Consider the following 72,089-nt stretch of genomic DNA (forward strand, 5'->3'; position numbering starts at 1 on the left):
TCCTGTTGCTTACAGCCAGGCCCTGAGTGCTACTTCCTGGGTACATTTTTTTACTCGGATATTTCTGTACTTAGCATGTAAAAGCCTCTAGCAAAAACTTTCTTAAGTGTCTCTGACTGTTACAAGTTGCTTCACTGACCAGCAGAAAACTTCCATGGGAATTTTATTATTCTACTGCTGAGTCATGTTCAAAGTACGACTTAGCTTTGTTTCAGTGAATATTGATCTTGGAAATAAATGCTAACTGCCTCACTATGACATAATATAAAAACAAAATGTTCCAGGAGTTCTGTTCCTCATGCTTGTACGAGGGACACTTCCCAGTCCCTTATTTTGGGCAGAAGTGACAGGGAGGGAGATAGAGCAAACAGTGTACAACTGCCTGGGGCTGTCCTGCTCCTTCCATACTCTCATCTTACAGCCAGTGTCACTTTGATTCTGAATTAGACTTTGAGTTAAAGGATGATTATAATAACATTATGGTGGAAGGGACCTTAGGTCATCTAATCCAGCCCCATATTTTACAGGGAGGGAACTGCAGCCCCAAAAGAACGTTGTTCAGAGAGCCATGGTTGTGCTGAGTCACAGGTATCCGCTTTCTTTACATGGACCAGTATGAGTGTTTTCCTCCAGCTTGGCTCTGAAAGACTAAATTGGTGTGGGTCATCCCTGGGGGTACAATGTCTGAAAGGTAGAGACTAGCTTGTTATTAAAGGTGGGAAAGAGGGAAAGCACCTTTCCTTCCCAAAGGAGAAAATTCTCTTCCACCTTCCAACTGTTGTTGATATATCACCTTATATTTGTTGTAAGAACAGGTGTCCTTACAATGGGTGTAATAATTCTGCCATTAGAGCATAATTCTCTCAACTATTGGAGACTGGACTACTCCGTATTCAAAGTATTCAAATACCCCCACTGTCTGATTTCAAACTACTTTTCAGCCATATCCCCATGGACTTTGGAAGGAGACAGTCTGCAGAGTTTTGGCTTCTGATGCAATCACTGACCAGCAGTGTGACATATGCATAGACTTAACTTTTCTGGGTCTTGGTTTCTTCATTTATAAATGAGGATAATCACAGTTCAGAAATCAGAAGTTTATACAGATATTAAAGTATCTTAATCTACAAATAGTAGTAATACACAAACAGTAAAGCTGCCTGAGGTCATTTGCAGCTAACAAGAGACTGACCAAAAAACATGAGGAAAATCTGGGGAATGAGATGCCCAGTAGGGGTTTTGCAAAGCTCTAACACATTCCTGGGAATATAGATGCCACATGCATGCACAGGGAAGTGTGCATCTCTCACCTCTGCTTGAGCTTGAGGTTCTATACAAACAGGAAGTGAAGACTAAGACCAGCTTATAAAGTGTCTGCCCCAACACATACACAAAGCCCCTCAGGAAAAGCTGGGAGACTTATTGGATCCAGGAATATAAGAAAATCAGTAATTATTAGCCTATTACCAAGCTATCCAAGCAGGTACTTTGGGTGCCACATATCACAAAGAATACAGACTTTACAGAATTAGATCAGGAAAGTCATGAAACCAAACAAACAGCAGCAGCAACAACAGGTGAACAGGAAGAACTATAGCAAACGCTGGGGAGGGAGGAAAGCATCTGATTTCCTGAGTTCCCAGGTTATATTACATAAAATGTCCGGTTTTCAACAAAAAATTATGTCATCCAAACACACACACACACACACACACACACACACACACACACACAGAGGGAAAGTATGATCTATGCACACAAAAAAGAAAAAAAGAAAAGTAGTCAATAGAAACTGTGCCTGAGGAAGCTCAGATGTTGGACTTACTAGACAAAGACTTTAATCCAACTATTATATGTATATTCAAAGAAGTAAAGGAAGCTATGTTTAAAGAAGTAAAGTATAAGAAAGATGTTTCACCAAATAAAAAATGGCAAGAAAGAAATATAAATTACAAAAAAGAATCAAACAGAATTTCTGGAGTTGCAAAGTACAATAACTAAAATGAATAAAATCACTAGATACACTCAAAATGAGTAAAGATGAACAGAGTATCAGAGACCTGAGGGAAAATATCATCATAACAAATTACATATCATTGAAGTTTCAGAGAGAACAGAGAGGAAGGGGCAGAAAGAATATTTTCTAAAATATGGCCAAAAACATCACAAATTTGATGAAAACATTAATCTGCACAAAGTAACTCAACAAAGTTCAATTACAACAAGCTCAAAGAGGTCCACATATAGACACATCAGAATCAAACTGTCAAAAGCCAAAGAGAGAATCTTGAAAACAGCAAGAGAGAAGCAACTCATTTACAAGAGGTCTTCAGTAATATTAGTAGTTGACTTCTCATCAGAAACCATGGAAGCCAAAAGGCAGTATGATAATATATTCAAAGTACTAAAAGAAAGACTATCTGCCAATTCTATATCCAGAAAAATTACCTTTAAGAATGAAGGAGAAATAAGACTTTTCCAGATAAACAAAATCAGAGAGAATTAATCATTAGCAAACCTACTTTATAAGAAATGCTAAAGAGAGTCCTCAGGCTGAAATGAAAGGACACTAGGCAGAAACTTGGATCCACATGAAGAAATAAAGAGTACCAGTAAAGTAAATACATATGTAAACATAAAAGATAGTATAAATGTACTTTTGTTTATAACTCCTTTATTTTCCCATCTGATTTAAAAGACAATTGCTGAAGCAATAATTATAAAACTGTGTCAAAGGGCTTATAATGTGTAAAGATGTAATTTGACAACAATAGTACAATGAAGGAGGAGTGAATGGAGCTATTTTAGAACAAAGTTTTGTATACTACTGACATCAAGTTAGTATTAATCCATACAAGATAGTTTTAAGTTCAGTTTTAATTCCCAGGCAATCTCTAAGAAAAATAGCCCCAAAACACAGTAAAAGAAACAAAGGAATTAAAATGATATGCTATAAGATACCTATTTAAGATTAAGAATTCCTCATATCAGTGAGATCATATGATACATGACTTTCTCTGATTGACTTATTTCGCTTAGCATAATACCCTCTAGTTCCATCCGTGTCATTGCAAATGGCAAGATTTTGGTTTTTTGATGGCTGCATAATATTCCATTTTATATATATACCACATCTTCTTTATCCATTCATCTGTTGATGAACATCTTGGCTCTTTCCATAGTTTGGCTATTGTGGACATTGCTGCTATAAACATTGGGGTGCACATACCCCTTTGGATCACTACTATGGTGAGTGCTGTGAATTGTGTAAGACTGATGAATCAAAGACCTGTACCTCTGAAACAAATAATACATTATATGTTTAAAAAAAAAAAAAGAAGATAGTAGGAAGGGAAAAATGAAGGGGGGGGGAAATCGGAGTGGGGAGACAAACCATGAGAGGCTATGGACTCTGAGAAACAAACTGAGAGTTCTAGAGGGTAGGGGCATGGGGGGATGGGTTAGCCTGGTGATGGGTATTAAAGAGGGCACGTATTGAATGGAGCACTGGGTGTTATATGCAAACAATGAATCATGGAACAATACATCAAAAACTAATGATGTAACGTATGGTGATTGACATAACATAATAAAATAAAATTAAAAGAAATGTAAGCTACTAGAGGTTAAGAAATGTCAAAAAAAAAAGAAAATTAAAAAGTAAAGTAACTTCTCAACACACACACACACACAAATACCTATTTAACACAAAAGAAGGTAGTAATGGAGAACAAAAAACACATCAGACATACAGGGAAAAAAAACCCAACAAAGTGGCAAATGCAAATCCTACCTTATCAATAATTGTACTAAGTGCAAATGGAATACACATCCCAATCAAAAGGCACAAAGTGGCAGAATGGATACAAAAATAAGATTCAAGTAGATTGAAAGATACAAATAGGGGCTAAGGAAAAAGATGAAAAAATATATACTATGCCAACAATACCCAAAAGAGAGCTGATATAGCTAAACTAATATTAGGCAAATTAGATTTTAAGCCAAAAATTGTTATTAGTGCAAAAGAATGACATTTTATAATGATAAAGGATTCAATCCCTCAGGAAGAGATAATACTTATATATGTAGTTAACAACAGAACCACAAAATGCAGAATTGAAGGAAAAAATAGAAAATTTAACAATTGTAATTGGGGATTTCAATATCTCACTTTCAATGATGAATAGATTAACGAAGCAAAAGATTAACAAGGAAATAGAAGACTTGCAGAGCACTACAAACCAATGAAACCTCACAGACATCTATAGAACACTCCACCCAACAACAGTTAATATACTTTCTTCTCAAGTACACATGAAATGTTCTCCAAGGATTAGCATATGTCAGGCCATAAAACAAGCCTCAATACATTTAAAAGAATTTAAAACATATGAAGAATGTTTTCTGATAACAAGTAATAAAATTGGAAATCAATAATAAAAGAAAAATTGGTAAATTCTCAAATATGTGGAAATTAAGCAACACACTCCTAAATAAACAATGGGGAAAAGAAAAAATCACAAGAGAAATTAGAAAATAATTTGACATTAATGAAATGAAAAAACAAGATGGCAAAACTTATGGAATAAAGCTAATGCAGGGGCGCCTGGGTGACTCAGTTGGTTAAGCATCTGCCTTCAGCTCAGGTCGTGATCCCAGGGTCCTGGGATGGAGCCCCACAGAAGCAGGGAGCCTGGTTCTCCCTCTCCCTCTGCCTGCCTGTCTGCCTACTTATGAACTCTCTCTCTCTCTGTGTCAAATAAATAAATAAAATCTTTAAAAAAAAAAAAGCACTAATGTTTTGACTGAAATTTATAGCTAAAAAAGAAAAAAATCTTATATCAATAACCCAACTTTCCACTTTAAGAAATTTAAAAAGAAGACAGACTAAACCAGAAGGAAGGAAGGAAATAATAAATATTGGAGAGGAGATAAATAGATAACATAAAAATAATAGAAACTATCAAAGAAACCAAAAGTTGGCTCTTTGAAAAGATCAACAAACTGACAAACGATTACCTAGACTATACAAGAAAAAAGAGAGAAGACTCAAATTACTAATATCAAAAATAAAAGAGGAGTTATCACTGCTGACCTTTCAGAAATCAAAAAGAGAATATGGAATACTATAAATAATTATATGATGACAAATTAGATAACCTAGATGAAATGAACAAATCACTAGAAAGACAAAAACTGACTCAAGAAGACATTAAAGATATTACTATACATAACAAGTAAAAAGATTGAATTAGTAATTTAAAAAACTTCCCTCAAAGAAAAGCCCATGCCCAGATAGCTTCACTAGTGAATTCTACCAAACCTTTAAAGAAGTTTTAGTACTAGTCCTTCACAAACTCCAAAAAATATGAGCAAGAATAGCTCTCAAATATATGATTATCATGTCACCAGAACAAGACAAATAAAATTACAAGAAAAGTAGACCTCCATCCCTTATGAATGTAGATGTAAAACCCCCCAACAAAATAGTAGTAAGCGAAATGCAGTGACATATAAAAAGAAATATGCACCATTAGCAAGTGGGATTTATCCCAGGAATGCAAAGTTGGTTTAACAAATAAAGTCAATCAATGTAATATATAATATTAATAGATTAAAGAAAAAACTTACATAATCTCAGTGGATGCAGAAAAAGCATTCGGCAAAAGCCAAAACCCTTTTCAAATAAAAACACTCCACAAATTAGAAATGCAAAAGGATTTCCTTAACCTGATAAAGAACATCAAAGAAACATTCACAGCTAGTATCACACTTAATGGTGAAACCCTGAATGATTTCACCCTTATCAGGAACAAGACACGGATGTTCACTCTTACAATTGCTAGTTGATACTGTATTAGAAGTTCTAACCAAGGCAATTAGGCAAGAAAAAGAAATAAAAGATAACCATATTGAAACTGAGTAAGTAAAACTATCTCTATTCACAGATGACATGACATTGTAAATTGAAAATCTTACAGAATCCACAATAAAACTATTAGAACTCATACTAGTTAGGAGGATACAAGACTAATATACAAAAATCAATTGTATTTCTATACTCTAGCAATGAACAATTTGAAAAGGAAATTAACAAAAAAATTCATACACAACTTAATTCAAAAAATAAAATACTTAAAAATTAATTTAATAAAAGAAATTTAATACCTGGACACTACAAACTACAAAATATCATCAAAGGAAATTAAAGACCTAAATAAATGAAACATCTCGTTTTTACATTTTACTCCCTAGATTGATCTCAGATTCAAATAATTCCTAATAAAATTCCAGCTGCCGTTTTAACTTGTATTTGACCTAAATTTGACTTACACTTATAAGTGATCCTAAAATTCATATGGAAATGCAATGAACCCTAATGAGTCAAAACTACCTTGAAAAAGAACAAAGTTGGAGGACTCACACTTCTGGATTTCCAAACTTATTACAAAGCTATAGTAATCAAGTCAGTGTGGTACTGGCATAAAGATAGACAGATCATTGAAATAGGATTGAGAGTCTAGATATATATACCCTTACACTTATGGCTAATTGATTTTTGGCAAGGGAACTACTGGTGAAAGAGTTGTTTTTTCAATAAATGGTGCAAGGACAACTGGATATCTACCTGCAAAAGAAAGAAGTTGGATCCCTACCTCATACCATATACAAAAATTAACTAAAAATGGATCAAAGATGTAAATATAAGAGCTAGAAATACAAAGTTTTTAGAAGGAATCATAGGAGTAAAACTTCATGACCTTGGATTAGGCAATAGTTTCTTAAATATGACATCAAAGCACAAGCATGGAGGGGGAAAAATAAATTTGTATTCATAAGAATTTAAGACTTCTTTGCTGCAAATGATACCATCAATAAGGCTCTCACCCAGAAGGGGAGAAAGTATTTGCAAGTCATTCATCTGATAAGAGACTTATATCTAGAATTTATAAATAATTCTTGCAACCCAACATAAAAAGACCAATAACTCAATTAAAAAATAGACAAAAGATTTGAACAGATATTTCTTCACAGAAGATATACAAATAGCTAACAAGCACATGAAAAGATGTTCAATATCATTAGTACTTAGCGAAATGCTAGTCAATACCATGATGAGATACAAGTTCACATGCTATAGGGTAGCTATAATTAAAAAAAAAAAGGACAATAACAAGCGTTTTCAAGGATGTGGTAAAACTGGAACCCTCATACATTACTGATAGGAATGCAAAATGCTGCACCTGCTTTGGAAAGTGTTGTTATTTTTCGAAATGTTCAACGTACAATTGCTATATGACCCCAAAATTCCACTTCTAGGTATATACCCAAGAGAACTGAAAGAATATGTCCACACAAAAATGTGTGTGTGAATGTTAGTAGCAACATTATTCATAATACCTAGAATACCAAAAATTAGAAACAACCCAAATGTCCATCAACTGATAAATGGAAAAATAAAATATGGTATGTCCATGCATTGGAATATTATCTGGTCATAAGAAGGAATCAAGTGTAGACACATGATATAATATGGATATGCTAAGTTAAATAAGCCAGATACACAAGTCCAAACATTGTGAGATTGCATTTATATGAAGTATCCAGAAGAGGTACATCTATAGAGACAGAAAATAGATTAGTGGTTGTCTAAACCTGGTGAGGGGGAGATGCTAATGTTTTCTTTGGGGGATGATGAAAATGTTCCGAAATTAGATAGTGATAAACTCATGACACTGTGAATATACTAAACACTATTGAAGCGGACACTTTTAAAGGGTGAACTTTATGGCATGTGGATTGTATGTCAATAAATCCACTTTAAAAATGCATTCTCTATGTAAGTGTCCAAAGCTGATGTCTGCCTGTGAGACTAGTCCCTCATCCACTCCACTTTCAGTTAATCATGAACCCTGTCTTGCGTTGTACACACACATACTCTGACAAGTTCCCTCTAATCCACATAGATATACATCATTCTGTGACTTACACACACGTACTTGAGGATAGAGAATTTCACAAGACTTCTGGGGTTCAGCGGTGAGACAGAGGATGAATTCATCCAGTACAGTAGAATCTGGGTTGGAGGCAGGGAGGTGTTAGGGAGGTCTTAGGTAGGTAAAAAGGCCACTTATGGGTGCAAGATAAGAAAAATAACAGGTAGTTGAAAGGAAATTGCTTTGAAAATTGAGGAAAGCCATGGAATTACTAAGCAAAATCATCAAGGATATTAAGTCTGGTGTCCTTTTTGAATGGTTAGAAAAAGAAGCAACAGGAAATTAAGCTTAAAAAAATAAGTTGCAGTAACTTTTTTTTTTTTTGTAAATCATAGAGAATCACAGAAAAAAATGCAATCAGAAATTATTTTTGTGGAAGTTAAAAACTTCAATAAAAAGCCTGTCATCAAAGAATTTCTGGGTAGGTATTAGAGCAGGGCTTAGGGAAGAGTACACATGTAAGAATTAAAGTACTGGATCATTATTTTCTAGGTTTTAGACTGTTTTGAGCATTTCCCCCACAGCCCTATATAATTATCTGAAGCCAGCTGTGTTCTGTTTGTGTTAATTCAGCTTTTTATTTCCCATCTGACAAATGCTGTGCATTAAGTCATGTGTATTAACATTAATGTATAAATGAGCAATTTACTATGTCTGAAAGAAGTCAACAACCTCAAATGCACTCATGGAAGTATATTTATAACAAACACCTGTGTTAATTTCCTTTCACAAGGAGTACAATAGCAACCTCCTTGAGGCAGTGCCTTTGGATAAAGTGAATAATAAAGTGCTCATCACATCATTTATTTCTTGTCCTTCTGATGTGCCAGCAAGCATGTGTTCCTGTACAAAAGCTGTTTGATAGTAAATGTTGTATTTTTGGAGGGCAGTAAATTAGGTGAAATCTGGATGAGGTGTAGGGTAAAAACACTATTCATAACATCTTTCAAAGGATTTTGTTCCATAAAAGGGGCAGTCTTGGCAAAGTTGGTGCAGGCAAGATGATGAATTCCTTGAGAGCAGAGCTTTTCTCTTATTCAGTTTTGTGCAAATAGGTTTATTGAAGTCTTAACCCATTGAGTCATAAATATGAAAAACTTTTTTTTTTTTTTACTTTTTCCAATCACGCTTCATCCATTTTATGTCTGATCTTCCTTGCCTGACCTTAATAACATCAGGGGCAGATGATATCTTGTTCCAGTCCCTTTTAGTGATTCATACTTACTCCAACATACTTCAAAACTTAATGTCATATCTTCCCTCTCACAGCACAGCCCAGAGCTGGTTGCTTTAAGATTGCTTCTTCTCTCTCTTCTGGTTCTAATCCTCTGGAGTTGGAAGGGGGCAGGAGTGATAAGGAAGGTGGCATTTCTTAGAAAACAAGCTTTCTTTTTAAAGAAGGTCTATATTTATGGAAAGACATACCATGTTCATGGGTCAGAATATTTAATATTGTTAAGATGGCAATATCCCCAAATTGATCTAGATTCGGTGTAATCTCAGTCAGAATCCCAGCTGCTGGTTTTTTATTTTATTTTATTTTTCAGAAACTGATAAGCTGATGCTAAAATTCATATGGAAATGCAAGGGATCCATAATAGCCAACTGTCTTGAGAAAGAAGAACAAAGTTGGAAGGCTCACACTTCCTGATTTCCAAACTTCCTGCAAACATACAGTAATCAAGAGAGTGTGGTACTGACAAATAGACAGACATCTCAATCAATGGAACAGAATTGAGAGTCCAGAAATAAACCAATATATTTATAGTCAATTGGTTTTCAACAAGAATGCCAAGACAGTTCAATAGGGAAAGGATAGTCTTTTCAATAAACAGTGCTCAGGCAACTGGATAGTCACAAGCAAAAGAATGAAGTTGGACCCCTATCTAACACCATGTATAAAAATCAATCCAAAATTAATCATATATTTAAATGTAATCATTTTGAGGTGATGAAAATCTTCTATAAGTAGGTAATGGTGATGGTTGTACTACTCCATGAATATACTAAAAACCAATGAATACTACACTTTAAATGGGTGAATTTTATGGTTTGTGAATTATATCTCAATTAAACTACTTAAGAAGCATTAAATAATTGAAAAATATAGTTGGATATTTATGTAATCTAGAGTCAAAGAAGGCCTTTCTAAGCACGTTACCAAAGTAAAAAATATAACAAAAATGATTTATATACTTGATTGTAAATAATTTTTATAATTTCTCTATCAAAAATACTATTAATAACCTTTATTACACCAGACACAGTGTTAATAATATCCTTAATATATAAAGAGTAGTTAAAATCAGTATGAAAATTATCAATACTTTAACAGAAATGTAGATAAAGAATATGAACAATTCACAAGATAAGAAATAGAACTGGCCAACAAACACATATAAAAATATTAATATTTATTGGTAGTTAAAGAAATGCTAATTAAAACACAATGAAATGTCTCTCTCACCCAGTGGATTGGTGAAGAGTTTTAAAAAGTATAAAACCCATGGGTGTTGAATATGTGGGAAAATAGGATCTGCATACATTTCTGGTGGGAGTGTAACTCGGAATAATGAGGCTGAAAGCAATTTGGCAATATAAAACAAATGCTTAGAAATATGTTACTACTTTGAGCAATCCCCTTTCTGGAATTACATTCCAAGAAATAATGCAAGAGGTATTCAAAAGAATATGTACAGGGTTCTATATCCTTGTGAACTTTTGTGAAAAATTAGAAACAACCGAAGTGCCTAACAGTAAGAGATTAGATCTAGTCATTACAATTGTTTGGGGGGATATTAAAGGGGACATTGCTACCCAGCATCTGTTCTCTCTTCATTCCTACAATCCCATGAAGCCCCAGGACTCAGGAAAAGCTGATGCCCCATCCCCTCAGACAGAACTTGGCTCAACGTGTGATTCATAGATAATCATGACAATACAGGTCAATGAGATGCAAAGAACAGTTTGCTAGGGGCTTGCGTGCAGCTTCTAGAAGTATCAAGTCTTCCCCTGGCCTTTGGCACACCTGGATAGGAGTCCAGACCTTTGCAACCATCTCCAACGTCTCTAAAGATGCAGCTGACACCAGGGAAGGGCAGAGAAGAGAGGCTTACAGGAAAATGGAGCCAGAGCCACCAAATTTAGTCAGCTGTGAAGCCCCTCTTCTTCTGGACTTCAATCTATGACTATAAATTTCATTATCATTTGAGCTGGATTGAGAGGGTTTTTTGGAACTTGCCATCATAGGTCACATGTAGGTTTACTCTACCTCTTCCCCACCCCCCAAAAAGGGAGAGTACCAGTAGCAAAGGGCTTTCACTTTATTCCCTTTATTCCTCTGTCTTTAAAATACTCGGTTTGGGTCTCCTTTCCCCCCCTGGACAACATCTCGGGCAGACACTGTAGATTTTTGGATGGGGATAGAATTCACAGGGTGTGCAGGCTTAATGGAATGAATCACATTTTTATTTTTACTGACCTCCAACTGCAATTTACCATTACCTACACCAGGAGATGTTGGAATGGTGTTCCCCTGGGTTGAGGTCTCCAACAAACAACAAGTCTTCTCATCAAAGATCTAGCAGGGGATGCTCACTGTCGTGGAAGGTGTGATAGCCAGCCAATGTCAGTTGAGTGAGAACTAGTAACACAAATCATACCAGCCAGGTGAAAGCTCTTTACCTTCTTCCTTATATTCTTCTCTTCCCCAATTCTGAGTATGGAAGAGCCAGAAGATGGACTGGGGAGGACAGATGATCATGCTCATGGAATTCCCACTGCTGGAACAGGCAGTGACTTCTTGGGATGGATTCCTGCCATAAACACGTGTACTGCACTGATGGAAAAAAACTGGCCTGACCTCTGACCTCACTCCATGGGCATAGCCCTTGGGTTTTTCTTCCTTTTGTCACAAATGCTAACAAATACCAGTTCGCTCTAAGCAGAAGAATTAAGTGAATTACAGCCTGAGCCATCAGGGATGATGGATGTTACTTTGGTCACTGACTTTTATATATTTTTTTCAAATTAATTCCATGAGGCATAGTGATCACAGACTCTGTAATGCTCTATTTAAATTAGAAATTCTAACAATCATTTTCCTTTTACCAGGATTCAACGATCACAGAGACATTTTTGTAAATGTCGCACAATGATTCCAATAAAAGGAAAGGGTTTTCACTCTTCACAGGTAACAGTTAAAGCTGAAAGGGCAAGGCCTTTCTTTCCATTTTTTTTAATCGATATTTTTGTAAATAAAACCTTAGAAGGGAATATACTCCTCTCCAAAAATAAATGAATCTTTCCATTCTGAGAATGATTTGATGCAACTCACAGAAGTGTGACAATCTGGGTTCCTTCTCCAGTCCTGCTCTTTTCCAAGGAGCTCCACTGACTTTTTGCAACCTTTGGTTTTTATCTTATTTTAATTTTTCAAAATCAGGCCAGAGATGCCCAGATATAAAGTCTAGGAATAGCAATAATCTCAGCAATCCACCAGCCTGAAGAAGGTGGGGACAATAATGACATAAATTGTCCATTTGCCAAACTGTGTCCATTACGCAGGGACTTCAATCTCCATTGGCCCATTTTGGATCCAAAATGGAAGTTGTGTTGTAGGAGAATACAGTAGATATTATTGGTTTGGGGCTTCTCTGCATCCATTTCTCTTTCCTATCTGCCCCTTAGTTTCCTTCATTATGATTACCCTTCAATCACTGCATAAGGTTTTGGGGGACTATCACTGAAATTCTCCTCCTTCGACGACTCCTCTGCCCAAGGTAAAGGGAAAGTAGTTGACCCACGTCAAAGCAATTCTTTGCTCCCTCCTTGGAATACGAATCTTGAGCTGAAGAATAAAGAGACTGAAAACTAGTTTAATTCCATCTGACTGGTAGCACTTGCCCAGATTCTTCTTGCTATGAGGTGAGGATCTGTCTTTCCACAGGCTCCGGGACAGCCTCTATGCTGATCTCATTATCCAGCCTCCCAGGTACCATATTGCCCTTGGGTTCCTTCAGGTTCATTTCTTCCTGTTTGAAATGGCTCAAGGGAGTTACTGTGATTGAAGCCAAAGAACCGAACTGATACAGAGAGCATCAGTCCTCACAAATCCCATTTTCAAAAGCAATTATATTTTTATTTGTTGTGTTGGAACATTTAAAGATTTCAACAAATTACACAGCCCTTAGTTCTTTCCTGTAAGACATGTATCCAATCTGGGCAGTCTGATGTTTCTTTCTAGGGTTATAAATAAGTATTTTATATTTGTACTTTGAGTTTTCTTCTTTCTCTTTTGTCTACTACTCCTTCCAGGTAAAAGCACACAACTGTTGCTATTTAAATAGTCCTTGGAGGGGCGCCTGAGTGGCTCAGTCATTAAGCATCTGTCTGCAGCTTGGGTCGTGATCCCAGGATCCTGGGATCGGGCCCCACATCAGGCTCTCTGCTTGGCGGGAAGCCTGCTTCTCCCTCTCCCACTCCCTCTGCTTGTGTTCTCTCTCTTGCTGTGTCTCTCTGTCAAATGAATGGGTAAAATCTTAAAAAATAAATAAATAAATAGTCCTTGGAAATAATATGAAATAATTACAATAGTAGAAGTCATTTTGGAAATATTAGCTTTAAAAATTCCCATTTGAGAATTTGAACAATCAAGACTAATATATCTTAAATAAAGGTGTATTTTTAAAGACCGTGGGAATGGATCAGTCATCAAGGCACACGAAGGGTTGTAAGCTAATAAACTATTCAAACAGCTCTAAGGTTACAAAGCAAGTCATCGAAGGAAGAGCAGTAGCATAGATCAATATACTGTGAGGTCTTTTGGCAATGGACATGAACATCTATAGGGAATTGCAATCACATGGATGAATGTTCTATGAAAGAAGCCAGACACCAAAGCTCACATTCTTTATGAATCTGTTTACGTAAGTTAAGATCAGGCAAAACTAAACTATGGTGTTAGTACTTAAGGGAGGAGTTAACTTTAGAGAATTGGGAGTAATGATTGAGTGGCATACGAGGGAGGTTTCGGGGATGTTGAAATGTTCCATTTCTTGACCTGGGTGATAAACACGTTAGTATTCACTTTAAAATAAAGCATTGGGATAGATGTTTGTTTTGTGCACCTTTCTGTATATGTATTTTACTGGAAAAAAAGTTTTAAAATGAAAAGTCAGTATCTTTTTTTTTTGTTCAGTTTTAAAGAAAAATCTTGGCCTTCCAGAATGGTGATTTTTAAGGCAGTTTATTACAGAGAAGTCAGTAAGTTTCTCTTTATTTACTGCTCTACTGCCTCACTTTTCATTTACCTTCCCCTCCATCAACACCTCTCTAAAAACATACTGCTTCTGCTCAGGAACAGAGTATGAGTCACTAGGAAAATCTTTAGGATTTACTATTTGGCCATAGCTCCAATTCTGAGAATTCAATCAACTAGTTTAAAGTTTATTATTTTGTTCAAATCATTATGAGTAGTTGGGTAATGGTCTCTTTGTGAGCAACAGAGGGAACTGATTGCTATATGAAACTTTTACTTTTATATTTCCCAACTTGGGGATGTTTAATTATACAACTATAAAGAGGTTCTAGCATGCGCTTTTAATTTTTTTTAAGATTTATTTATTTTGGGGAGAGAGAGAAAGAGAGAGACATTGAGAGAACAAGTAGGGGAGGGGCAGAGGGAGAAGCAGACTCCCTGAGGAGCAGGGAGTCCAACGTGGGCAGGCTCCATCCTAGGACCCTGGGATTATGACCTGAGCCCAAGGCAGATGCTTAACCCCCTGAGCCACCTAGGCACCCTAGCATGTGCTTTTAGTGTTACATATTTAACTGTGTTTTTTTGTTTTGTTTTGTTTTCAATACATTTAAAAAATTATATTAATGTAATTTTAAATCATTTGTATTTTAAAGAAAATTTAATTTAAAACAACACTATGTTTCTTTCATAGATTCAGTGTTTTTTGATTCAAATCCTGATTTGTATGCTATTCAAAGTGCAAACACTGGTTTTGAATTAAACCTGTATTTTGAGCACTGAAGAATAATTCAAAAGGAAATATTTAATGTCTCCTTGTTTTCTTTCTTTCAAGAGAAAAAAAAGTGTTCCACTTGAGTAAAGGCTAAACTGCCGTGATAATTCAAACAATTAGAAAGGAAAAGATTAAGATTTGCAGTTGTATGGAGACGGAAACATCTCATTCTGGATTTGGAAGATCCAATTGTTAACTAAACTCAGCAATCATTATTCTCTAAGTTGTTAAAATGGTTAAACATTTATATAAGGTACCTAAATTCTTTCTTGCTTTGGATTTCAACTGAGATTCTATATATTTTATCTAGAGTGATAATTGCTTTCTTTTCATTTGTTTTCAACCAAATAAAGATAATCACAGTTATGCTGACAAGATATTCAGGAAGAAAAAAAAAGAGGCTATAACTATATCTCTTTTAGGATTTACTATTTGACCATAACTCCAATTCTGAGAATTCAATCAACTAGTTTAAAGTTATTTTTTTCAAATCATTATGACTTAAAATTACACTAATATAATTTTATATATATATATATCTTTACATCTATGACAGATGGGTATCTGTCATAGGTATTAATCTATTATCTTTCTATCATAATCAAAGCATATTCTTAGTTTATTTTTAATTGAAATTCTGGGGCCTAAATCTGGAGATCATTCCTAGTTTCCTAATAGGTTGGGAGATTTGTGGTTAAGAGCCTAAACTTTTTAGCAGACTTTGGTGGTATTTTTAGATAATGTTTCTATGAGTGGACCAACTGGATTTCCAAGTTTTCAGTTGGGGTGAAAAATAATCCATCTGATCCAATCCTCAGAAGTGGAGCTCGGCAAAAAGAGTGGATTCAGCATTCTTATAATTAAATGGCCCGAGTAAATGACTGATTTACAAATTTAGTTAATAACTGAGGTCTCAGCGGTTCTTGGCAATGGGAACACAGCCTCTCGCTGGTGACAGTTGCCTTATGTCTTTAAATTTACACCTTTGGCTGGTAGCTCAGTGGTTACTGCTCCACACTAAGAAGGCCATCAAAACTAGTCTTGTCTAATTCATAGACAGCTATATTACTCTTTTCAACTACCCTGCAATAGATGCAAATCTATCACCATTGCTAGAAACACAACTCCAGGAGAGTGCCTTAGCAATGGGGGTATGTGGTAGGATAGCTTTTTAACAACCCACTACCACCTCATGGGACAGCCAGCACCACCACACTGGGGCTATGATACAAAGAGAGAAAATTACTCTTGGTTCTTGCTACCATTTCTCTGTATAGTTGTTGGTAAGTAATAGAACCTCTCTATTCCCTGATTTCCCATTTGTTTCATTAAAATAATATTAACTGTTAAGAATGATGGAAAGATCAATTGGCTTCATCAGGTAGCATTTTTAATTCCTTGCAGGTGTTACTTACACCTGAGCTGTAACTCAGTCAACAAACAGGGTTTATTTGGTCCTCACAGTGTACAGATTCCAAGATAGTTCTAAGAACTTCTGAGAATTATAAAGGAAGTAGAGAACACATCTCTATTCTCAAGGAATTATTATCCTTCAGGTGAGATAGGACCAACCCCAGTGAAAGTTGGCAGGCAGACTAGCAAAATATAACCAACTGCAGCCACTGACAGGTACTCTGATGTTTCTCCAGTGGTCTGTGACCAGACTCAGATGTGGAGAACTGGAAGCTTTGCTGGACCCCAAGGAAGGAAATCAAGGCTTACAGGATGGGCTCACTACTGAGGGTATAATTATTTTGGTAAATCATTTTAGTGTAATCTCATGCTACAGTGTAATTTTTGTTTGAAAGGTTTTATTGTGCAGAATAAATTTTTATGGTAAAAAAGGATAGATTCAATCTAGTAAAACTGCATGTTGGTTATCATTAAAATTATCACTTTTGTTAATATACAACTTTCCCCCTCCAAAAAAAAGAATTGCACATATGTACATAAATGATGGTTTAAATGTCTAGCTTTGGGAGACTGATGAGTTAATGCAAAAGTAGCAGAGAGCAATGCATATACTGCATATGCTACTGAACTTGAAAGATATTTAATAATAACTCACTTCCTTTACTGCAAGTAAAGATATTAGTTGACCCTTGAATAAATGGAGGTTAGGGGTACTGACCCCCTGCACAGTGAAAATTCATGTATAACTTTGACTCTCCCCCCAATATTTTTTAAAAGATTTTATTTGACACAGAGAGAGAGAGAGAGAGAGCACACAAGCGGTGGGAGAGGCAGAGGGAGAAGCAGACTCCCCGCTAAGCAGGGAGCCCAATGTGGGGATAGATCCCAGGACCCTGGGATCATGACCTGAGCCAAAGCCAAAGCATCTGCTTAACCAACTGAGCCACCCAGCACCCCTGCCTCTTCCCAAATTTAACTATGAATAATCTATTGTTGACCAGAAGCCTTACCTATAACAAATGGTCAATTGACATATATTTTGTATGTTATATGGATTACATACTTCATTCCTAGAATAAAGTAAGCTAGAAAAAAGAAAATGTTATTAAGAAAATCATAAGAGAAAATATGTTTACAGCACTATACTATATTTATAAAAAAAAAAAAATCCGCATGTAAGTGGGCCCACCCAGTTCAAGCCCATGTTGCTTAAGGGTCAAGGGTCCACTAAATCAGAGACTACGCTAAGAGGGGAGGATAGCTAAACAATATCATCAAATCTCAAAGGAGAAATTACCCAGACAAAAGCCCTAAACTTAGCTATTAACTGTATATTCATCAGCACAGCTAAAAAAAGTTCTCATAAATTGATTTGCAGCATCTTAATATTAAAACAAAATAAAAATCCAGAGCAGGTTATGTTGTCCAACTGATATTCTTCAAGCTCAAATATCTGTTATGGAACTGCAAGTAATTTCTTCTGTCGCATGTCTACCTACATTGCCTGCTCCATTACTTTCTTCTAGAGTGTCCCTTCTTCTGCAAAATTTGCTTAATCATCTGGATTGTGCTTATGTGGGGGTTCACTTTGTGGTAATTATTATGATTCATGCTGTATACCTCAACTTAAAGGAAAATAAGTCTTAGTTGAGACTCACTTTCATGAATCCTTACCACACTTGCTTGATCGTATAATCAGATCTCTAGTTTTTAAGTGCTTAAATATGCTTATGCATATCTGTGTACCATTACAGAAAGTTGTTATACCCTTGTCATCTGTTTCTTTGTGTATTTTCAGTTTTCTTGAGTTTATTCACTTTCTTGTGAAACCTTCATTTCTTTGCTTGCCACCTCCTTCTTTTAAATTTAAAGTTGATTAATTAACATAGAGTGTATTATTAGTTTAGAAGGTAGAGTTTAATGATTCATCAGTTGCATAGAATACCCAGTGCTCATTACATCAAGTGCCCTCCTTAATGCCCATCACCCAGTTATCCCTTCCCCTCACCCACCTCCCCTCCAGCAACCTTCAGCTTATTTCCTAGAGTTAAGAGTCTCTTATGGTTTGTCTCCCTCTCTGATTTTGTCTTATTTTATTTTTCCCTCCCTTCCCCTATGTTCATCTGTTTTGTTTCTTAAATTCCACATGAGTGAAATCATATTGCCATCTCCTTTGTAACTCTCCTACATTAAGGTAGAGTAGGCAATGGTGCGTTGGTTAACCAGATATTAAAAAAAAAAAAAAAAAGCCCAGATTTCAATTGCCAGTTTCAGTGGCATAAATAGTCCCCAATTTCAAAGTTCCAAGGTTTCATATGCAGCTCAAAAATTCCTGAATACTTAACAATTGACTCTCATGAGCTGATAAGAGCTGGCTCGAACTGTGTAAGTAAACAATATTACTGCTAGTTTTGCAGTGACTTAGAACAGCATTTCCACTAACTGCTCATTCACTCGTACCACCACAAAATTTTTCCAGCTGCAGGCATAGACAATCAACATATTTCAGTGTGGAATCAATGACGGGTAAAAATTGTTCCCTCTGTGCATCCCTGTAGAGCTAAAGCTAAATAAGCCAATTTGCTGAATTACTTAGAACCAAGTATTTATTGCATCACAAACAGATATTTCCCACTTGTCGGAAAATGTAATAGAGCCAAGATACCAGTTGCTGTTTGTTTTCTGCCATAAGTGCCGACTAAATGGAATGGATATTCAATAAGCTGTATTAAACCTAAGGATGCATTTTCAAAATGGTGAGAGGGTGAATCAAGAGGCAACATTAATGTCAGAGGGAATTATGGGTATGAACACTTTCTGTTACTGTATAAACCTGCCCCTGCTACAAAATGTTCAGGGGCATAAATAATGACTACATAGAAGGGTTTTGCTCTTGGAAGTTCAAACAGAAAGGCAACTGACATTTTCAATGTCAACATTTTGGAGGACATTTTCCTGATTTATGAGGATGCCTATTAGTTCAGCATGCACTGATAAGAAAAAAAAAAAAACAACCAGAAGGAAAATAAAGGTTAAAAGATTTGAAATATGGTAGGCAAAATGTTTTAAGAAACATTGATTCTACTGAAAATAAAAATCCAGGGTTCTTCTACTATAATCAAATGATATGGAAGGTAGAGGAAAGGAACACTGTTAAACTTCTCTCCCCAAATCATCATGACTTCAAATTTCCTGGGGGCAGGGGACATGACCGGAAATTGAATGCAAGCCCCTTTCCCCTCTCCTCCCTGCCCCCACCTTCAAATGTTGATGGGAGATTTGGCCCTGCTGTACTTCTGGATACTGACCCACACATCTACCTTCCCAGTGTTGGCACCACTACAAGCCATGGTGATAGAAGGGACATCATATTGCAGTTCTCACTCTATTTCACTTGTGATCTTTCTCTTTCTTTTTTTATGCATGCCTGTGCTAATCTTACCACTCATATCTGTCTTCTCCCTACCTTCAGCTTCCTTTCCTCATTTGCAGTGGTGCGTGTTGAGAGTGGACTTTCTGAGGAAAGTTTTCCTATCATGACTGGCTCCTATAATCATAGCATAAAAACCACCAAGTTATAACCTTTTCACTTGTCAACACCTAAACCAAATGCCATGCTTATTAAATACAAATGAAAACAAGTATCACAGTTTGGCTTCCACAGGAAGCAATCTCTGAAACAGAGCTTAATGTTCAGGGAATGCCCTTGTGATCAACACCCATGGGAAGGAGGGGGTAAGTGGGACTGGGAAGAAGCTGAGCTTCAATGCAGGCTTGACAGCCTCAGCCACGGGGAGTTCTGGAGCCAAAAAGGCTCATCTGAACTGTCCCATTTTGGGTGGAAATGGTTGGTCCTTTGTATTCCTACCTCCAGCCATTATTAGATGAGTTTTCCTCTGAAGGGCATGACCTTGGTGAGGTGGCTCTTTGTAGGTAAGGTGTTCCCTGAAGGGACGGGAAGCTGTTCCACTGAAACTCTCACGGCAACGATGGGAATAAGTCCTTCCTTGAAGGGGGATTTGAGCACCTCTTCATGTCCACCCCTGCATATCTCCTTATCCTGAAAAATATCTACCATCACTCACACATCTTACTTCCTTCATAAGAGCACAAAAGGCTACTGAGCAATATGTCAAAAACTATTTGTGATTTCAATAAATGGTGTTGGAGCAATTAGATAGCCATAGGCAATAAACAAACAACACCCCTGAACCAAACCTCTTACTTTATACAAATATTAACTCAAAATGAATCATGGACTTAATGTAAAACCGTAAAATAATGTAAAACCATAAAACTTTTAGAAAAGGACAAAGGAGAAAATCTTTGGGACCTCAGGTTAGGCAAAGAGGTCTTAGACAACATCAAAGCATAAGCCCATTAAAAAATCAATACATTGGATTTCATTAGATTAAAAACTTTGTTCTGCAAAAGCCCATGTGACGAGGATGAGAACACAAGCTGCCTATGGGAGAAAATATTTTCAGACCACATATTTGACAAAGAACTAGTATCTAGAGAACATAAAAAGTTCTTAAAACTCAACAGTTAGAAAATGGGCAAGAGACATAAACAGACATTTCATTGAAAAGGATATAAGCATGTGAAAAGACGCTCAACATCACTAGTCATCAGGGAAATGCAAATTTCAAAATATAGTGGCTTAAAACAACCACCATTTTGTTTTTGTTTTCACCAGCCTCTGGGTCAGGAATTTAAGCTCATCTGGACACATACTTTAATCCACCTGGTGTCGGTTGATGTCATTTACTCAGCTGCATTCGGTGGAGAGTGGGCTGGAAATCTTAGAAGTCTGGTGCTGCAGTGCTCTCCACATGGCCAGCAGAACTTCCTCACAGCATGGTAGACTCAGGGTAGTCAGACTTTCAAAAGGAATTATAAGAACTGGTAAATATTGAAGCTATCAATCCCTTAAGTTCCAGCCTTGGAAACTGCAGCATCATTTCTGCCATGTTTTAATGGTCAAAACAAATCACAGCTCAGACTGAAGGGGAGAGAAAATAGATTCCAACTTTCAATGTGAGAAGCAGTAAAGAATTTATGACCGTCTTACTCTACCATGGGGGTGATTACTTAATTATTTGAAAAAATACTTCTCTTTGTGGGAAGTTTTTAAAAATTAAGTTTTTAAAAAATTCAAGCTTTAAAAAATAAATATTGAGTTGTTCAAGTTGCTTATTTTTATCTTGTCAGTTTTTGGCAAATTATGTTCTCTAAATATCTTGTCTATTTTATCTAAGTTGTCAAATTCATTGGCATAAAGCTATTTGTAATATTGCCTCCTTATCATCCTAATGTTGGTAAGATCTGCGGTCACATCCTTTTTCTAAACCTGATAGTCTTCATTCATGCTTTTTTTTTTTCTTGATTAGTTAGCTAGGAGTTTATCAATTTTATTAATCTCAAAGAACCAACTTTTGGCTCATATTCCATGGATTTTGCTTTGTCTACGTATCAGTATGCTCTGGAGAGCTTTCCAAATTAGTGCATATAGATTTACCTCATTTTTATTAATTGCTGTCATGGTATTTCATATTATGGGAGTATTTAATCATGGGCATTCTTATTTTGTTTCCTTTCTTTCCTTCTTTCTGTTAGAGTAACCGAAGGAAACATCCTTTTATATGTCTCTATGTGCACATGAGAAAGGCCTGATTCCCAGAAATTAAATTGCTGGGTCAGAGAGTTAATTTTACATTTTCAGACAGGTAACTTCCAAACTGTTTTCCAAATGGCTGTATCAACTGGCACTCCCATGGACTGGGTAGATGTATTTCCCATTGATCCAGGTTCTTGCCAATACTTAGCACCATGAACCTTTTTCATTTATGTCATTATGGTTTGAATTTCCATTTCCTTGATCCCAGGTGAGTATAAGCATCTCGTGCCTGTTTATGGCTTGACAGTTTTCTCTTCTGAGAAGGATTTTTAAACTCTATTTTCTACTTTTTTATTATTTAATTTTTCTTTATATATTGAAGATATTAAACATAGGTCTGTTTCAAATTTTTGCATTGTGTTTTATTATGCCTGTCTTTTTTCACACAGAGATTTGACATTTTGATGTGGTGGTATTACTCACTCCTTTCCTTTAGGGCCTGCTAAAGGATCTTTAGAATCTTGCTAGGGGAGACCTTTCATCTGCTTCAGAAGAGTTCAACTGATATTCACTGGCTAGTCAGAGTCTCATGTCTCTGGAGGGCAATTCTACCCTGAGTTCTAGAATCCAGCCCTTAAGGGACCACACCCCTCTTCCCCCCACCCCTCTGTGGTAGAGCTCTTAATTCCCAGTCCTTCACTCCAAATTTTAACATCTATAACAACTGCCCTCTCATCAATCTCCTCCTTCCGTACACATCTTGAAAACAACTTGGAACCACAGAACACCAGAAGGAATGTAGAGAATCATCCAGTTTCAAACTCTCATTTTCATAGATGAGTATAAGATCTAGACCTTATTGTCCAACATGGTAGCCATTAGCCCCATGTGGATTTTTAAATTTAAGTTAATTAAAATAAAAAATTCAGTCACACTAGACAGATTTCAAATGCACATGTGGTTCATGGCTACTTTACTGGACAGTGGGATTTAGACCATTTTCATCACTGCAGAAAGTTCCAGTGGTTGCTCTAGAGCTTTGTTATTTAAAGGGTGGTGTGCAAGACTATAGGCATCACTGGGAGCTGATTAGAAATAATCTCTATTAATTAATAATTAGGCCCCATACCAGACCCACAGAATTGGAATCTGCAATTTAACAATATCTCCAAAAAGTTTGCATGCAGATTAGAGTCTGAGAAGCCCTCATCATGTGATTTTTTTTTTCCCCCAAGGTCATACAGTTGGGTGTCCGGGCTCTTCCCTTGATACAGGTATCATTTTTCCTTACTATCCCATGTCATTTTTCTTCTTCTTTTTTTTTTTAAAGATTTTATTTATTTATTTATTGTAGAGATTGAGAGAGAGAAAGAGAGTGCCAGCACACACGAGTGGGCAGGCGGGGTGGGGAGAAGGGCAGAGGGAAAGGAAGAGAGAGAATCTCAGGCAGACTCCACGCTGAGAACAGAGCCCAACGGGGGCTTGGTCTCATGACCTTGAGATCATGACCTGAGCCAATATCAAGAGTTGGATGCTTAAGCAACTGAGCCACCCAAGTGCCCCTATCCCATGTCCTTATTATCTCCCTACTGTACTTACTTTCTCACTTTGTTTAATTACAACACTTTATAAGAATTTATAGGTCAGTCAGGCCATTGAAGCCCTAGAAAACCCTCCATGTCTCAGCCTCATTCTGGTTTACAAGTGCTTGCTTGGCAGACATCTGATAAAGGCCCAGATCCCTACGATGGCATTTTCCCTAAAAAAAATCCCTGTTGGGATTAAAGCCAACCTTGGAACCAGTGGGGCACCAGGCATCAATCTGTATGGTATACTTAGTTTTGGTGATATAATGGCTGCATTTAGTTTTTTGGACTCCACAGCTCAGGAATAACATGCAGAGTAGGCCATGTACTTGCCTTAAAAGTGTCACAACCTGACTATCCGATTGGAGAGTCAAAGTAAGTGCTGGTGATCTTCCAACATAAGCATTCTCACTCAAGGTAATTGGATAGTAGGTCACCAAAAGGAAGTGGATTTGGAAATAGCACTAGGTTGTTCTAGAACTTTGGGAGATCTGGTCTCAGACCTTTTTAATACATTGTTTTTCTGCTACTAAAACAGAGTGGACTCATAGTAGGCACACAGTACACAAGAATGGATGAATGATAGTGAAGGGAAGGAAAAATTCTTCTCTACCTTCAAGATCTTCCAACTGGACTTAAATTTATATGAGACAGATTAACAGGAGAAAAAAATCCAACGGTTATTACATGTACACAGAGGCCCAATAATGAAATTGAGACCTAAAGAAAAGACCAAGGCAGGAAGTTTTTATACTTTTCAGACAGAGAGACAATATATCTGTGAAGAATTGACAGGATATAGAAAAGTTAACTTTGAAAGCTTCAATTAGTAAGGAATTCTAAACAGAATTTGGGCTGGGGTAGTAAATTAGTAAAAAGCAGCTAGGGTTGTTTATAAAGCCTTCTTGGCTCTAAATTTCCCATCTCTGGTGATAAGGGTGTCTCTTTACCTCCTGGTGCAGAGAGGGTACCTATCACATGGAAATTTATTTCCTGTTTTCAAGGGACAGAGGAGGGTCTGACTGTCCTTCCTACATAGATTCTCTTAAATAACTTTTATTTAAAATAATAATTATGCCAAAATGGCACATTTGGGGGCAGCCTGCCTTTGGCCTCTACCGTAGGGAGAGGTGTAATTACAAAACCAGGCAGTATCTGATGGCTAAAAGACTTGAAAACAGGTCAAGAATGTTGACATTTATGTTAGTGAATCTAAGTACCTAACACTGACTTTACATCCCTCCAATATATATAGCGAGCGGGGCACACGGGAGTTGCTGGTTCTGGCCACTACTGTAACCCCAGCACGTCAGTGAATATTGACTGAAGAGTCCTGAGTCACCCTTTCCCCTTGGCTACCCACCTGGAGGGACCGGCTGGCGGAAGGCCGGAGTCCCCTCCACTGCTGCAGTTCCATTCACCAATGCAGCGTCTATCGGGATACTATCTTAGCTCTTCCAGCGAACGTCCCAGGGTACTTCCAGAATGACTGCCTCGTGCCCAGCACTGACAGTTAATATTAGCGTTTGGTGCATTAACACGGTCATTACCGAAACCAGTTACTACCTAACAGGGCCAGGTGAGTCTTACGCGTTCCTCGCTTGACAGCCCCGCCCAGCGCCCATACACGACCGCGCCAGGCATTAGGGCGCACGCGCAGCTGGTAAACGCGGGTGGAGATAGCCGGGCACGCGCTCGCGCGCGGCCGCGCCGCCCCGTCGTGCGGGGGGGAGGGCGACGCATGCGCGGGCGGCGGTGGCCTTAAGGGCGGCGGCGGCCCCCGGTGACCCAGTCGGCCTGTCAGCCGGCTTGGAGGCGCGGTCCGGGGCTCGCGCAGTGACGGCGGTCATGGCGGCGGAGGAGGAGGAGGTGGGCTCGGCGGACACCTGCGAGAGGTGAGTGCGGCCGGGACTTCGTGGGGTTCGGGATCGCGTCTTCCACGGGTTCAGGTCGGGCCGGGCGACCTCGCCGAGGATTCGTACCCCGCCTGTCCTCTCTGTCGTCCCGCCCGGCGTGAGACCGCGCTGCGCCCCGAGAGACGTCCGGGCCTGGCTCTGTCCCTGCCGGGCGCCCTTTGGCGCCGAGGCGCGGGAAGTGTGTGAATCCTACCCGGCAGCGCCAAGGGGCCGCCGCGATCTTGTGTAAGCGTCTCCTCGGGGCTGGCGGCAAGGGTGGCCCGGCACCCACCCCCTGCTCGTCATCCGGGGACTCCTCGGACCCCGCCTGCCCGGGGGCGGCCGGCGGGCGGTGGCCGGCCGTCCCCACACCTGCCTCGAGCCGGGGGAAACGGCTCAGTCACTCGTGCACTTCCAAGCGCGGCTTCTGTCTGCAGGTGCGCGCTGTTCTCTCTCGAGGGGACAAGAACGAATGCGCCGCCTGGGCAGAGCCTCCGGAGCCTGGAGGAAGGGGAGGCGCTTCCTGGGGCCATAGGAGATGGAGAGCCCAAAATCACCCTGGAAAGTGCAGGAGATTGGGGGGTATCGGGGGAAGGAGGAGCCCAGCGTGAGGGAAAGGGGTTTGAGGGCGTGGGTATATGACTTTGGGTTTCAGAAGGCGTTTAATGTGTACTTAGTGGAAAGAATGTTAACACGGTATGGATATCAGGTTCAGAATTAATAATCTTTCAGAGATCTTCCTTTGCTTCTAAGTGTGCTGGTGTTACTGGAGAAGTGTGTGTTTGCGCCTCAGAACACATGTATATCTAGGAAACTTTATGGAATTTGCAGGACAGATGTCCAACGTGAGAAACTTTTTGATAGACAGATATACTGTTTAAATTTTCTCTTCCACCTGTAACTAACTTCATGCCCTTGTCAGTAGACAAATAGCAATTAATTAGTGGAAAAATTAAATTACGAATATTATTGCCGTATTTCTCAAGGCTGGTCATTTCTTTTGGAAAGTAAATAAACTGTGTTTCTGTATATATGTTTAGTATTTTGACAATAATTCTACTTCAGATGTCTGGAGAAACTTGCATATGAAGCATAACCTAAAGGATAGAAGGTAGTATGGAATACCATGAAGACAGTTGTATTTGGAAAGATACGGGGTGGAGGAGGTGACAGTTTTGAAATATTAGAAACTAGGTTCTTCCCTTGAAGTTTGTTTACATTATGAATGGGTCCATTGTTTTGGTTTGTTGATGAACTTCCTTGTTGATGTTGAATGTCCTCTTATGGACATAAGTAGGAATCTAACTGGTAGCTTGTTCCCACCTAGTTTGTCATAACATTTTTTGCTCTTTCTGAAAGTGCTTTTGGGTGGACTTTTTGGTCTCCATATTGTTGTGGGACCTGGGAGTCCAGGGCATGACTGTGAAAGGAATTTGTGGATTGGGTGATGTCCACAGGTCATTGGGGACAGAGTATAAAAAATCTTTAGCAGCTGAGCAGCCATAGTCCCATGACAGAGGTGGGCCTCCTTGGTACTCTTGGCAATATACTTGAGCAATGTCCAGTGTCCATACCAGTGTAGTCTTCTGAACTGTACCAAGCAGACAAGCAAGTACCTCCTCCTGCTAGGTGCTGCCTAAATGTGTTTATATTAAACCTAAGATCAACCTGTGTGCATGGTATTACTGTCCATTTTTCATTTGCAACTGCAACTGAAATGACTACCAGCACCCTACTAGCAAGTGGCAGCGCTGGATTGGAGTTCCCCAGGTGTCTAGATTTAATTTAATGTCCTCTCCCATATTTCTGGTGCTTCTCAGTAGGACTGGGATTCATTTGGGATGTTTGGTTCTTGTCTCTTTTGCTTACTCTATTGACACTTTGTTATTTAATCCTTGCATTGATACAGAGCTTATTTGTTTAAAAAAATTTGGTTAATCAACAATGGAACTATGCCAAGAGCCAATGTAGGTTGTGGGAATACAGGTCTTGAATCAAGTTCTCTATCTTTAAGACATTTCAGGTTTAGTTGGGGAATTGACATTAACAAAGGAAACAATTATAAAATGGTCATAGGAAGGCTTTTTGGCACCTATGATTCTTGTTTTGTGACTTTCTTAGTGAAGACAGGCATGCCTGGAAGCCATTTGGCTTTCAACATCTAACCCTTTTTCATTGCAATACAGTTGAGAAAGCTAAATGTAACAAGAATAGGGAAGACTTCTGTGAATTGCTGAAAGGTTGTCCCAGAGAATGATAGAGTTGAATGATCTGTTGAGTTTAGAGGAAAGCTGTGACAGAATTGCTCAGTTGCAGAGCAGATAGTAAAATAGGTGGTTTGCAGTGGTGTGTTGGAGTTGGCTTGTACTGTCAACTATTGCTAAGTTTTCAAGAATTTTGTCAACTTTTGGCAGCTTGAAATCAGCCATGGTGGTAGTATTTACATCATGGAAATCATAAAATGCTACAAGTAAAGGATTTTTTTCTCCCCTTCACCTCCAGTGGGTTTACCAGCCACCTACTGGATTTATATTAGAATTTGACTATAGTCCTTTGCCTTGGAGATAGGATAGTGGGTTTTGCTATTTTTAAAAGACTGCTAAGATCAATGACTCCTCTCTATTGCCATCTCTCCTTCCCAAACCCTTGCTATCCGACTTCTTAAAAATCACAGCATTTCTCAATGATACATTCCAATGGGCTTTTATTTTTCTGGGTACTTATCTTTCTTGGGTCTTTCTCAGTGTTTGACACTGTAAAGATAGCTTCTCCTTATTAAAATTCTTATCAGACATTGTAGTTCTTAAGACATTTTGCTTCATGCCTTACTTTAGGCCAATAGTCACTTTTATTAGGTTCTATTCTTTTTCTCATTCTTTAAATGTCATAATTCTCCAAGATTCTATCTTCATCTTTCATCTGTGTTTTAATATTTTGTCTTGTTTACTTATACTCCTTGAAGCATTTTTTCTGTGGAGAGAACTGAAATCTCATCCTCATGATGGAGTCCTCTTTAGTACTCTGATGATGTTTCTAATTGTGTGCCAGATGTTTGTACCTTATTCCTCAAATGTAACATGTCCAGACTTGGATGTCATTTTCACCTTTCTTCCCCTGAACTAAACAATACAAAAAGTCCAGTTCTTCCCCTTGACTTACCTGTTTTCATTAGGGCACTTAGATTCTTCTGGTCATCCAGGTTCAGAACTGTGGCCTGATCTTTTGACTGCCCCCTTCCATCTTCATTGCCCTGAATACCAAATCTACCAAGTCCAGTAGATTCTAAGTACATCATCTTTCCATTTCCAATGTCTCCTGGGAATCACTTGGTTCTGACCCTTCATATACCCTTTTCTGGTTTATAGCAGGCTTTATTTATTTATTTTTAAAAATATTTTATTTATTTATTTGACAGAGAGAGAGTGAGAGCACGCACCAGAGCACAAGCAGGGGGAGCAGGAGCCGGAGAAGCAGGCTCCCCGCTGACCAGGGAGCCCAATGTGGGACTAGATCTGGGGCTTGATCCCAGGACCCCGGGATAATGACCTGAGCTGAAGGCAGATGCTTAACTGACTGAGCCACCCAGGCGCCCCTAAAGCAGGCTTTAGTAACCCATTTTGTTCCTGTGCTTTCAACATAGCTTATTTCGTCAGTTACTTTTCTCTCCCCAAGAGGCACAGTCTTGTTTGTAGCAGCCACATGCAGTGACTTTATTATAGGTGCTCAGCCTGACTTAAAGCCCTTTGTAGGCAGCTTGGCTCTTCTCTATCTTTGGAGTCTTACTTCCTCCCTGTGCACTGGGCTCTAGCCAAGCTTTCATTGTTTCCTAAACATGTTCCTTGCTCATCCTATTTCCCCTCATGTCTTGGTTCACATGGTTTTCTCTGAACCAAAACAGATTGTTATCTCTCTTCTCCAAAGGCCTATGGTATTTTCCTAAGCTTTCGTTATGGCACTTACACCATGTTTTGTAATGTAGTTATTTGTTTGTTTTGTCAGCTCATTGAGGTCAAAGCTTTTGTCTTACTCAAATGTCTGGTAGAGCCTGAAGGGGCTTCATAAATAGTAAACTTCAATAAATGTTTATTGAATTAAACACTTAAATATTGTAAATTTATGCTGACACAACATTAAGATAAAAAATCTAGTTATTGATAATATATTTTGCAACTTAGTAGCGATATTTTTTCATCCTAAGATATTCAAAGAACATCAAAAGATATATTCATAAGAAATCAAAGTTTGAATTTGACTAGGACAACAACTAAGATCATAAACTTAAGTTATATTGGGAGGTTGGGAATATGATTCTATTTCTTAATCTTAGGTGAACTAACTCATGCTTCAGTGTTTTGCCTGTTCTTCAAAATGCCAGTCACAGACCAGCAAATGGAGATTTCAGTCCTGTGACAAAGAACTTAACAAACGATTGTAAAGTCCCAGGATGGTCCACTTAATAAAAACAACACTGGATAATACATTTGAGAATTACAGATGACTCTGAATGGAGTCCTTAAGGATTTGACTTATATTCTTTATAATAGCCATTCAGAAATATTATATTGTTAGGTTTTTAGTCTAACCTCATTGTTCTATAATTCTTCATTCCTGATTGTGAATCATAAAGAATTGTGTGGAAAGATGATTTTATTATTATTTTTAAAAGATTTTATTTATTTATTTGACAGAGAGAGAAAGACACAGCGAGAGAGGGAACACAAGTAGGGGGAGTGGGAGAGGGAGAAGCAGGCTTCCCGCTGAGCAGGGAGCCTAATGCAGGGCTCAATCCCAGGACCCTGGGATCATGACTTGAGCCGAAGGCAGATGCTTAACGACTAAGCCACCCAGGCGCCCAAGATGATTTTATTATTAAAAATTATTATTCAGTTTGAGACTTGGGATTTTTAGTTTTTATCTAGTAGATAAACTTATTTTAGAAGTTACATGAAATGCCACTTGGATTTGTTAAGCGGTATAAATCTAAAAGTACACCTGTAGTTTTCTTTAAGTATGTTTGATTCTGTGTCTGACTCCAGGATGGTTTGTTTACTGTTTGAGAGAAGGTAGGAAACAATTGGGGAAAAAATATCACCAGGACATGACTATGTGTAAAATACTGATTTTCCAACTCTGGATCTTTAAGAGTTACAGCTTAGAAATATAGGGGGTAAAAAGTTAAAGAATGTGAATTAATGTGTTAAAATATATTAGAGGGCTTGAGTTATCATTGATCTAATGGTTAGTGATAATTTGAATCATGTGAGTTATTTACTTAAAATGAAAGGGCATGATAGGATTTTCCATTACCCAGGAAAGAAGGCCTTTATTTGCAAAAGTGTTGTAATGTCCAGTTTGGAAGTTTTTAATCATTCATTGGTTGAGGAATTATTTCAGAAGAATATGTATATTCACACTTCTAATCAATTTGGATATTTACAAAAGAAGCAAAACCTCATGGTTTCTCTAAATGAGAGAGAATACTGTACTTTTCTCTGTTGACAGTACCAGTATAGAGATGGAGGCCATTTTAAACAAAATTGTAATGTAATGAAATCCTCTTTACTTATAACCTAATTAGAAATGTTATTTAAGTGGCCAACAGTGTGTGGAAATTGGCCAGACTTTTGTATATTTTCTTCAGAAAACTTTGAAACCTGTTTCACAATATTTATAGATTGTGCAATTCAGGTTTGGTAATACTATAGATAGTCAAATGTCTAAGAGAGCAAAACAGGGATTACCAGGAAACTTAAATGTTGATAGCAATAGGGTATAAGTACAATGTTATTTTTAAAAAAAGATTAGTTAGGGATGCCTGGGTGGCTCAGGTCATGATCCTAGGGTCCTGGGATCAAGTCCTGTATTGGGCTCCTTTCTCAGCGGGGAGCCTGCTTCTCACTCTGCCTGCCGCTCCCCCAGCTTGTGCTCTCTCTCTGATAAATAAATAAAATCTTAAAAAAAAACAAAACAAAAACAGATTAGGTAGAAAGTTACGGGAAAAAAAATCAGTGTTTTTTTTTTTTAATTTTATTATGTTATGTTAGTCACCATACAGTACATCATTAGTTTTTGATGTGGTGATCCACGATCCATTGTTTTCATATAATACCCAGTGCTCCATGCAGTACGTGCCCTCCTTAATACCCATCACCGGGCTAACCAATCCCCTCTCCCCCCTCCCCTCTAAAACCCTGTTTGTTTCTCAGAGTCCATAGTCACTCATGGTTCATCTCTCCCTCCAATTCCCCCCCCCCATTTTTCTCTTCCTTCTCCTAATGTCCTCCATGTTATTCCTTATGTTCCATAAATAAGTGAAACCATATGATAATTGACTTTCTCTGCTTGACTTATTTCACTTAGCATAATCTCCTCCAGTCCCATCCATGTTGATGTAAAAGTTGGGTATTCATCTTTTCTGATGGCTGAGTAATATTCCATTGTATATATGGACCACATTTTCTTTATCCATTCATCTGTTGAAGGGCATCTCGGCTCTTTCCACAGTTTGGCTATTGCGGACATTGCTGCTATGAACATTGGGGTGCATATGGCCCTTCTTTTCACTACACCTGTGTCTTTGGGGTAAATACCCAGTAGTGCAATTGCTGGGTCATAGGGTAGCTCTATTTTTAAATTTTTGAGGCACCTCCACACTGTTTTCCAAAGTGGCTGTACCAACTTGCATTAAAAATCAGTGTTTTATCTCTCAAACTCAGGATGCTTAAAATCAGATTCTTAAGTTAATAAACTCTATTAATATGTTAAGCACATCTTTTTTGTCTTTCCTTTAGAATGCCACCTTGGGTGTAATCTTTCAAAGTTTTTTTTTTTTTTTTTTAACTTGGGAAGTCTGCTCACTAAAAAGATTCTTTCTCTATATTTATTACAGAGTTATAAAGCAAGATTCCTTTTATTGGGCTTTTTGATTGGATGCTTTAGGGCTTATTAGCTCCTCAGCCTTGCTGAGAGGTCAGTGCTCAGCTGATGTGGCTGTGTAGAAAACCCTTTGGTGCACTTTTTGGTAAGTCTTCCTGTTGTCTTAAATAGGTGTAGTCCCTATGGCCAATGTTTTTTTCTTAATATTGCGACTGACCTTTGGGTTGCTTTCCAAGTTAGGGCCTCAGCAGTGGATGATGGTGTTTATTGATTATCTGCTTAAATAAAACAGGGAAGTTGAATTTTGCTTTTCTGTTTATGTTCCAAAGCTATGAGGAGGAAGCCCCGTATCTTGTTTACTGTTTTGTTTTGTTTTCTTATTTACTGTTTTATAGCTGGGCCACATGAATTTAATTTTTACTTTGGATTTCGTGACCTTAGACCAATGGCTGGATATCTGGGAAGCTTCAGTCTTGGGTCCTTAGTTTCAGTCTTCCACACACTAAGACTAGAATGTAGAACACTTGAGGACATGGGAGATTTTGTGGAAGGGGCAGAGGGTCTCTTTGAAGGTGAGTTTAATTTACCCCGAAGACAGGTGAGGTTGAATGGGTGTTTTGGAGGGTTGAAGCAATAGATGTTGCAAGCTCAACTGTGGGAACTCGAGAACAAAGTGTGATTAAGTAAAGGACAGAAAAGATAGACCCCAGCTTTCCTTCCCCTCTTTAGAAATGTTCCTTTGAGCCACTTATGTGTGTGGAACTCAATTGTGTAGAGTATTTCTAAGAAAGAAGTAGAAGACGGTCTCTCTAAAACATTTTATCATCTGGTTTAGGCAAAGCTGATTGGACAGAAATATTATGAAGGCTTAGGAGAAGAGTGGTATCTTTACAATTCCATTGAGTGAAAATAAAATATTTTACTATGCTTTGTTAAATATAGATTTTTCAGTTTAAATATACTTCAGAAAAACTCCACTTAAAAACAATTACCTGCTTTGATGAAAAGGTTACTGTGAAAACCTGAAGAGGGTTAGTGGCTCTTGTGGGTGAAGAGCCCTGATTTTTGGTGTAATGCACTAGACTTGCAAACATAAAAACATTGTTTTGCCTTTTCTCTTTGAGCTAAGCCCATCACTAGGAGGCAAAATGAGTGGACAAGACATCCTGTCCTTTGAAAATTGGTTTTGTGGTGAGGGGTAGGCATAATTCCTATTGCAGGCTGTTATATAACATTTTAAACTTGAGGACCTGTACTTAGTAGGTATTCAGAGAACGTAAATTTTTTTTAAAGACTGAAACGAAGATTGCATTTGTGTTTTCTTTGCCCCAACATAATGTCAGTTGGAGCAGTAGTAGACTATAGTTCATTTCACTTTAATTTTTTTTTTTTTTTTTTTTGTACTGACCTCTGATTCTCTCTGGCAAAGAATTGTGCTATGATTGGAGGGCTATTTAAGAAAACTGATGAGATTGAGTTGTAAGTAACTTCCTCTTGGAAGCTCATATTTTTGTGGCCTAACATAGACTTTGATGACCATTCCTGGTCAAGAACAAAAGAGCTTCAGCTTAATAATGGCTTACTTTTTAAATTTTAAACTCCAAAGATTATGAGATTCTTTTAACTGCTTGTTAACTGTTTTTTTTTCCAACAATTGATAAATTGTTGAAGGATTAAAAAACTCATTGCTAAAACCTTGAATTGTTTTTCCTTGATAATTTATAAATAGCTTTATATATTTACAAATAGACTAATAATAATGTTTTCTGTTATGTTTTTACCTTGATAATAAGTTAGATGAAACATTTATGGGGGATGCTTATGGGTCCTATCCTCTTACCCTGTTAATGTAGAAGGTTTGAAACTAGCACAGAGAACATCTGGAGTGGAGCCTGGTTATAATGCAGGCTATTATGTATCTTCTTTTCCGTGCAGGCCAAAGGAATATGACTTTGTCCTGTGGCTTTATCCTGTAGGTCATGACTGCTCCTCACACATTTTAAGGAAGGTAGTCACCGAGAAAAAAGGCCTTTGAAGTCACTCGGATTTGAATTTAAATCTCTACTTGTATCATTTCCTTACTACCTTAATACTCTTGGACCTGGTGCTTAACATTTCTGAACCTTACTTTTCACATCTACAAAATGGGAATAACTTGGATTGAGAATACCCTCTATTGTGAGTGACTTAATCATTCTGCAAAACATTTATTGAGCAGCTGTTCTACATAATGCCCAGAGAAATTCTATAGGGCAGGCAAATGTAGAATGAGCATACAAAGCTTAGAATGGATGTTAGAGCCACCCATCCAAACTTAGCACATTTCTCACACCTATTCTTATTCATGTGTTCTCTGTGGTTATTAGTGGTACCTGACTCAGAAACCTAGGAATCCTCTATTACACCTTCTTTCTATCCAACCAGTTATCAAATCCAGCCTGTTTTACTTTTTTCTTTTTAGCATAAAATTGCATTATGATGAAATGCTTAAATTTTAAGTGTTCATTTGCTGAATTTTGACATATGCATACATCTGTGTAATCCAGTCAATCACCTATTAAGATAGAGAATGTCACTATCATCCCAGAAAATTCTCTTATCACTCAAGTGATCCACTTGTAATTCATTGTAGCCAGTACATTTCAGATGAAGCAAAAACTTCGTTTATAACATCAGTGTATAATAATATGCATTGGTGAACACAGAGTCCTTACCTTTAAAGATCATACAATTGGGTGAGGATATTGGTGAGTAAATAAGAATGTTGTAACACAACTTGAGAAGGAAAAGAATAGAGCTTGAGAATTGGGTGCTATCCTGCTACCCTGATCTAATCTGGTTTGAGTGTGTGGGTGAAGGGGGAATGAAATCTAATCTGAGGTTGGTGAGAGGTATAATGGATCATGAAAAGAAGGGGAGATGCATATTCCAAGGATATTCAGGGTCAGGAAGCAAGAGAATAGGGAATATTGTATGGCTAGAAAACAGAGAATAAGAAATGACAAAAATGATACTAGAGTGTCAAGTAAAAGGTTGGAACAGGGCTGAGTTTCCTACTGAAGGTCAGCTAGAAGTAGCCTTACCTTTGAGGTAAGGAGTGATGAAAAATGACAATTCTTTGTCTAATTTCTATTTAACCTTAGTTAAAACTCTCATTTTAGGAATTACTAATTAATGTCGCATAATTTTAGTGAATTGTTTTGTTGTCATCAGTATAATGTCAACTACCATTTATTGAATGTTTAAATATTTTATCTTGGAACACACTCCATTCTTCATATTTCTTGTTCTGCCTATTTTTAATTTCTGCTTGATTACTTGGGAGTCTGACTATCCATAAATATGGATTTTGATATCTACTTGTAGGTTCACAGACTGAAGTTGAATGTCTGTTCCCCAGTACTTTACCACAATGCTTTGTATGTATTAGGTGGATTCTGCCAGATGTAGATAGCTTCACCATCATATAGACAGTAAATTTCCTATTCTGCTTTTCTTCTAACGTAATAGTTGGGAGTTGAGAAGAGCATTAACTTATGTCTTTATATTTTCTTTTTGATGCTCTAGGTCGGGATGGCTAACTGGTTGGCTTCCCACTTGGTGCCCTACATCTACATCACACCTTAAAGAAGCTGAAGAGAAAATTTTAAAATGTAAGGTTTTCTTTTTGTAAGTTGCCTGAGCTGTTTGCTAAAATCACATTGCCCAGAAACTGGTGATAAGATTCTGTGGTGTGTTAGTTTGTTGGCAAAAGTGCTTTTTCCCTTTTCCATGTCATCAGCAAGTACAGAAATGTTGGGAGGCAGGGGTTCTCAAACTTTTGGTCTTGGGTCCCTTTTATACTTTTAAATTAGTAAGGACCTTAAGGAGCTTTGTTTATCAGTTATAGCCATCAGTATTTACCAGTTAGAAATTAAAACTGAATTGTTTAAAGTATGTTAATTTATTCATTTAAAAATAATAGGAACCCATTATAGGTTAAAATAAATAACATGTTTTCTAAAAATAATAACTACTTACCAAACAGAAATGTAGTGAGAAAAGTAGCATTGTTTGCAAATCTCTTTAATGTCTGGCTTAATATAAGACAGCTGGATTCTCATATCTGCTTCTGCATCAGGCTGTTGGTAATCACATCGAGTGATCTCTGGAAAACTCTGCTGCATACCAATCAAAAAATGAGAGTGAAAAGGTGTCTTAGTTTTGTTATGAAAATAGTTTTGACCTCATAGATCTCCTGAAAGGGTCTCAGGGACTCCCCAAAGGCCCCTGACTACAATCTGGTAATAGGCTCTAGGTGTTCCAGAATAGGTAGCCTTGTGGAGTGGAGCACATACTGAACTAGAACAAGGTGACCTGGTCCAGGCCCAGATCTGCAATTAGGTGATGTCAGGATCTTGGGTAAGTCACTTTCTCAGTTTTGCATTTGTTATCTGTAAAATGAAGGGGTAGGATGATCCTTAGAGTTCCCTCTGGTTCTAGTTTCTTAGGATTCTTTAATTCTGCATTTTAGTGGTGTGGAAACCTTTTTTAAAAATTTCTTATGAGCACTGAAATTTACCCAAACTTGTACTGTCAGGGCAGTCCTGGTATCTTTGGGTATACTTTTAAGCAATGGTGCTTATTGTGTAATTTTGGTCTGCTGATACAATTTAGGGGTGGATTCAGAGGAGCAGTTCACATACATGATTATAATGGATGTATGTGCAGATGTTTGCCCATGCCTGCTTTTCATTCTCTCTACCACAAATGAATTTTCTTGTTTGTGCATTTGAATGATTCAGGAGTAAGTGACTGTAACTGAATATATCCGTAGGAGGGGACAGTTAGCCATCTTACATGCATTTTTGGCATGAAAATAAATTTCTACTTAGTCTGTATACTTGGATAATCTTGTTCTCTACAAAGCAGAAAAGTTGACGTGGTTTACTAAAATAAAAAAAAAAAATCTTGTCAGGAGATGCAAAAGGGTGCTCAATTTATGCATTTACCAAACATACTGATTCCCTTCTGCTAGATTCTAGGGATGCAAATAGGAATGAGAATTGGCCCTTGGTAGTGTCAGATGTGAAAGCAAGTGACTTGTAATACAGTGGGGTGAGCTATCTAATAGAGGTTACAGATGGTTTCTATGGAAATATGCAGACATCTGTGTTCAAAATGCTTATGTGGTTTGGTTTGGTTCTAATGCTGGATCATCTTTTCTAAACTGGTATAGCATTTCCCCCCATTTGGAGGCTTGGGCTCTGTTAATATTCTGAATGAATGCTGGGTTTCCTCTTTGCTGCTACTATGTGGTACAAAACCTGAGATGATTTCTTTGGTTAAAGGGCGGAAACTCCCAGTTCTCAAGTATTTGTCTTCTGCAGATGAATATGTACAAATAATTAAGTGGTATATATAAAGTGTCTATATTCAGTTGATAATTTAATGTAAAGGAATTTCAAATTGGTTTCATCTTAGTCAACTTGGGGGAGATTTAAAGTATTGAGTCCCACAGCACTGAAGGCAAGTAAAAGTTTTTATCTACAAAATTGTGATTATTTGTATTTTCCAGGGAGATTGTTGGACTTGAACCCACACTACCTGGCACCTCATGCCAGGACTTCCTGCCATACCCTGTCACCTCTTTTCTACTAAACTTTGAAGTGACTCAAGATTTCAGTTATGTGTTTAGTGCAGATACTGCTAGTCCTTCCCTAAACTCTTGGTTACTTTTTAGGGAAAAATGTTTCTTTTGAGTTTGACTTCAGTCTTCAATGATTAATCTTCAAATGTTAGACAAATGCAAGGTATTCTTTTGTTATTGTCTGCAAAGTTAGAGACCTTCAAATAATGGGTCCAATGAGCACTAAGTTCCTGTCCAGGTCTAAGAGTGTAAGACCCTCATTTGATAGATATGAAAAATCCAAAGAGCTAACATGACTTGCCAAAAGACCTTGGCCACAGGTACTTGAGACTTATCTGAAATAGAACTTCTCACTTAGGAAACAAACTGAGGGTTGCTGGAGTGGTGGGGGGGTGGAAGGGATTGGGTGGCTGGGTGATAGACATTGGGGAGGGTATGTGCTATGGTGAGCATTGTGAATTGTGTAAGACTGTTGAATCACAGAGCTGTACCTCTGAAACAAATAATACATTATATGTTAAAAAAAAAAAAAAAGAGAAGATAGTAAGAAGGGAAAAATAAAGGGGGCGGAATCGGAAGGGAAGACGAACCATGAGAGACTATGGATTCTGAGAAACAAACTGAGGGTTCTAAAGGGGAGGGGGATGGGTTAGCCTGGTGATGGGTATTAAAGAGGGCATGTACTGAATGGAGGCCTGGGTGTTATACGCAAACAATGAATCATGGAACACTACATCAAAAACTAATGATGTAATGTATGGTGATTGACATAATAAAATAAAATTAAAAAAAAAAAACTTCCCACTTAGATGTAATATATGGTAATTGAGAATTACTTGCTTCAATAAGATGTATGCTTTTTTTAGGAATGACCTAAAAGGCTAAAATCATATGAATGGATACCAGATTGTTTCTAGATTATTAATTTCTGATTGCTCGGAGAATACTCCCCTTCTCAGGAGTAGTGAAGCTAAGCAGAATTTCTTTTTTATGTTTTCATTAGGTGTCCCCTGCACATACAAAAAAGAACCTGTTTGTATATCTAATGGAAATAAAATATGGACACTGAAGTTCTCTCATAATATTTCAAATAAGACTCCACTTGTCCTCCTCCATGGTTTTGGAGGCGGTCTTGGACTCTGGGCACTGAATTTTGGAGATCTTTGCACCGATAGACCCATCTATGCTTTTGACCTATTGGGCTTTGGACGAAGTAGTAGGCCCAGGTTTGACAGTGATGCGGAAGAAGTGGAGAATCAGTTTGTGGAATCCATTGAGGAGTGGAGATGTGCCCTCGGATTGGACAAAGTGATCTTGCTTGGACACAACTTGGGTGGGTTCTTGGCTGCTGCTTACTCACTGAAGTACCCATCAAGGTAAGTGATACTGACAGGAGAGGCACCCAAGTGCTAGGCTCTAGTTCCTGTCCTTGGTGGTTGTTGGTGTCTGAGCCTTAAGGGCAGATTCTCTGAAAGGAGACCAAATAACCACAACCAATGGCCGATTTAGTAGCTGAAATAATGATGTCAGGGTTTTCCTGTTACACATGCTACGCATTGGTAGAAGGCTTGAGAAGGGACTTTCTATTTGCCAAGCTTAGAATGTCTACAATTTAAACCACAAGTAAAAACTGGTGGTATTGTTTATCATTATTGTTATCATTAGACCTGTGGATGGAGCAGTCTTTGCCTCACTTTTCCAGGTTATAATAAGCCATAAGACGAACCCAAAGGTGAGAAATTAGAAGCCCTGGGTGCCAGTGCTATCTTTTGGCTTACAGCAAATCCTTCAACCTTGAAGCTTTCGTTTTCTCACTTGTAAAGTACAGAAAATATATCTGCGAAGTGTATCTGACAGGGTTTTTACTATACTGTGCCCTACCTTTATGGTTACAGAATTATTTTTCAGAGTAATTGAATTAATGACTTCGGAATTTTGCTTCAGAATCTTGTAACATCTCCTCCTATCTTTACCTTATTTTCTCATACTATATCCTATTATTTGTTTCAGCTCTGAGCAGAGGTCACATTTGAGTGCTAATAGAAGAAAAGCTCTCTCTCTCTTTTTTTTTTTTTTGGCTTAGCATTTGGAAAGAAAGAAAAAAATCAACATTTTATGTTGCCAGTGTATTTTTCCATTGGACTAATTTTTAAATCCACAACTGCAACCAACTTTTGATATTGAGGTCTGTGAATGAGACCTGGGATGATTGTTGTCTTCAGGCTGCATGCATGTACCTGTGAAGCTGCCCCATTGCATAACTCCAGGTGTGCTGTTAACACAGAATTTGAAGTGTAGGGCAGCAGCCCCGTGTACCTGAGGTTTTCTTGCCCTTGAACAGCCGACTTTTTCTGAATAGGTTCTTTATCTCAACTTCAGCATTAACACTTGGTTTTTCTGGAGAGTTTGTAGTCCTGTGTATGGTAGATGGTGTAATCTTGTCAATTGGCAGACCCCTTCTTTCAAAAGAAATCCAGATTTTCTTTTTCTAGTTGGCTTTTAAGGTTTACTGTCTTTTATTGTGTTCTACTCTCAATGGAAAGTAAGAGAAGGAAATGGATACTTTTCTGGCATAAGACAACAGGGCTTTTGGAGGGGGGTTTGGCTTCTTTTGTTTCTTATCAGGAGTTTATTATGTCTATCTTGTGGTATTTATTCCTTGGCAATGTGATACGGGACTATGTGGGGTAAACTCTGGCCATGAAATCCCTAAGTCTTAGAATCCTGACCCTTCGTGGCTATCTGTTATTTAAGTCAGTTGGTGAGGTTTTCATTTGCAGTGATGAAGTGCTCTGAAGAAATCAGTGATTCAGAAGAGAATGAACACTTTAAAACCATCTTATGAAAGAGAATAGCAACATAGTTTAAATGACATGGTGGGCAGAACAAGTATCTAAAACAAATCCAGTGATCCCTGCATTGGACTGACTACATTTTAGAAAATGGTTTTTGAATGCTTGTGCCTAGTGCTAGAAACAAAACTAAAGTTGTATGTCAGGACCAAGAATCACTAAGTATTAGTAAATAGATGAATTTGAGAATGCTTGAAATAATTAGCATGTTTAAATTGGCTGATTTTTGAGTAGAACTCTATAGACCATGTTGGATATTGAAGCCTGTATTCTTCACTGCATAACTTACATTATTAAACACAAGTTCATTTCAAAATAGTGAGGTTCTCTGGATTTTCAGATATCCCAAATCCTGAATGAAATTCAGTCAGACCACTGTGGTTGGCACATAGTGGGTGCCCAGTGTTAAATGAATGAAACAAGGAAGCCCATCAGACTGAGGTGGCTCTAATGCTCTGGTGGCCTACCTAAGCAAACCAAAATCTAAGCCTATAAGTACCTCAAGGTTATGAAATTAAAACCTAAGAACAACCAATCACAAATAGCCTACTGGGCTTTAAGCCAATCAGATGATTGCTTCCACGCCTTTTCTAGATAAGTCTTTACTCAGCTCCTCTTGGTGGAGCACACCTAATCACTCAGGTTTGACACTGCTAATTCAAATTGATTTTTGCTCAAATAAACTCTTAAAATTTTCAGTATGCCTAGTTTATCTTTTAACAGTATTAACTGAGGATGGAGCTACGTACTCTAAATGTCTCTACGGGCGCCTGGGTGGCTCAGTCGTTAAGCGTCTGCCTTCGGCTCAGGTCATGGTCCCAGGGTCCTGGGATCGAGCCCCGCATCGGGCTCCCTGCTCCGCGGGGAGTCTGCTTCTCCCTCTCCCACTCCCCCTGCTTGTGTTCCTGGTCTCGCGATCTCTCTCTCTCTCTCTCTCTGTCAAATAAATAAATAAAATCTTAAAAAAAAAAAATTAAAAAAAAAAAAATGTCTCTTACCTAGCTCACTTGATCCAGCTTTTTAAAAAAGATTTTTTTTTTTTTTTAAGAGCAGTTTTAGGTTTACAACAAAATTGAAAGGGAGGTACAGACATTTCCCATATAATTCCTGCCTCTACATGTGCATAGCCTTCCCCACTGGGACCATTTTTATTGTGCTGTCATGAGATTAAAATAAATCTTTGCTTTTCTGAAAGATTTTGCAGGGAGAGGGATAAGAAGAGGGAAGAAATGGTCTAATAGAGCTCAAATGAGATTCATTTAATTTCCTTCACTCACTGTGCCTTGTCTCTCTTTTTTTCTCCTAATGGACTTTGAGACAGTTACTTTTTTCTTTGCCTCCTCAGGTATAACAAATATAATCTTTCCTTTTTTTCTTTCTGAAGTAATCCAATTTCCTCTTAATTCTTTAATTCTCCTTAATTTCTGTTTCTATGCATGCAGGAAAAAAACACAAAGACAACATTTTGCTTGTCTTAGTCCAAAGCTATTTCCACCCTCATCTTTTATGAGCAGCCCCATTCTTTTATTCCTTATTTATTTTTTTTTAAGATTTGTTTTTATTTTTTTAAGATTTATTTATTTGAGAGAGAGAGAGAGAAAGTACAAGAGTGCATGGGAATGAGGGGAGGGGCAAAGGGAGAGGGAGAGAGAATCTCAAGTACACTCCCTACTGAGTGTGGAGCCTGATACCAGGGTTGATCTCACGACCCTGAGATCATGACCTGAGCCAAAGTCAAGAGTCGGAGGCTTAACTGACTAAGCCACCCAGGCGCCCCTTCTCCGTGTTTGTTTTTATAGGACAGTTTGAGGAGAAGAATGAAGGTGCCTAGTTTACTAGTTTAATGTACTTGTTTAGGAAGCATTCTTGGCTAGAGAATGGATAAAACCCAATACATTTTTTTTCTAATTTTTCGTACACTAGGGCAGCTTGGGTGCTTCATCTCTATGAGCAGCAGAGTGCCTCTGTCCATAGAAGTTGTTTTATGGCTTAACTTGTGGCAATGGTCACATATTTTCCCGATTCTTGATACTGATTGGAAACTGAGCATTCAGCAATTGTGATGCTTTATGTAAAAGCACGTGGATGATTCCTCCATTGAAATATTCGTGATGACTGAAACACTCGAACATTATATTCCAGCAGGTTGGTTCTGTTTAAAGAATGTCGAGTGACTGTATGTGTTTAGAAGGCTTAGGATGTGCTGGGGAAGAGACACAACCACTCGAGGAGCAGGAAGCTGCTGAGGGTTGTGAAGGGTAGTGGACGGGTCTGTGAGAACTCTTGATGAGAACCTGGCCCAGTGTGGTGCCCTAAAGAAGTGCAATGTAAGCTGAGGTTGAGTCTCAAAGAGGAGTAGCAGGAGAGCATTCTATGCAGTGGGGACAGAAATTGCTAGGTGGACACCTGGGCCATTCAGGAAAGGCCATGTGGCTGGTGAGCAGAGAAGTTAGGAACTGGTTTGTAGTTGGGTCCCAGCCCAATCCCCATGTTCCATCCCCCAAAATGACCTTCGTTCATCTCAGTTCTCTTACCATGATGTGTAATAATTAGAGATGCCATCATAGTTTCACTTGTAAATTAATGTGCTGTGTCACAAGCAGTAGGGCCACTCGTGGTGTGAGGTGTCGTGGGCTGCCATTCTGCCAAGCCTTCTTCATTAGGCCATGTCTCATGCCCTAAAGGTGGGCATGGAGAGACAGTAGAGTAAGCCAGCAGTAATAGCCAAACATGCCATCTCCTTTCTTTCGTCTGTGCACTCACTTTTTGCTGTTAATTTTCCTTTCCTTCTGGCCCCTGCTGTCCAGGACACCATAAACACTGTGTTAAAAACTAAGGAAAAGGAGACTATAGAAACTTTTATTAACTTAGAAAGTGTTTAGCAAAGAGAATAGATACACTAGAAGAGGTTACAAACTGGTCTTTACTTCTGCACTCAATGGCTTTCAGATCATCTGACCTTGCAACCTTGCCTGGCTCTGTCTCCTGACCGTACAGAGCTGGGCTGAGCATTTCCTGTCCTCCTCTCTTAAGAAAGGCTGCTCTACTTGACCTCAAGCTGGAGATCTTTAGTTTCTTGTTCTCTGGGCCTGCTGCATTCTCCCCTCAGAGGCTTGGAGCCAATGGGAAATACCTGGGGCTAACTTCATTTTGAGAATGCCTTGCTTATACACTGACTAGAGTTCTTCCTGTTCCTTTTCCTTGTTCCTTTCCTTGTTCTGTAAGTGTGTCCTGTCGATTCCCTTGTGCATTTTGGATCTGGGTCTGAGTGTTCTTGTTGTATTATTTCTGCCTGGTGGCTGACTTTAAAGCTCATGAAAGTCAGGTTTATATAATATACCCTCGTTAGCATTCAGACTCAGCTATCCCAGCCTGTTGGAGCAGATGTTAGCCACTGCTTTGCCCTTTAGGCTGTAATCTGCTCACCATCTTCAAATTCTAGGCCTACTCTGATGACTAACCTGAAGAAGTATGCCTCTCTAAATGTTTTGAAACTGATAGGCTGTTCTCTTGTTCCTGCTCTGCCAGTTCTTTGTTTTTCCTGTAATTTGAATCAGTCTCTTGATTCTTGACAAAGATGTCTGATAGGATGACTCAAGTGTGCCGTCTGGCTAGACCCATTCCTTACTCCTGGATATGAACTAACAATCCCATCAGGCTATCCTCTGGAATATTAGAGGGTTGGGTCCAGATTACTATAATAGTTTAGATATACATTAAAACCAAATACCATCTATCAGATGAGGAGATAATCTTTTCACTAGAAGAGTGGTGAGAAGATAGCTTGGGAACTTGGTCTGGTGCAACATAAACCTGTGAGCCAAAACCTGTGCTCAGGCTTTCCTGAAGAATCATTGCTCACATGGTTTCAGCTCCATGTGAGTCTTCCCATGCTCCCTGAAAAAAGTCTTCTCTAGTCGTCTTCCTAGTTTTGCTACTATAACTAGCTAACATTTACTAGATATTTATTATTCAATAGCCACAACCTAAGTGCTCCACATGGTCTATCTTTTAAATGAGTTTTAGAACCAAAAATAAGCAACAGTTACTTCCTGAGGCCTTTTACATGTAGTGATGCAGATGATATATAACTCCAGTTTAGACAATTTTGCAGAGCTTTTAAAAAATTGTTTTCAGGAATGCCTGGGTGGCTCAGTCGTTAAGCGTCTGCCTTCGGCTCGGGTCCTGGGATCGAGTTCCACGTCGGGCTCCTTGCTCAGCAGGGAGCCTGCTTCTTCCTCTACCCTCCCCCTGCTTGTGTGCTCTCTCTCTCTGACAAATAAATAAATAAAATTAAAAAAAAAATTGTTTTCAAACTTTTTTGACTATAACCCCTCAATAAGAATTACATATGTGTGTGTCTGAAATAAAAGTTTCATGGAATGATACTCAGGCTTGTTACATATTTTTCTATTCCAAATTATACAGTTAAAAAGACCACAGACTGACTCTGACTCTCTAAGTAGATTTTACTACCCACTGATAGGTAGTGACCTGCAAGATTCCTATAAGAAATAACAGTGTTCGTCTGGGAGACCAGAAAAATCCAGATTGGACTAACTCCTAGCTTATTCTACGAGTATAGTTTATTATTTATTTTAATTTGAGAGAGAGGGCATGAGTGAGCAGGTAGAGGGGCAGAGGGACAAGCAGACTCCCCACTGAGTGAGGAGCCTGACATGGGGCTGGATCCCAGGACCCTGAGATCATGACCTGAGCTGAAGTCAGATGCTTAACCGACTGAGCCACCCAGGCGCCCCTATGAATATCATTTATAAAATTTGCATATTCTTATAGATAAGGACCAAAAGGAAACATGGAAAAACATAATACTCCAAATGTTTACTGAACATCCACTATGTGCTAAGCACCATGCTAAGCTGAAGACACAAGATCGAACAATTGTTGGGTCAGTTCACTCCCTTAAAAAAAAAAAAGGTCATCTTCTCTAGTATATATACTTTGCATAATTTGTTAAACTGGCATTTTTATCTAAGGACACTATTTCGAAGATCCATATTAAACAAGGCAAGCCAAAACTAAGGTGGAAACAAAGCAATCACTTAGCTAGAGATAGATGAGACTTGACCTCCCTCACGTTTTCCTTTGTCCTCCCCCTTCTTGGGTTAGCAGATAAGAGCCGAGAGCAGACTCGGCAGGATACCAAAATAAATTCATAGCAAAATTTAATCATCTTTTAGGGTAAAGTATGTTTTGATAAAGAGTTCATTTTTCTTTTTAGGAGCTAAGTGAATAGTGAATAATACTAGTTGTTTCCTAAGGGGAATCTCTGCTGCTTTCAACTAAGTGACTATTTCATTAATTCCACCCATACCTCTGGCATGCCCTCCTTTCCCCCTCCTTCAGATCTCACTGTGGACTGTAATGAGAGGAATTTAGGGGGAAGTCAATATCAGTTAGTCTCAGCCATTAAAAAATAAAACAAACTCCTTTCCATCCCCCTTCCCATACACTATTAGAAAATAGTCTCCTAAAACTTTTAAGAGTGGGGGCACCTGGGTGGCTCAGTTGGTTAAGCGACTGCCTTCAGCTCAGGTCATGATCCTGGAGTCCCGGGATTGAGTCCCACATCGGTCTCCCTGCTCAGCAGGGAGTCTGCTTCTCCCTCTGACCCTCGCCCCTCTCATGCTCTCTATCTCATTCTCTCTCAAATAAATAAATAAAATCTTCAAAAAAAAAAAAACTTTTAAGAGTGAAGGCACTCTTAAGTATATGAAAACTCACTTATGTGTATCTCCACACAGATTGGTAGTTACATTCTATAAATGCTCTGAAATCTAGAGTATAGGGTTAGGATTGGCCTAGAGTTGATAAAAGTTAAGCTTTACTTTTACTGATATGTTATCTTATGTTATGGTCTGTTCTTAGGAGAGAGCCTTCTACCCAGTGACTTGTTGGCATCGGTTAATATACTGGAGTCAGGAAACAGGGGTTTTAGCCCTACTTCTACATGTCTTGGAGCAGGTCACATAGTGCATCTCAGCTTCCTTCTCATCTATGAGATGAAAAATTGGCCTGAGTATTCTCCAAAGGCCCTTGGAGCTCTGTGCACTGGGTCTGTGCTCTAAAGCTTTCTGTTTGAGAAAATGCAGCCAAAGCAAAGGACTCATTACTAACTCATCCTTATCTGTGGTGGCAAAAATAATAAAACATTTTATATTGAGAATAATAGCCATCTGTGCCCATGTTCTGGTTTCAGTTATGACTTAGAAAAGGGACGTTAGAATCATTGTCTGTTCATCCTTGGGAAGTTTTTCCTGGCATTTGTTGGCTGTTTTGGTTATAGTTGAATATCATTTGTGTCATGAGGACCTTTTTGCTTTATTTAGGATCTTTATGACATATAATACCCATGATGCAGGCACATGGAAGTATTGCTGATAGTTTTGGTTTTCCCTCAGCAGGAAGAGGTTTTCATAAGATGGAAAAATTAAAACTATTAGTGATACAAAACAATTTTATATGAGATTTGGCTGAAAATTTTCTATCTCTTTGGTCAGTAAAGAAGAAAATTAGGAAAGGGTTAGGAACAGAATCTGAGGTCAGTATATCATGATATCGTGGGTAGCCCTACCTATATGCTCATGTTCACTAAACTAGGGGAAATTTCCGCCCACATTATTACATATCTCTGTATTTGTGGAAAGTTCATTTAAAAGTCCTTTTGAACCCACCTAAAGTACTAATGCCTCTTACATTTTTAGAATGATTGGTTCATAGGAGATAACTGTTGGTGTCTGAAGCTATTTTATAAGTGTAATATTAATCTTCAGTCATTTCTGCACTGTCAGCCTTGTGCTGCTGGGTAGCTGCTGTTAGCATTCAGACTCAGCTTTTTTGAGTGGTCATTGATCTGTATCATCCGCCAGAGGGTAGCCTCAACAACGAATACCATTTCTCAAGAGTAGCCACACAGTTATGTGCCCTTCCACATGCCCTTTATTATCCACATTTACATATATGAAAAAGGAAGCTCTAATCCTACCATATACCTCTCAAGTCCTACCAAATCTGATAGTTTTCATGTCATAAGAACATGATATAACTGGTCAGCCATTAGTCTTCTCTTTAATGTGAAGGTTTTGGAAGGTGGTTTTTTTCTACCTTTGCTTTATAAATCGTGTTAATTCTTTAGAGTTCTAGGGTGAGTTTGCCAAATGAAATTATATCTGTTCTTCCTCCAACAGGGTTAATCATCTCATTTTAGTGGAGCCTTGGGGTTTTCCTGAGCGACCGGACCTTGCTGATCAAGACAGACCAATCCCAGTGTGGATCAGAGCCTTGGGAGCAGCACTGACTCCCTTTAATCCTTTAGCTGGCCTCAGGATTGCAGGACCCTTTGGTGAGTGCTTATATCTGTGTCCTAGGAAAGCAAAATGTTTATAGATTGGCAGTACAGGGGTATTTACTGATTGCCATTGTTAGCCAGAATCTTAAAAAACAAACTGAATCTTTTTCTCCTCCTCCTCTGAATTACTAAATTACTTTTTTTCCTCCTCCAAAAAGTACCAGTCCATGACTAAAAATAATGAAACCAGGTTCATCTCAAAGAGGAGTCTTTATATTGTAAATATTACAGGTAATTGGCAAAACTGAGAAGGTGGGAAATGCTGCCCATGGGGTTAGTCAGCCCAGGGCATGGGGAGAAGAAGTGCAGCATGTTGACCTGCTGGTGACATTAGAGAGCCTTTGGCTAGTTGACAGTACCCAGCTGGCAGATCACAGAGCCTGACTTGATTGCCCTTCTTGCCCCATAATGTCAGAGTGTTAAGAAGATAAAATCATCCTTTTCCACAGAGATTTGTGTTTCTGGTCATATTTTGAAGTACCAGTGTTTAGTCTCTGATTTAATTTCATTTGACTCTCAGCTCCTCTTTCTCCACCCCAAAGCCAAGGGAGTCTCGAGACCTTCCCTCATTGTCACCAGTGATGGTGGTCTGGACCTCTGCTTTCCTTATAACTTGTGTCAGTGAGGAGTGCTTTTAGCTGCAAATAGCTGAACCACCTAAGTGGTTTAAACCGTAGGGCCTTCCATTATTTCCTTAGCAAGCAGGCTTGTGGTTTTAGCATTTGTTCTAGTAGCTGGCTCATTGACATTGGGGTTTGGGCCTGCAACTGTGATTCTCTTGACCTTTTTCCTCATGGTGTTTGATGGCTGCTATGGCAGGAAGCCCCATCCCACAAAGCAGCACCCTGAGCAAGAAGAAAGGAAAGAATGGAAAATGGTTTTCTCTCCATAATGCTCTGTCAGGGAAGAAAGTCTTCCTTGGAAGGCCCCAGCAGGCCTCCCCTTATGTCTCTGCCCACCCCTAGTTCTTCCACTAGCAAAGAAGAATACTTTTGTGTTGCTGATCAATCATGATTTGTTTCCAGGGGCTGGAGTGAGGGGCCCACTTTCCTGAGCATGTTGCTGCCTAACTGATAGACAAGAGTCAGGTTCTGTTAGTGAGATGAGAAGAGAGGCATGGGGGTGTGGAGGGTGTGGAATTCTGCTCCCCTCTGCCCAGGCCTGGTCCCTCTTTGTCCTACTGCCTCCATTTGGGATGGGGAGGGCCATGGGACTGCACAGGGATTGGGTTGGCGACCACACCACACTCCTCGGTGCTCTGACAAATAGCCTTTCTTTCCCACCCCCAACCCCTCCCCCTTCCCGAGTAGAGCCACTCCTCTTAGGTGCCTGGTCCTCCTTTGATGGACTACTTAAGGACTTCATTTAGTCTGTACGGTCCTGAAATATAAATGGATTGTGTTTGATTACAGTTACATAGGGAGCAATTATGGGAAGAGTTAAGTATGAAAAGAAACTAGGAGGCAATGGTTGGGGAGGGAGGATGCCTAGGAGCAGCCCTCTCAGGCCATGCCCTTTGTCTCCCACTATTGCTTATGTGTGGTCAGGGTGGGACATGATTTAGAATATCAACCACATCATAAGAATTCTCCATGGAGCTGTACAAGTCCTTCAGAGGCAGGAAGGAGGGCCAGGAAAGAAGTAAGACCTTGCTAGAATAATGGGCAGTGATAGCAGAAAGGGAAACTGGCAAGCCCCTGGGGCCCCAGAAGGGAAAATAGTGACCAGATGGAGGCTTCTACTCTTCATCCTTTTTCCTCTAGGGAAAGGATACCCCTACCTCTCACCTCAGGAGTGGATGGCCTTAGCCGGGAGGATTGGCAATGTCCCTAGCAGAAACCCTGGATTTCTTTTTCCACAGAAAGACTTGTATATTCCAGTTTACTTTATTTAGATACTAATGTGTTATAATTATGGGAGAAATACAAATTAGTAAGTTACCTTGAGCTGCTCTGCTCTACTCACCTGCCATGTTTAATAGAATTTATTTTCCTACAAAAACAAGTCTTAGAAAATTAACTTGTATGTCTTGGGCTCCTGAAGCACTTCTGTAAGGCAATATGGAATACTCCTTACCTCTTATTTTAATTCTTAGGGAACTTGAGGAGAGCAGCTTCTAGGATCTGTGCTCTTTGCCACCTAAAATATACACTTGAATACATGTAGATTTGTATGCATATAACACATATTCTATAAGCAGACATAAAACCTTTCTCTATTAGCTTGTCAGTTAACTATAATTTAAAACATTGGTTTCCTGTTACGTAGGCTTAAGTCTAGTGCAGCGTTTAAGGCCTGATTTCAAACGAAAGTATTCGTCAATGTTTGAAGATGACACCGTGACAGAGTACATCTACCACTGTAATGTGCAGACTCCAAGGTAAGGGTTAGGATTCTAAATTTACTGTGTTGGTGTTTTACACTTTTCTTCTTTGAAAACATGTGAATAGTCTAGGAGATTTTTATCAGTAGTTAACTGACTAATACTTCTTAATTTACTCATGTATTCATGGAGTGCCTAGTATGTAAAACATTGTACTGGATGCCGATGAGAGACTAATAAGCAGGATGTACTGTCTTCCCCAAAAGTGCTTATGGATAAGTTGAGGAAGTTTTGGTCCTGGGTACCTCTAGAAGGTAGCTGGAGTTGAGAGAGAAAGAAGAATTTCAAATAAAACAGCATTTCCAAACTGAGTATGCATGCTCTACAAAAAAAGGGCAACAGGATTAAACAAAAGTAAATGGTTTCCTGTACCGTGTATCTTCTTAGAAACTTTTGCTATGCCAAAGGGTATTAAGTCTTCCAAGTGCATGGGAGATGCCAGTCAGCATGGTTCCAGTTCACATGATGACTGCACCCCTCTTTTGCTGAGCACTTTTTAATGACCCTAGATCAGCATGACAAACACTAGTGTAGTGGGTGAAGAGTAAGTGAGGGCTGGAAGATGGGGAGGGGGGTTTTGCAGGTATTTTGACAGTGATTAGAAGAGGGAAGAAAGAGGGAGGGAGGGAGGAAGAGCCTGTGAGCATGGTAGCCACAGGGAGCAAGAGGGCCAAACAAAGGTGTTTCCTATTTTTTAAAATACATGACTTATGGACATTAGGTACAAGACACCAGTGGAGAAAACAGCCTGAAGATAGTGGGGAGCTAGAAGGAGCCTGGAAGACAAGACCCTGCAGTTGCTAGGGAGAGGGTCAGGCACCAGTTCTCCAGTTCTCATGCTTCATGGTGTACCAGAATTATTGGGGGAGCTTGTCAAAGATAGGATTCTTGAGCCCTGTTTCTAAGACTGATTCAGTGATCCTGGGCTGCATGTTTAACAAGTGCTTCAGATGACTCCAGTGTAGGTGGGCCATGGGCCATACTGCAGAACCTGGAGGCGGTACCTCAGCCTTTCCAAGGTGGAGACTCGGGTGCAAGGCCGAGAGGCGAGGTACAGAGCCAGCCTCCCTCACTTTTGGCAGAGAACACGCACGCCTGCTTTATTAAAGTGCCGAGGCTGTGGCAGCTATTGGGGTGGATCGATAGCCTTAGTCTTTTTAATAAAGTAGGTTAGAGGTTCTCTGCCAACAGTGAAGGAGGCTGGAAAGGTTTGGAGTCCTGAAGAGATTGACGTTTTGTGACTCACTAGGCCATTGGGTCTGGTGGATTAGGACTTCACACTCCACTGACTTGTTCCCACAGTTTTTAGTGGTCCCTTCCAGGTACATCATCTGTTTTCCTGCTTGGTCTCCATGCTTTGTTCTTCACTTACATTTCAGGATTACGTGTGCCTGTGTAGTGCTAGTTTGTTGTCTTTCTTGTGGTAGAACTTGAATTCTTCATAGCAGGCAATTCAGAGTTGTGCCGAGTACTGCAAGGAAACAGAAGTGACAGCACAGTGGATCTATCCTGGGAGTTTGCAAAGTGTTCTGTGTTCTTTTGTGTGATGATCCGTCAGGTGTGGGCACAGGAGAAGACACAGAGGCTCAAGAAAGCAAAGTTTATTATACTCACAAGTCCTAGAGAGAGGGGGGGTCACTGAGTGCCATGAACGGTTACAGGGAAGCACCAGATTGTGGTCAGGTGAGAGAAAACACAGTGAAGGGAAAGTTGAGGCCAGAACTTTTATTGGGTTCTTCAGGAAAGGCAAGGCAGGGGCACGGCAGACAGTTCAGGATTGGGTAGTTGAGTAATTTCTGTGGGCTCTAAGATATACGGGTGGTCTGTCATTGCCTGGTACCTGGCCCTGGGATGATTAAGGCAGAGGAATATTGCCTCCTGGATGTGTGGGCAGTGTGGGCAGTACAGAAGAGGCATGGCTCTGGATTGGTTAGTTGGCATATGACAGGCATGTTTCCAGTTGAATCCTTTGCTGTCTCTAAGAATGGATTAGCTTCAGGAGGCACAGTCTCTCCCTAGCCAGAAAGGTTTTTTTAAACAGTAAATGTCTTTATATGCAGAAAATAAAACATGTAAATATACGATCTGCATTTCTTCTTATCTTGGTATTGGTTTTTTACTATTCCAGGTAAAAAGCTGGTGCCATGCACATGTTGAAAAGCTACCTTCTACATTTGAAACAAGTTACAGTGAAAAACATTTTAACTCTCCCCACAGGGAATTTAATAATGATAGAGTTGCATGTTTGATTTAGAAGAGGGTGACTTTTAATCCACTAGAATTTAGAGCATCCTTGTTTATCTAACAAAAGTATGTATCTTCTGTGGGGGTTGTTTCTTATACTTTCTAGTATATTTTCTGTTTAAACTGAGGTTTTTCTTAAATGGGGGAGAAGCTAAATATGAGTATTTTTCATGAAGGTGGGGGTGCAGTACATACTCATCCCCAGAAGTCATATGTGTGTTGTTTTCCTTTTCCTTAAGTGGCGAGACAGCATTCAAAAATATGACTATTCCTTATGGATGGGCAAAAAGGCCAATGCTCCAGCGAATTGGTAAAATGCACCCTGACATTCCAGTTTCGGTGATCTATGGCGCCCGATCCTGCATAGATGGCAATTCTGGTAACAGCATCCAGTCTTTACGACCACATTCATATGTGAAGACAATAGTAAGTGTGTGGCTTAGTTTGGGTTTTCAGTTGTAGGTGGAAGCTGCTGTATTATGTTTGCCTTCAGTGAGGTTTCACTTAGTCCCTGTGCTTTCAGATCTGAGCTAGACCTCCAGCCTCCATCAGGACCTGATGTCACTTGTGATGAGGGACAGGGTTTGACCCACACACATTTTCATGTCCACACTGGTCGTGCCTGTTCCTAGAGCCGTGGCATCTCCGAGGTGGGAGAGGGATATTCCAGTGGCACCTGACCAACTCCCACCTCACAAGGCAACATGTTCTCACTTGGTTCATTTGATCTGCTGGCCCTGACATTATTGGTCAGTTTAGAATGTTTTTTTGCATATAAAATTTTAGTAAGGTCCAATAGATTTTTCTCTTTATTCTCAGATTATTTGATGGAAATACATAAAAGTTACTACAGATCAGTGTCGCTCGTTCTTTTATATTTTATTTCTGTATAGCTGTTCTCGCTTTCACTGCTAAATGTCTTTGCTCATGTGTTTTATTAAATGCTTTTGTTCACTGACCTTCCAACTCCTTTTCCTTTCCCAGGCCATTCTTGGGGCAGGGCATTATGTGTATGCAGATCAACCAGAAGAATTCAACCAGAAAGTAAAGGAGATCTGTGACACTGTGGACTGAGCACACTGAGAAGGATGTGGGAGAGCCTGCTGACTAATAGAGTTCCTCAGTAATACTGCGCAGTCTCCCGTGCAGAGTAAGGAATACAACAAAAGAACCAGCAGTCTTCCTGACTGTACTTCGCACATATTTTCTTTATGAAGTTGCTTGCACATTTAAACCAGCTAGTGCCTTCTAGAAGAATGGCTTTCTTTTCTCCTACACAAAATCGAAATATTCAAGAGTCTCCAAATCTGATAGCTTTAATAAAAGGTTATTTGCCCCTCTGCTGTACTGAAAAATTGTAATTTTTCAACTGAAATTTTTTTCATTTCTATCTAACTTTGCTATGTCAGGTACTTTTTATATTTCAGTCTATATTGCCAATTTAAAAGGTGGTTACTGCATCTATAATTTTATATACTGTAATGGTGCACTTTATTTTCTTTGCCTGTATTTACCATGTCTAATAACTGATATAGTTAATCACAGTTTTGTGTGTTTTTATGTAAAAAGTTATCACTTGTTTAGAATCTTTCACTTCATTTTTGAAATGGAGTGATGAGATAGCATTTTGGCTAAAAAGATGGGAGTTGATCACTAGCATTAATTTTTCTGATTTTCCTCTGTTCTCTATTTCAGCCATGTTCAACATTTTAAATGTGGTCTATCCTGATGTATCTGCAACCACATAATTCCTTGAGATCTTTTATATGTGATATAAATCTATACTTCCAGGGAAACATGACATTAGTATTGAAGTGATTTAAGTACTGAAAAGCCTTAACTAAAAGTCTGTCCTTTCTCCCCCCCTCCCCCCAATTAATACTATTCTTTTCCATGAGCCAGGATGCAGCATAAAGAACAGATGTCCTTCTGAGGGGATATTAAGACTGCTACCTTCCAGTAAGCCGATCATATATTGTCATTAACCTCTAACTCCTGTAGATGGGTGCTAAAACTGGATTCCATTTTTAACCACTAAAACAGAACAATAGGTGGTACTGTTGTGTCTCATGGCACCAGAAATGGGATAGCACTTGGTTGTTGGGTTTTTGTTTTTGAGGTTTGTGTTGATTAAATAATACACATACTTGAAGTTATATTATAAAAGCTATATAAGGTTGATTGAACTATTTGACAATAACTACCATCAAGTGTAACACTTTCTTGCTGTTTTAAAATGAAGAAAACTTCTTTGAAACTGTGAAAATTGCCATGTGATAACTGGCTGCTGAGAAGACCCTCCAAAAAAGAAAATTGAATAAGATTGTCATCAACAAGGCATCTTTGCCTTACGTTTTGCTTCTCTAGGAGAAAGGTGGTTATGTAAATAAAAACAGAGAACTGTTTATATGCAAATAAAGGTTTAATGGTTTTGACTGTTGCGTTTTTAAAATGGTTAATTAGGAAATCTGTAGTTAGGAAATGTAAGGTTGTATCACTGTGGATTAACTGCCAGAAACATCGAACATTCTATTTTCAACATTGTCTTCCCTACAAAGGAATAGGCAAATTATACTGAAGCACAACAGATAGCTTCCCAGCAGTTTGTCTTACTTGGCACCTTAACTATGTTACTGCAAAAGGTAACATGAGAGCCAAGACACGTTCAGATCTCTCTACCTAACAAACAAAAGTAGCCTGTACTTTTTATTTAGTATCTTAGAAGGCTAGCTCCAAACCTTTAAGTGGTACAAATAATTTGGGTAATATTTTTGTATTTTTGACACACTCCCAGTCTCTCTTAATTGGGTAAATGACAGTTTTCATTTGTACAGGAAGGTTTCCACGAAGGAAATTTGGTCTCAGCCCTTGGAGGGAAGTTACTAGTTCACTTAGTAAATGGAGTTTCTGACCACAGGTGTGCCAAGTGATTCAGGAGAAAGTTGTACCCAAATGTCAAGTGGAACTTACTTTCCTACCAACTGATTTTGCTTTATTTGAAAAATATTGTCGTAATTCATTTTAAAAGTTAAATTTTCCCTTGGGTTATAGAATATGTAATTTTGTGAATATTGAGCTAGCAGAAGGTCACAATCCGCAAATTCCTAAAAATACAATGGGTGCTAAATGTTTTCTTAAAAAAATTCTATCACAGTATTTGATCTTTGCTAAATTATACACATGTACTTCAACTTTATTTTACAGAATAAATTTTACTGTGATAGTTGCAACAAGTCAGCTGCTGTATATTTTCTTGAGTTTTTGGTACGGCCCAGTCTGTACGAGTTACTGTAGGACCGTGGATCCAGTGGGCGCAGCAACACTTGCTGGCATTGGGAGGGAAGGCTGCTCTGCGCTGCACTGACCTCCACACGTTGGCTGTTTTGTGTTCACGCAGCCCTTACTGTGACATCCGTGTCCTTCCAAAACTCATTTTCAAAAAAAGTTTGCCTAGAGTTGGTTTCAGAGTATTATTTAGAAAACACTTTTGATGTGTCTCTGTTTATATAGATGTATATTATATGTGTACATAGTTATATACATTACATTTATATTATATATATTTATTCTACATGTACATATAGATGTGTGTATATACATGTATAAAGGGCATACTAGATCCCAATAAAACAAGTTTTTTCCTGTATAAAGGTATTGGAAAAAATAAACAATACTAGCCAGAAGAGCCCTAGAAAAGAACCGTGGGGAAGAAGGGATAACCCTACTGGATATTATAACGTTACTAAGGACAATATGAAATCCGGGAATTTAGTATATGATAACGGAAGCATCTTATTGATGGAGGAGAAGACTTAATGGTGTTGAGACAAATGTGGTTAACTATATGGAAGAAAAAAAGTTGAATCCATTTCTCACACTGCACAAGGATAAAATCTGAATGGATTAGACACCCAGCTGTGAAAATGAAGCCTAAATAACTACAAGAAGATATGTATGAACTCCTTTATAATCTGAGAGGAAGGAAAACTTTCCTATGACTGAAAATCCAGAAGCAATAAATGGAAAAGTTTGCATCTTTAACTGAAAGAGTTTTGGATGGCCAAAAAAAGCAAAGTTAAAAAGTAAACTGGCAAAAATATTTGCACTGTTTGTTACAGAAGGCACACATAGCTCTAATATATGAGAATTTTTAAACTTTGAGAAGAAACTGCAAGAAGACTAGGCAAAAAGATATGAACAGATAGTTCACAGAAAATAGAATGCAAATAGCCCTTAAACACAGGAGGGTATGCCTACTAAGGGAAGGGCAAATTTAAACTACTGAGACACCATTTCTTACCTCATCAGGTGGGGGAAAATCCAAGTTACACAATACACTGTTGTTGCTGACACAGCGGGGAACAGGCACTCCGAAAAGTATAAATTCCTGTGGATGGAATTTGTTAATAACTAACAAAATTAAGTATGAGTTTGTTCCTTATCTGGGCAGTCTCACTTCTAAGAATCTATCAGACACACTGGCAAAAATCTGAAATGGGGTAGGCACAAAGATCTTTATTACAAGATTGGAGGCCACCTAAATCTCCACTGAGGGGATTGATGGAAGAATCTGTGGTACATCCATACAATGGAATACTACACAGCTGTGAAAGGAAATGACTATTTCTGTAGACTATTCTGGAGTTCTCTCTAGAGTAGAGGAAGTGAAGAATGGGATCTGTGGTATGCTACCTATTGTATAGGAATGGAGGGGACAAATGAAAAAACAAATATGCATGTGCTGCTTTTGTTTTTAGTGCAATGGAAAGTGTGTTATACCAATAACTAATAAATCAGTTCCCTTTGTAGTGGTGGTAGGGAGCTGGACAGGGGTAGCACCTGGATCTGTATCTTGTTTTATACTTTTTACTTTGGGATCTTTTCAGTGTTTTCTGTAACTAAAAAAAAAAAACAACTCTTACAACTAAGACAAAGTGTATCAAGGTGGAGGTAAAACCACATATAGAATTTCAAGTGACTTTAAAATTCAGCATTTTGTCTGCAGTTTCCTAATGAAATATATCCTACAGACCAAAAAATCACAAAGAAATCTTAAACTGCATTCAATATTTTTATTTTTAGCAATGATATTTGTGTTATCATTTTGAAACTGTGTATATTTATAGATGATAGAGCACATATTTATTATGTCATTGGAATTCCAAACCAAGATTTTCAGCACAAAAGAGACACAAGACTCAAATAAAAACCCTGAGATTGTATATTTCAATTGGAAATACCAGTAAAATACTGCGATTTCTTTTTCTTTTTCTGAAAAACACGTATCACATAGTTTTGTCCACTGAAAGGTCTTGAAGCAATTAGAACCCAGCAGTGAGGCCCAGCCTAGCACCAAGACTGTCCCACTAAAGGGGCAGGGAAAGGATAAGATGAGGCTGGACCATCTTGTGTCTGAAAGCAAGGAAGCAATCAGAGTAAGGTCATGTCACAAGGACTCAGGAGCCAACTTCAAAGCTCCTGTTGGCCAAAGATGGAGTACTTTGAGCATCAGAAAGGATAGTACATTGAAATACAAAATATATAAAAATCCACAAAGTCATAATAATAGTTGAAAACTATGGGTCACCTTTGGAGGTTACTAGAGCACCAACCCATTATTTTGAAAATGGCTAACGGGAAAAACGAAGCAATTATCCTGACCTCTTTGTGTATCAGGTTAACTTGATAAGGGAAAGTTCTTCACTTGATAATCATAGCTAAATGCCAGAGAAATGATGGGATTAAGAAATTCACTTCTAGTGAAATAATGGATCTAGGCTGCTAAAAGTGTTAGGTGAAAAGTTGATGGAAAACATTTTGTTGAATGGCTCAGGTTGATAACCTGCAAACCTAGTGATCAATCTTAGTGTTACTAAAAAAAGGAACAGCCAGAGGTTAATATCTCCAATGTGTTGCAATAGCAAGGACCCAACACCAGCTGTGATTAATTATTGGCCAAAACAAACAAAACTGAACCTGAATGGAAATCAAGCCTCCACAGCGATGATCAGTTTGTAAACACATGGGATATTGAACATGTTAAATAGCACACCAAATCCGGAATGTGGGACATTCCGTAGGACAAATAACCCAGTTTCTTCAACAAATTTAAGGTGTAAAATAAAGACAATGGATGGTGAGACTTAAAGACTGGGGGAGCTTAAAGAACTTGTTTGGATCCTGATTTGAACAAATCCATTTTAGACTTTTTTTGAGATAGAAAAATTTAAGATGGATTGGATATCAGGTGATATTAAAGAATTACTAATTTTGTTGGGTGAAGTAATGGTATAGTGACTACGTTTGTTGTTTTTTAAAAGCCCTGTCTATTAGAGATACACACTAAAGTATTTGTGGTTGAAATTATGACTGGTATTTACCTGAAAATATTCTAGGAAAAAGAGGGACAGGAAATAAATAAAATGAGCAGAATGTTATGTTGAAGCTGAGGGACAGATACATGGAGGCTTAGGTAAGGGTTTGTTATTCTATTTTTATGCACGCTTAAGAATTTATATAATAGGAATTTAAGGATGGAAGAGAATGGGGAGAGATTGGAGACTGCCAGTATAGACAACATTTTTTAGGAGACAAGAAAGAGCAGACAAGTGGCTAATAGCTGGAGGGGGAACCTGATGAATAACCTAGCAGAGATGGGGGGAAGATGGTGCCTTAGGAGAGAATGGTTGGGGTGATGTATTAGCAAAGCTAAGGGCAAATAGGAACTCTCATATACTATTGGTAGGACTGTAAATAGCTATTACCTTTGACCAGTAATTTATATGGTAAAATTATAAATGCCACCTGACACAGCAATTTTGTTTCCAGTTTTCAATCTCACAAATACACCAGCACCAATGTGCACAAACATCTACAAGATTTTCATTGCAACATTGTAATATTAAAAAGTCTGGAGCCCAATCAATATATGATTAAATTCCAGGACATCCATACACTAGCATATTATGCAGCCTTAAAAATGAGGTGGATCTCAATATATAGGTGTATCAAATCATCACGTTGTATACCTTAAACTTATTTAAATGCCAATACTAATGAAGCTGAAAAAACATGAGGTAGACCTGTAAGTAGATCTATAAATGACAATGGAAAATTTTCAAAATAACTAATAAAAAATGAAAAAATTCAGAATAGTGTGTGTATATACTCTACATATATATTACATAAATATATTTGCACACATACAAATATACACATACATATAGAATAGTGTGTGTCTCTGAAGTCACATAAAGATATACTTTCATTATATAAATGGACATTTTGGAGAGGATAAATATGTACATGAGTTTGTTAGAAGTGGTTAGCTTTGAAGAAGAACAAGTCTGTTTTATATGTTCTTGTAAATTTTGGATCCTTGTGCATTCATTATGTTTTGGTAAAAATATATAAATAGAAGAAAAAAAAACCTTAGTTAATACCAAATAGGTAAGAAAATAACTAAAGGGGCTTACCAGTTGTGGTATCTGTGAGGATGTGCAGACCCAGACTGGGGGGAAAAGGGACAGGTGTTAGAGTTTGGAAGGCTGTAAGCCTCAGTAATTTAATTATCAGAAATTGAGCTATAAAGTCATAATTGGTCTGTCTCTGTTCTAAAATAGAAACACAGTCCCAACATGAAACTGTTCTCTTCATTTGTTTAATTTTTGGTTAAACTTGTTACAAGGGGCACCTGAATTAGAATATCTCTTTATCTCTATATCTGTATGTCTGTTAAGCTCCACCTTTCTCTCTCTCTCTCTCCCCCCACCTCATATGCACCACCATATCTCTCCTGCTATTTTCATGTTAAATTAGAAGTGACTAAAATGTATTTGTTTGTTTTCTGGCTATTGCCTGGCTTTAGGATCACTTAATTAGATCAGCTCCCAGATTTAAAATTGAAAAACATTCTTAGCAAGTAGTTTTCTAAATGAATGGGTAAGGAATTTTATTCCACTATATATTTTAATCCTAAAAACAATTCTGGGGGCGCCTGGGTGGCTTAGTCGGTTAAGCATCTGCCTTTGGCTCAGGTCATGATCGTGGGGTCCTGGGATCGATTGAGCCCCCGTATGGGGCTTCCTGCTCAGCGGGGAGCCTGCTTCTCCCTCTGCCTCTGCCCCTCCTCCCCTCCCATGCTCTTTCTCTCGCTCACTCTCTCAAATTAATGAATAAAATCTTTTAAAAAAATTCTGTATGCTCACTTAAGGCTTAAAAGGTCTCCATGAAGTGCCCGTTAACTGAAAATTTAGAATAACCCACTTTTTCTTTATTAAAGAGAAAGCATTCATCTTGACAGAGGGGTCGAGGCTGACAGATGTGAAGGTTGAGCGTTCCAAGTCAGGTTTAGCACATCATATGACACTGGACACTTGTGGAGACAGGTATGGAGAGCTAAACGACGGGGCCCATTTTCTCCTTGGTAAGATCACACATGTTAGTCATAATGACCAGGTGGGGGGATAAGTGCCTTGTAAACATTACTGCTGTGTTTGTCATGTTGATTACGAGATGCTTCTTAGTTTTTATCTGTGAATCGTGTCAACTGGAATGTACGGCAATGGAAACAATGAAATGTGGAGACCAGGATGCCCGACACGAATGACTGGTATTTCACCTTCCTGTGCCAAGCAGCTTGCTATCTGTCTGCTGATTTGTGAAAACCCCAGCAGATCTTTAACATGTATCTCTTCAAGACTTGAAAAAGCTTCTTTCTGCGAAGTGGGCAGGGCGGGGGGGCACCAGAGTTAGGGGATCTGGAGAGTCAAAGATGGCAGAGGAAGGAGGCCTCGTGCTGACGTGCCGGAGACGGCTGATGGACTCTGTGGCCCTCTTCAACAGCAACAAGTTTTCACTGATGATCTTAAGGGTGAAGCATCTCCTCTGTGCTTCCAAATGACCTCTCAGCTTCACGTGGCCAGCACCAAAGATGTAGACAGCTGACACATCTTCCTTGGCAGCCAAAGAGATACTGCACCCTCTGCGCAGCCTGTCTTGGCAGAATCTGAGCATGAGATGTGGACTAGGCCAGCTCTCAGAGCAGCGAGGCTCAAACTCCTGTGCCTGAGTCATCAAGGCTGCTTGTTACAAATGCGGAGTTGAGGCACCTCAGCCGAGAGATCCTGATTCTGCAGATCTGTGGGTAGGGCCTGGGAATCTACATTTTCAACAGCCCCCTCCTCCCTTCCCCCCTCAACCCTTCTCTTCAATGCATCTGACAGAGAAATGTCAATTTTTTGTTTGGTTCATCAGGCAGTTAATTTGGTTGGACTCAAATTGCAAATGCTATGTCTTGGTGGCAGCTGAGGTCTCAGTTCAATTATTTTCTCCTTAGCTGTAGTTTGCCAGAAATTGGGGCAGAGATTATATTCAGACTTTGAGGCACCCCTCTCTGGCTCTCTCCTTTCCAGGACTCTCCCCTCATTTTGCCATGGCTGTGCTTGCCCTGAACTCTGTCCTCCGGTTCTTGTAGCCAGAAGGACTCCTGGTTTTCTACCAGAGTTCTGGGCCCCTCCCTACCTCGTGGCCCTGAGTTACTGCCTTCTCGAAGGCTAAGAACTGTGAAAAAGCTGTTCTCCACTCCTAGGATCAAGTCCCTTCCTAAATCTGCTTGCTTTTGTTCATTCTCCAGGGCTTTCATGTGGTATTTGCTTTATACTGTCCCATGGATAGTTGCTGTCAGCAGGTGGGCTGGGCCCCGGTAGGATCTTCCCCAGCTGTCCCGGAAGTGGGACTCCTGTTTTCCAGTGTTCTTTTTGTACAAGGTTGAGACTTGGCTAGGTGGAGGCTTGTTTTCCTCTAAGACACACTCACATGTTATTTCTGTACTTCCTTTACTTACCATCAGCCTGTTGTGGCCACATCCAGCAATCTGTGGATGTTTCACTTTACTGGAAAAATGTAAATAAGAATTAGCCAACGCAGGAAAAGTGGTGTGGTATTTGCACTGCTTTTAGAGAATGAGGCCCCACACTTAGCTGAGATGAAAACCAAATATAGTTTGCAGTCAATATCCCTCTGGAAACCACCATTTCTGTCTCATCTCTCTAAAGCTCTCTCTCTTTTTTTTTTTCCTGGCCCATCTATCTTTAGCTTTGACTGGCCTCACAGGACTTGCTCACCCTGCCCACCAATGGCTCCAGAAACTTGTAACACTTCCCTGGTGCATCGTTCCTGAGGCCTCTGCCCTCTCTGGGATTTATTTCTCGTATTTACGGTTGGAGCCATGCTGGTTCATTGTAATCTAATAGCCCTAGTGCTGTAAATTTTTACTAAGCCAACAAAAGCAAAATGGTTAAATGCTTGAGAAATGCCAAATCCTCATAAATCAGGAAGGTTCCAACAACTTCAGTTGGTAAAGCACTGCAATGTTCTGCATTACTCGGAATCCCTATCTAACTCTAGGATAAGATTAGAGCACTGTAATATTCTGCATTACTTGGAATCCCTATCTAACTCTAGGATAAGATTAGTAAGTCTTATTATTCTGGAAATCAGCAAAAATCTTGAGGGATGAATGCTTTTCAACTTCCGCATTGCTGATGGAAACTTCATGATTCCCTAAAACTAACCCATAAAAACCCTAAAAGGTGATGCTCCTGACACATTCCCTCCATATGTCCACTGTCCAGTGCTGATAACAAAGGAATTTGAAAATAACGATCTAAACTAATAAGGTGTTTATTTACTATGCTGACACTGAGGAAGCAGGGTCTGGAATTCTGACAATCACAGTCCTGTGATCTATGAACTGGTGCTCTGACAGCTACCTCATCATTCATTAATCTTTGGCCTGTGGGAACAGGAGCCAACCATGAAGTCAGGCGTCACACACATACCTCTCTTCCACTATTGGAGACACTGCTGAGAACCCAAGAAGAGCAATAAGGCCTGAGCACTCAAAACAGCCACCACTGAGCCTTGCACATAAAGACCCTCTCTCAACATTCAAGCCACTGGCATTCTCAACATTCAAGCCACTGGCATTCTCACCACAGTTCCAAATTGCTCTTTTTAATCTGCTGGGTGGCCACATTTCATGTAAAGGCAAGGGTTTCCTTGTTCCTGGGAGAGAGCCTGAGCAGCAGGGAGCAGCAAGGAAGAAGCTGGTACCTATTTCGTCCTTACTACCTGTTCTGTGTCTCTCATGAGCGCTTAGGTTTCGACCTAAGGACAATACGCAGATGTGGACGCGTATATAAAGAGGGTGGGGAACGGGGCAAGGTACACGTAGAAGGTATCTCCAAAAACCATTCCCACTTTACAAAGGTGGAAAATGAAGCTCAGAGAGGTTAAGTGACTTGCTCAAGATCACATAGTGAGTGGTCAGCCGGGACACTGGAATCAAAATAGTCTCATCCCCTTTAGAGTTCTTTTCATTCAGAGTCTTCCTTCTACAAAGCCAAATATTATAAATGATAGTGTAGGGTTGGTCTGCCATTCTGTAGAGTGGGCAGGATCTTTCCAGAAAATTACGGACATGACAAAGGTAGTACCTTTGTTGTCTAGCTAGGGTTTGATCCAGATCTCACAAAGTTGCCAGCGCCTTAGCAAGGCAGAAATAGCCTTTTTCAGAATGATTACAAGCTGCTCTATGATAGAAGATGCTCAAATGAATGTCATAACAGTACAGGCCGACCCTGTATTCAATGCCTCAGAGACTTCAGTCAAAAAAATGAGTAAGGGGTGGACTCTTGCCCACGGGGTCATAGCTGTTTGGGAGTCCGTTGTTCCTTTGTGTACTTCTGTCAATTATACTGTAAGGTAAACGCATTGTTGCAAAGAGAGGAGCTGCAGCTGGGCTGGGGGTTGGATCAGGAAAGTTGAAGCAGGCAAGGCATTTGAACCGAAATGTTAAGAAGCTGGTGTTTAAATACTATTCATCTTTCATAAGAACAAATATTTATGGAACACTAATTGTGTGCTATGAGCTTTGCAACATTATTTAATTCTTGTAACAGTTCTGTGGGAAGGTATACTTATTTTATGGAGAGTGTACTTGTTGGAGCAGCTGTCGTTGGTGACATGCCCCTGGGGCCTTTGCTGGACTAGCTGCTGCTGGTGTTGGTGCCAGTGGTTCACACTGACCTTTCTCTGGGGACTGCTCTTAGCTGGCAGAAGAAGCCTTACCTGGAGATGTAACTTGGAAGGCAGAGTCAAGGAAACTTCCTGACAAAGAGACAATATAGGAGAAACAACTGATGAGAGACGTGAATGTTGGATTTTCCAGATCTATCTTCCATCTAATTGACATTCCAGAAAGAGAGACCTTTTAAAATTTTTTATTTTAACAGGGAATAGAAAATAGTCCATTTTTGACGTGAATTTCCTTGAGGTGTCCTCAGGTGGCAAGAAGCAATAGTGGGGGAAAAAATCACATATAGACATCACCCAGTGAAATTTCAAACTCTTAACGATGCCAAGGATCCTTGGCTAAGGATAAGGAGAGAATTCTTCAAGCTTCCAGAGGGAGATAATACACAAACAGTTTCAACAGTCAGACTGGCACCCAATTGTTCATCTTCAAAGTGTGAGCTAGCTACAAAGTTCTGAAGGAAAATGACTTTGAACCTAGAATTCTACACCCAGTTTACTATCATTTGGAGTGAAAGCAAAAGGGGCACCTGGGTGGCTCAGTCGGTTAAGCGTCTGCCTTCGGCTCAGGTCGGGATCCCAGGGTTCTGGGATCGAGCTCTGCGTCAGGCTCCCTGCTCAGCAGGGAGCCCGCTTCTCCTTCTCCTGCTTCCCCTGCTTCCCCTGCTTGTGCTCTCTCTCTGTCAAATAAAATCTTTTTTTTTTTTAAAGTGAAAGCAAAATAACAGAGCTCTTGAACATGCAAAAACCCAGATAAGACTGGATGTATAATTTGTGGGGCTCAGTGCAAAATAAAAATGTGGAGTCTGTAGTTAAAAAATATATTAAGAATTTTAGGATGGCAACAATGGCAGAAGAGTCAGAGTCATCGTGATGCAATGGGAGCAAGACTTGACCAGCCATTGCTGGCTTCGCTTTGAAGATGAAAGGGAACCCAAGTCATGGAAGGTTCTAGAAGCTGGGAATGGCAAAGAAATGGATTCTCACCTAGAGCAGCTGGAAGGAACACACTTTGATTTTTGCCCAGTGAGACCCATTTTGGACTTTGGACTTCCAGAACTGTAAGATAATAAACCTGTGCTATTTTAAACCACTGACTTTGTGGTAATTTGTTATACTAGCAATAGGAAATTATTTTAGTTAAAAAGACAGACTCTCAAATAATATAAAATCAAAACTAAGATTAAACAAATACTCTAAACAATGGGGTTTAAATTCAGTTATCTGCAATTTACAAGAGAAAAAACTAAACCAATTGTGAATCTTCATTCATTCAAAAGTAAGTGTTGCGCATTTATGTGTGCCAGGCCGTGAGCTAAATAAAAGTGAACAGAATGGATGAACTCCTTGCCCTCATGGCGCTTAAAGTTGGGGAGGGGAGCAGCTTAAAAGACATTGGTTTGGATATATGTAAATAATTACAATTCGTAGGAGCACTGTGATGGTGTACACAGTGTGCTGAGATTGAGGCTCCGCGGCTGGTGTCTGGGCACGTGTTGAAGAGTGGGGTTTAAGTTGAGAGGAGTGGCTCCAGGAAGTGGCCTCATTTCTCAGAAAAGGGTGAGGTGACCATGGAAAGTGCTGCTCAGAGCTTCTGCTTTGGGTAAAGATGGACTGATAGCCCCAGAGGCCGCCCCTCCAGACCCACCTCTGTGTTCCCCTCGAGGCCACACCTATCCCAGGCAGCCCCAGCCGATGACTGAGCGTGTGGCGCTCAGGAGCCAGGTGTCCTTGCCTGATGCAGGGCTCCCTCAGTGGTCACTCCCTGGCCACTGCCAGCAACTTTCCTGGAGCTGCACTGCTGTCTGTGACCTTCTTGCCCAACATCTTTCTTCTTCTTCTCCTTTCACACGGGTCAGCCCCACCCTGCCGCCTCCAGCTCTCTCCCTTCTGTAGGCATTTTCCTCAGGAAATGCCTTGCACACCTACTGCTGTGTGACAAATTACCACAAAATTAGTGGCTTAAAGCAACACACATTTATTATCTCACAGCTTGTGGATCAGGAATCCAGGCGTGGTGTCATTGGTCCTCTGCCTCAGGATCTTTCCCAAGGCTGCCATCATGGCGGCCAGGGCGGGGTTCTCATCTGAAGGCTTGAGTGGGGAAGGACAGCTTTCCAAGCTCACATGATTACTGGGGGAGGATTCAGTTCCACAGAGCCTAATGGATGGAGGGCCTCTGTTCCTAAGTGGTTGGCAGCTAAGGCCACCCTCGGTTCTTTGCCATGTGTACCTCCCCAGTGTGGTCACTCCCTTCATCAAAGCTTATAAGCTAAGAAGGCAATCAAATCTGCTAGCAAGACAGCAATTACACTCATGTACTATAATCACAAAAGTAACATCTCATCAGCTTTGCCAGGTTCTATTGGTTAGAAGAAGTCACATGTCTCATCCACACTCCGGGGAGGAGATCACACAAAGTTGGCAGAGGTCACCGGGACAACTTTGAGCTTGCTTGTCACTGCATGCATTCACAATAGGGTCTGTCAGATACCGGAGACTTGGTGATGCACTTGGTTTACAAAAAGCCTTGCCTATTCTCCCTGAAGTTGACAGAGTAAATGTCTTGCCCCAAAATATCAGCACATGGTTTCAAATGCAATCATACAGTCACTATTTGTTGAATGAACATATCAATTTGCTGCAAATGAAAGCAGTTTTGTGAAAACAGAGTCTGGCACCACTAATAGGCTGTTTTAAATTTGCATTATCAAACTGATTTGGCAGTTTCGTGTATTAAAAGGTCAAAATTTCAAGCCATGCTATATAAAAAAGAGCTTAAACATTCAAGAACAAAATTTTCCACAGCATACCCTTGTGTTTGCCTTTCACATCTGGACAATTGTCATAGTCCTGCCCTTCACAGCCATTTACATTTGAATCACGTTTCTCTCCAAGAAACTCGAACAAATATAGCACTTCCTTTTAAACGTCCTTTACTCAGGGAGAAAAACATATTTTTGGATATGTACATACTTTTCCACAACAATACTGCCATAAATTTTAAAATACTATGTGCAAAGGGTGGTAACTGCATTATGTTAACCCCCTCAGTTGATGCCTTTAAGATGACATTATTGAGAATTGATTCATTAACACCGTTACCATTTTGTTCTTGGCACAAGAACCAGGCCAGTGCTCGCCCTGCAAAGCCATGTCAGAGAGTCAGAAAGTCTGGTTTCTTGTCTCAGCTCAACCACAGATGAGCTGAGTGGCCCTGGCCAGTCACCCTCCTCGTCTGTACCACAATTTTCTTGTTTGTGGAATGAGAAGTTCAGATGAAAAAATCTCTCTTACCCATTCAGGGATCTGTCACTCCACAGTGAGCTCTCAGGGGTGACCATGATTAGGTGCTGTGGTGCTCCACCCAGATTCTCTTTACTGGGCTGGTGCAACCACTCCCAGTCATCGGGAGGGTGGCCCATAGTAGCTCATAGCTATCTCCTACTCTGGAAAATTGCCCTGGCCCAAACAGGACTGTCCTTGCTTGGGAGGCTACACCCCTGCACCCAGTGACTGACTGACACAGAGGTGCAAAAAGCCCGCCCCCCCCCCCCGTGTCTGTGGTGTAATTCACGGTTCTGAGTTCCCCGTGGGAACCACATCCGTACTCACCTCCTCCCCCCATTCCATCTGCTTTCCGCTCTCCTGAGCACCTCCCTAAACCCAAAACACAGAATTCTTGTCTCAGGCTCTGTTACGAGAGATCTACTTCTGATCCAAGAAAGTTACCTTAGAGGGGAGCACTCAGGGTTGTGGGATTTCGTGAATCTGCCTGAGGGTGTATGTCATCAGGAAAATGGGGAATGGTGAGATATAAAAATGGACAGGAAGCTTTTAACTAAAGCACTAGGTATATTTAAATAAATAAGTAGTCTTTAGTTTATAGACAATTTACATTTGTGTTGATGATGGGACCGCTACATAGATCTGCTCATTCCTTGCTCAGGGTGGGTACTCAATAATTACTGAACTAAATTGACTTTCTAAAAGGGGGCCTAGAATGCTTATAAGAGGCTTGATTATAGGAGAGAAGAGTTGGGGGCATAAAGGAGAGAGGGGAGAGAGAGTACAAGGAAAAGTCTGGTGGCCCTGGGCTCTAGACTGCCCCAGCTCCTGTGTCAGCATGATGGAGATCAGGGCCAGGGGAAAGCAATCATCTAAGAGTTCATCTTGGCATGTCCATCAACAGATGAATGGATAAAGAAGAGGTGGTATATATATATACAATGGAATATTATGCAGACATCAAAAGGAATGAAATCTTGCCATTTGCAATGATGTGGATCGAACTGGAGGGTGTTATGCTGAGCGAAATAAGTCAATCAGAGAAAGACATGTATCATATGACCTCACTGATATGAGGAATTCTTAATCCCTGGAAACAAACTAAGGGTTGCTGGAGTGGTGGGGGGTGGGAGGGATGGGGTGGCTGGGTGATAGACATCAGGGAGGGTATGTGCTATGGTGAGTGCTGTGAATTGTGTAAGACTGTTGAATCACAGACCTGTACCTCTGAAACAAATAATACATTATATGTTAAAAAAAAAAAAAAGAAGAAGAAGAAGATAGCAAGAGGGGAAGAATGAAGGGGGGGAAATCAGAGGGGGAGAAGAACCATGAGAGACGATGGACTCTGAAAAACAAACTGAGGGTTCTAGAGGGGAGGGGGGTGGGAGGATGGGTTAGCCTGGTGACGGGTATTAAAGAGGGCACGTTCTGCATGGAGCACTGGGTGGTATGTACAAACAATGAATCATGGAACACTACTTTTAAAACTAATGATGTAATGTATGGTGATTAACATAACATAATTAAAAAAAATAATGATTATATTTACTGAGGATGTACTATGTACCAGGTACTATTCTAAGTGCTTTATATGCATTAATAAATTTAGTCTTGAATAGAAAAAAAAAAAAGAGTTCATCTTGGCAGGTACATCTAGATTGCAGGTGCCAGCCCTTGGGGGCATCCTCAGTGGGCTCTGACCTTCCTCTTTGTCACAACCAGTCACTGCCCGCCATGTTGGCAAACTCAATGGAGGAGGCAACTCCCTTTTGGAAGCTTTCCTGGGTTCAGCTACCCTGTCTTTCTTGGTGTCTGGGGGGACAAGAGCTGGTGACAGTCCTCTTGGGCCCATAGGGGCAGAGCAGAGCTTCACTTACTTGGGACCCTGAGTGCTGGGATTCGTGGCTCAATAATAAAACACTGGCCCTCTCCCTGATGCTTTGCCCACACCCAACCTTTTCTGTGGTTCTCAGCCCACCTGATTTATTTTGCATCTCCCTATCCCCCCACCCCTGAGTGGTCAGGGAAAGCTTGGAGGGACTCCTTCTGGATTTTTCAGAATAAGCGATGGGAACCATACAGGGAATAAGGATGTCGAGCCAGAGAACGAAAGTCCTCTCTCCTCACCCAGCCCTGAACCGTCTCTGGATTGGAGTTGCAGTGGAGGCCCTCAGCTATGGCCGGCACAGACAGCAGGGCCACCCTGAGCTGGGGGCCTCTCCTGGCTAATGTTCCCTGAGGCCCCCATGGATGGGACATCCTCTAAACAGTGGTGACATGGGGGGAAGGAGGCAGGGCCTGGAGTTGGGGAACAGGACCATCCTGGTGTGGTCACTCCTTCAGAGGTGTAAAGGTTTCCAGAATGAGATTTGGTGTTCCTAACTACGGTCTCCAAACCCTAACCCAGAACACCAAGCATCTGTTAGAAATGCCCCGCCCACCTCCCAAGCCCCTCAGGGCTCCCTGGCTGCACCCTCATACGGGGTGTGAAGGTTTTTTTGGGGGGTTTTGGGGTAGGAGAGGAGAAGAAGACAAAGAAAGGAAACTAAGAAAACTGGCATTTTCATGACCCATCTCATCTGACCCTCTCAACCTCGGTGAGAAATCACCTCTCAGACTCCTGTTCTTCACCTGTAAAATGTGCTTAGGAACTGGCTGAAGGTCTCATAGGACCCACCCACACCACACCCATGGACAAGACAGAGCCCCGAGAGGCTAAGTGATTTGCAAAATGAGAGATGGGAGCCCATGGACAAGTCTAGGTGTATGTGAACTTTCTGGTGACTTTAGAGCACTGGGGAGGCCCTCCACTGGGTGCTACAGCTGGAGGCTTTGGACAACGGGGTGAAAGAATAAAGATCCTGAGCACCTTCCATGTGGAGCAGGGATTGGCACACATGTTCTGTAAAGGGCCAGATAGTACTTTTTTTTCTTTTTTTGTGGGCCATACGGTCTCTGCCAGAACTACTCGACTCTGCCCTTTCAGTGCAAAAGTAGTCATAGACAATATATAAATGAATGGGTGTGGCTGCGTGCCAATACAGTATTACAAAACCAGGCAGCCAGTCTGTGGGCCAAAGTTTGCCAACCCCTGACTTAGAGGCACATGACACAGACGGATCAGGAGCTGTCTGGGTGAGACAAGAAGTGTGAACGATTAGGGTTAGCAGGGCATTGCCTCATTCACCTTAGTCTGTGTAAATGGCATCCCGTGGAGTTGTGCAGTGCACAAACTACACAATCGTACATGATAGTCCTGAGGGTAAGATAAAAAGAAAACAAACCTTACAATCTAGACTGTCCTACCCTGGCAATGGCTAAGTGCTAGGCCCTGGACTGCATCACCCTGCTCCTTGGGGTGGGAGGGACGGAACGTGGAAGGACCTTGGAGAAGAAAGAGGGAGGGCCACTTAACCTGCCCAAAGGTAATGCCCTCCACGAAAATCAGGTTCTCAGCAGTTGCCAAGAGAATGCAGGATCATGTGCAGTCCTATTTCCCAGAGGGCAAGGAAAGCAGACACACCTGGTGACCTGATTTCATGGAATTTGACCATCCTGCTTCGCAGTGTGCAGCTCTGCCCCACCATGGAAGCAGGGAGTGGCCAGGTCAACATTACAGAGGGAAAGCCCGTATGAGGCAGAACCACACACCTGAGGATGAACTAGCAAGGTCCTTGTCCTCACTTCCTTGGAAGTCCATTCCTGGGCCCTCAGGGTAGTCGGGCACACAGTGATGCAGTGGCAAGCTAACTTAACCTTTGGCCATTCTCAGCAGTAGGTGCTCCAGCAGATCAAGAGCAGGACAAA

The 72,089-nt window shown here is 39.7% G+C and overlaps 1 protein-coding gene across 1 annotated transcript; it reads left to right on the top strand.

Annotated features, from left to right (window-relative positions):
- The first annotated feature begins 25,406 nt into the window (after positions 1 to 25,406).
- Positions 25,407 to 56,120, top strand: ABHD5 (abhydrolase domain containing 5, lysophosphatidic acid acyltransferase). The gene is made up of 7 exons (XM_032409123.1): positions 25,407 to 25,542; positions 35,986 to 36,071; positions 39,051 to 39,423; positions 48,108 to 48,262; positions 50,537 to 50,648; positions 53,135 to 53,321; positions 53,880 to 56,120. Exons 1-7 carry the CDS (start codon positions 25,496 to 25,498, stop codon positions 53,967 to 53,969), a joined length of 1,050 nt encoding a protein of 349 aa, XP_032265014.1. The 5' UTR covers positions 25,407 to 25,495; the 3' UTR covers positions 53,970 to 56,120.
- Positions 56,121 to 72,089: the final 15,969 nt, after the last annotated feature.

This window comes from Phoca vitulina, unplaced genomic scaffold (genome assembly GCF_004348235.1).
Source record: "Phoca vitulina isolate PV1807 unplaced genomic scaffold, GSC_HSeal_1.0 scaffold10, whole genome shotgun sequence".
Lineage (NCBI taxonomy): Eukaryota > Metazoa > Chordata > Mammalia > Carnivora > Phocidae > Phoca > Phoca vitulina.

What these genes read in the sequence shown, in the direction of transcription:
- ABHD5 (XM_032409123.1), top strand. Translation starts at nt 25,496, where the DNA reads ATGGCGGCGGAGGAGGAGGAGGTGGGCTCGGCGGACACCTGCGAGAG. An exon ending in TCGGCGGACACCTGCGAGAG is followed by an intron (nt 25,543 to 35,985) that starts GTGAGTGCGGCC and finishes TTGATGCTCTAG; the next exon opens with GTCGGGATGGCTAACTGGTT. An exon ending in TGTAATGTGCAGACTCCAAG is followed by an intron (nt 50,649 to 53,134) that starts GTAAGGGTTAGG and finishes CTTTTCCTTAAG; the next exon opens with TGGCGAGACAGCATTCAAAA.